The sequence below is a fragment of the Pteropus alecto genome, unplaced genomic scaffold, assembly GCF_000325575.1.
Source record: "Pteropus alecto unplaced genomic scaffold, ASM32557v1 scaffold224, whole genome shotgun sequence".
In the NCBI taxonomy this organism is placed as follows: Eukaryota; Metazoa; Chordata; class Mammalia; order Chiroptera; family Pteropodidae; genus Pteropus; species Pteropus alecto.
Genome location: NW_006436289.1, coordinates 229,111 through 292,299, shown reverse-complemented (window position 1 = coordinate 292,299; position 63,189 = coordinate 229,111). Strand labels below are relative to the sequence as shown.

Below are 63,189 nucleotides of genomic sequence, written 5' to 3'. Positions count from 1 at the left end.
GTAAGAAGACAGAGAGGCAGGAACTTGCCCATGCGCGTACTGTATTTATCCTCAGGCAAGCAAGAGTTAATCACACTTGTATCATTCGAATCCTAAAATGAGAGCTGCAGAGGGCCATTGTCAGTAAACTTAGAAGGCATCGAAAAGTATGCCCCGATATATGAATCTTCTTGACACCACCGATCTATGCTTGAATACCTTCCGGGATGGGGATCTCATTACCACAGAGAAACTCAACCCTCTGCACAGCTATGACTTACATTCAGTCAATATCTGTCTTTGCCTGCCAGCCCTAATGTTTTGCCATCAGGCAGAATGAGAACGTCTAATCTCTCTCCCCTGTGGCCACAGCCCCGGCCACTGTTTTGGCCAACAGCTGTGATGCACACTTTCCCTCCTGGCAGAACACACCCGCTTCTTCTGCCCATTTGCCCACAGGAGTGACTCTCAATGTTGAGGCAAACAGTTCTTACTCTGTATGCCACCTATTTACAGGGAATTTGTCCCAGTTGAGAAGCAGAGGCAGCTGTGGTGGGGATAAAGATGACTTTGCCATCGTTGTAAGGGAAAGCCCCTCCTATGGAATTCCAAGTAACCAAGCTGAGTGTCCAGCATCCACTAGCCCCCTTCCCTGTTCTGTCTTCTGGTCTCTCAAGGTCGTTCTTGCCAGAGAACAGGAAAAGCGGAAAAGCTGATTTTCCAAGCTACGCTCCACCAACATACCTACTCTCCCATGCCCACCCCATCTATTCCACCATCTTCATCTGTCTTTCTCCCTTTTCTAGCCAGAGCCCTACATAGCCTTTCAGGGGAGTGAGGTCCTAGGCTAGGCTAGGCTGGGCTAATCTATTTTAGGACCAATCTATGTGCTATGTCAAGATGCCAAGTTATAGTTCTCAGCTGGGCTTCTTTCCCCAAGGCCTTCTGGAGCTTTCATCCACTGGGTGGCCGAGCCTGTCCCAAAAGGTGGTTAACACCCTGACATCAGCATGGTAGCAGCAGCCAGAAATGACTGGAACCCACCGAGCTTCAGGGTGAGAGGACCATGGGGCAATGCCACAGGGCTATCTGAGAAGACTTCCTGTAGAGCTCTGCCAGTGTGGACTTTCTGAGTCCCCAAAGTGCCAGTGAAGGAAGGCAGGAGACCTAGTGGAGGCTCCTGCTTCTGTGCATCCAGCTACCTAGCCCGCATCCCACCAGGCACTACCCCAGCCTCCTCTCACCTGAACTTTTTTAGATATTACCTCTACTCCTGCTACATGGGAGGAAGACAAGTGGCCTAAGTGGGGCCTACATGCGAACCAATAGAAGGCCAGTCACACTATTGGGTGTATGAATGGGACTTGGAATTGGAGCTAACAGACATACATCTTCTTGCCTATGAACATTAGATTATCCTGGGGAAGGTCTTTACCTGGGGAGGAGACTCGGGTTCCATCCCAGGCTCTGTCATTAGCCAACTGTGTGACTTTGGGAGAGTCACTTTCCCTCTCTGAAATTCAGCTTTAAAAACTGAGCTCTTAGAGAAAGTGTGGGGGCCTCTTCTAGTTAAACTCAGGCCCAGCTGGGGAGGGGCAGACAGGAGCCCCTGATATGTGCTGAGCTGTGCTGAGGGCTAGGCCCAGACTGAATGTGAGCTGTGGGAAGAACAGCTGACCTGGAGCCATCGTGTGGCCTTAAGCAAGTCATTTTCTGTTCTAGTTCTCAGTTTCCCTTTCAGGAAAGTCAGGAGGTTTGGCCAGGTAGTCCCTGGGACCCCTCTTATCTCTGATGTTATAAAGAGCTACTCTCCTACCCTACTCTTTTAGGCTCTCAAGGCCTGTCCTAGGGACTCTGAAAAAGCCTAGGAGTACAGGCTCCTATCCCATGGCAGCAGGCAATGAGCAGGCCAATGGCTCTGCCTGAGCCCAGCAAAGGGCTATGGTGAGAAGGGAAGGAGCAGTGGGAATTGAGAGGTTCTCGTACAGGCACCTTCATCTCAGCTTGGGGACAGGAAGCCAGTGGCCAATGCTGAGCCTCAGGGTGGGAGCTAGCCCTTCCCCCACAAGGCAGCTCATTTTGCAATCAAAACTACCCCACCAGGCCCCAAGCAGGCTTGACCAAAGAAAATTAATTTAGGAGAGGTGCCTGAGCCAAATCCAACCCTCCCAGAAGCCAGGCCCAGCTCCAAAGTGTCCTCGCAAGTGTTCTAGCAGAAAAGCCCTAGAATGAGAAAGATGCTGTCACCGCCCCAGAAGGAACAAGAATCCCCAGTGCCTTCTGCTGCTCAGTCCATGTCCTCCACTTCAGTTTCCCTATCTATTAAGCAGAAAAGCACCCTCTCTGACATTCCATCCTTGGAAGGACACAGGGGCTCTGGAGAACAGACACCCTTTTAAACCAAGGTTCCTTGGGTCCGTTAAATCCCAGCCACCTCTGTTAATTGCTGCCATTTCCTCTCTGGCGTCTCTCTCAGGTAGCAACAGTAATCCTTGCAGGCATGTGGACTGTCAGTGTCAGAATCCTCCTGGAATATTCTAAAATGCATCTGGCCTATAATCACTGGCAAAGGTCTCTAGGTTATACCAGGGAGCAGACAGAAATAGCAAGAAACCAGGAGAAAAGTAGGAACCAACCACTTCAGTTGCCTTAGGGGTGTGTGTGTGTGTGTACGCTCCACCAACATACCTACTCTCCCATGCCCACCCCATCTATTCCACCATCTTCATCTGTCTTTCTCCCTTTTCTAGCCAGAGCCCTACATAGCCTTTCAGGGGAGTGAGGTCCTAGGCTAGGCTAGGCTGGGCTAATCTATTTTAGGACCAATCTATGTGCTATGTCAAGATGCCAAGTTATAGTTCTCAGCTGGGCTTCTTTCCCCAAGGCCTTCTGGAGCTTTCATCCACTGGGTGGCCGAGCCTGTCCCAAAAGGTGGTTAACACCCTGACATCAGCATGGTAGCAGCAGCCAGAAATGACTGGAACCCGCCGAGCTTCAGGGTGAGAGGACCATGGGGCAATGCCACAGGGCTATCTGAGAAGACTTCCTGTAGAGCTCTGCCAGTGTGGACTTTCTGAGTCCCCAAAGTGCCAGTGAAGGAAGGCAGGAGACCTAGCGGAGGCTCCTGCTTCTGTGCATCCAGCTACCTAGCCCGCATCCCACCAGGCACTACCCCAGCCTCCTCTCACCTGAACTTTTTTAGATATTACCTCTACTCCTGCTACATGGGAGGAAGACAAGTGGCCTAAGTGGGGCCTACATGCGAACCAATAGAAGGCCAGTCACACTATTGGGTGTATGAATGGGACTTGGAATTGGAGCTAACAGACATACATCTTCTTGCCTATGAACATTAGATTATCCTGGGGAAGGTCTTTACCTGGGGAGGAGACTCGGGTTCCATCCCAGGCTCTGTCATTAGCCAACTGTGTGACTTTGGGAGAGTCACTTTCCCTCTCTGAAATTCAGCTTTAAAAACTGAGCTCTTAGAGAAAGTGTGGGGGCCTCTTCTAGTTAAACTCAGGCCCAGCTGGGGAGGGGCAGACAGGAGCCCCTGATATGTGCTGAGCTGTGCTGAGGGCTAGGCCCAGACTGAATGTGAGCTGTGGGAAGAACAGCTGACCTGGAGCCATCGTGTGGCCTTAAGCAAGTCATTTTCTGTTCTAGTTCTCAGTTTCCCTTTCAGGAAAGTCAGGAGGTTTGGCCAGGTAGTCCCTGGGACCCCTCTTATCTCTGATGTTATAAAGAGCTACTCTCCTACCCTACTCTTTTAGGCTCTCAAGGCCTGTCCTAGGGACTCTGAAAAAGCCTAGGAGTACAGGCTCCTATCCCATGGCAGCAGGCAATGAGCAGGCCAATGGCTCTGCCTGAGCCCAGCAAAGGGCTATGGTGAGAAGGGAAGGAGCAGTGGGAATTGAGAGGTTCTCGTACAGGCACCTTCATCTCAGCTTGGGGACAGGAAGCCAGTGGCCAATGCTGAGCCTCAGGGTGGGAGCTAGCCCTTCCCCCACAAGGCAGCTCATTTTGCAATCAAAACTACCCCACCAGGCCCCAAGCAGGCTTGACCAAAGAAAATTAATTTAGGAGAGGTGCCTGAGCCAAATCCAACCCTCCCAGAAGCCAGGCCCAGCTCCAAAGTGTCCTCGCAAGTGTTCTAGCAGAAAAGCCCTAGAATGAGAAAGATGCTGTCACCGCCCCAGAAGGAACAAGAATCCCCAGTGCCTTCTGCTGCTCAGTCCATGTCCTCCACTTCAGTTTCCCTATCTATTAAGCAGAAAAGCACCCTCTCTGACATTCCATCCTTGGAAGGACACAGGGGCTCTGGAGAACAGACACCCTTTTAAACCAAGGTTCCTTGGGTCCGTTAAATCCCAGCCACCTCTGTTAATTGCTGCCATTTCCTCTCTGGCGTCTCTCTCAGGTAGCAACAGTAATCCTTGCAGGCATGTGGACTGTCAGTGTCAGAATCCTCCTGGAATATTCTAAAATGCATCTGGCCTATAATCACTGGCAAAGGTCTCTAGGTTATACCAGGGAGCAGACAGAAATAGCAAGAAACCAGGAGAAAAGTAGGAACCAACCACTTCAGTTGCCTTAGGGGGGTGTGTGTGTGTGTGTGTGTGTAAGAGAGAAAAATGCAAAGGGACATAAGAACAGGGACCAAGAGAGAAAAAGGCCAAGTGTTTCTGCAATAGTGGATCCCCTAGGCCAGGAGGTTGCCTTTGGTCCTGAACTTAGGGCTGATTCGGGGGTATGTAAATGAGATATACCAGTACACGGATGGGACATGAGCAACATGACTCTTCCCCCAACCACTCTCACCTGTGAAGTCGCATGAGGACAGACTCGAACCAGCTGTCATCTATTTTTCCCAAGTCCAAAGGAGGCAAAAGAGAGGTCTGCCTAGCCAGACGTGGCTTAGAAATAAAGGGTAGGAAGGATGGCCCACCTGTCCCTGGAAAGAATAGGCAACATCAACATAACAGTTGGAGGGGGCTTAGAAGATTGTCATCATCCCAGAAATGACCAAGAGGCCTCCGAGAAGTGTGTTTTCAGCCCCACTGTCCCTGTGGTGTTTCTGAGATGGATAGAGTCTCCCAGGATTCTGGGAAAGCGAAGGGGAAGAGAGATGAAACATTTGTCAATAGGAGTGGACTAGACCCTTATCCTCAGTGGGGATCTGACAATGTCAATGGTTTTACCAGGAAAGGAGTGTCAGCAGTCCCTGTCAGGGTCCTGGCAAAGCCTCAATTTACCCCACTCTGAACCCCTGAAAAAAGCCACATTCAAGGGATGTTTAGGGGAGACAATCTGTTTATTGTAGCAATAGATCCAAGCAAGAAGACAAACTGCAAAAGAAACAGTCTGCTCCAAAAGCAGACACATCACAGCAGTCAGGTCACAGAGGGTCATTTGAGTTTCTCTTCCCACCACCTCTTCCAACCACCATATAGCACAAAAATACCTTGAAAGTGCATAAGTAGTTGGTTTTTCCCCTCCAAGTGCACAAAGAGCAATAAGAACATTCCATAATCTCCCTTTGGTAAATCAACTCAAGACACTGAGAAATGATTGTTTCTCTCCCCAATGTAACTTTTAGGGTGGATGTAGTGAGATGTTTTATAGTTATGTATATCATACGTTTATACCTATACATAGACTAAGTACAAATGCATCAGCAAGCTTCAGTAAAGGAAGACATCGGCAAGAGGCACAGCAAGAGACACAGGCTGTCTATCCTTAAGACATAATAAGTAGGAAGGAAAATTCCTTGATTCATCACCTGTTCCAATTGCACCAAGCCATTTCTATGGCATGGAACTATCCTTTTGGCCCTGGCCAGTATTTTCAATTGTCCATCTGCTTAACCTGACTTTGTAAATATTCTCCAGCCCAACCTCCCAGGGAGTCTCACAGGGAGAAATATGGATACAATCAGCTTTTCCTTTTTATAAATTGGGAATAACTTGATTAGTCCATAGCCGAGGCAGGGAGGAGGGGGCGCAGAGCATATTTTCAAAGCCAGTTCCAAGGCACCTCAAGGCATTTCAGTCCTGAATAATTGTGCTTTGTTCTTATAAACTAAATCCCATGGGTTGGCCAGCCCATCTCTCTTTACAATGGCCCTTAATTAGAAGGAAGAGACAGATAAGGGGTTCCAAGAGAGTGGGAGAGGCAGGGAAAGTTGAGAAAACCAGCAGACTGCACCCAGCAGAGCGCAGTGATGGGCACATGCAGCCAGAGTGGGACTTGAACCCCACAGTGCAAGAAAAGGAACAGCTTGCTGGTATAAACTAGAAAGCAGGGTAGGGAAATGGCTGCTGTGGAAACATCTCACACCGTCCCACCTCTATTCACAGAAGCACTATTTTGTTCCCAACCTCATTGTTCTGGGAGAGGCAGCTCCATAAGACCTCTGAAGGAGATTCTAAGGAGCTTGAGAAGAAAAGAGCAATGAGGGTGAGCACCTGGGGCAAAGTGGTTCCTGGCCCACTTCCCTCTGCTCTGGCCCCTGAAGCCAGTGGAGAGGCCTTGCCCTCCCCAGGCCCCACTGGGTCAGAGCAGAGAAGGGAAGAAACTCAGAAGTCTTGGGCTTCTTTATGGAGAGTTAGGATTCCTTAAAATAAACCTAGGGTATCTTACAACTAAATCCCCTAAATATTATGAGTCCTGGAAAAAGAAAAGCTCCCAGCATCAGCACAGATCCTCACTCTTTCTGGGAGAGGAGAGCACTTGAGAGGTTGCCAAAAAGTGAAATCTGCAAACTGCAGAAGTGTATTACAACCACTCTTGGTTTCAGCTGGTATGAGGTAGGTGCCCACCACCCACCTTCCCCTCTCAGCTGGTTGGCTTGAAAGATGGGCAATGTCCACCTGCCCCAGGCATCCTGGTGGCTTAGCCTACCTTCATTGGCAGTGTGTTGATTGGCAGTTAGGTACTGAACCAAAGTGTTAGAATTTTCCTGTGGGCTGGACCCACCCCACACAGGCTCTGTCTAGGTGCCCATCTCCAACTTTGCCAGGCTTCTCACCCTCTTCCCAATGGTATCTTCCTTCTTTCCTTCCTTTCTTCCCTTCCCAGGGCTCAGATTCCGGAATCTCTTCCTTCTTCTCCAACTCCAGCCCTGGAAGCAGTGGCTGTACGAGTGGAACTAGATGCACCAAAAAACCTAATCTTGGTCCTCCCAGTGTTGACATAGCAGTTCCCAACTCTTATGGCTTTATGTGTGTCTGACACAGTGCCTGGCACACAGGAGATGCTTAATAAATGGACGCTAAAGTGAATTAAATTAAATCTCCCACAGGCTATTGTTCACTCCCCCAAATTGACCATCTAATGGGCAGAGGCAGAGAATAGTCCCTGAGACTGTCACAGTCCTGTCTCCAACCACTTTTCTCAGACTCGTTTCCTGCCCTGGGCTCCAACTCTCTGAGCCTGGGCAGGACCTGAGCTCCTGGAAAGGTTGAAAGGTATGAAAAGGCTCAGCCTGGGGCAGGGGATGGGGCATTGTCAGCAGCTCTGTCCTCATTCCCATCACTCGGCCCTGCCTCAGGCTCAGATTCCGGAATCTCTTCCTTCTTCTCCAACTCCAGCCCTGGAAGCAGTGGCTGTACGAGTGGAACTAGATGCACCAAAAAACTTAATCTTGGTCCTCCCAGTGTTGACATAGCAGTTCCCAACTCTTATGGCTTTATGTGTGTCTGACACAGTGCCTGGCACACAGGAGATGCTCAATAAATGGACGCTGAAGTGAATTAAATTAAATCTCCCACAGGCTATTGTTCACTCCCCCAAATTGACCATCTAATGGGCAGAGGCAGAGAATAGTCCCTGAGACTGTCACAGTCCTGTCTCCAACCACTTTTCTCAGACTCGTTCCTGCCCTGGGCTCCAACTCTCTGAGCCTGGGCAGGACCTGAGCTCCAGGAAAGGTTGAAAGGTATGAAAAGGCTCAGCCTGGGGCAGGGGATGGGGCATTGTCAGCAGCTCTGTCCTCATTCCCATCACTCGGTCCCTGCCTCAGTCGAAGCCTGGAGAGGCTGGGCTCCGGGGAGATGAGCAGGGCTGGATGCGTACACCTCCCTCACCTTATCTCCCTCATTTACCACAGAGGCCCCTCCCACCAGGACAACTATGGCTGTGATCATTCAAACTGCAGACTGAGGAGCCCAGAGGGGATGGCAGGACCCTCAGTTTGTCAGTTTGAACTTCAGTTTCCTCATCTGCAGTATAAGTGACGTGGCTGGTTGATTCTCTGAGGGTCCAAGGTAGTGTTCTCCACGCCAGCAGTTTCTCTCCCTGTCTCTCTCCCTCTCTTGAAATTCCCTTAATGTGAGTAAAATGGCAGTGAAAGTTGGCTCCCCACAAGTGCTACTTTCTTCCCCACAACAGAGTTGTTGGGGCAGGGGAAGGTGTAACATAGCTCTAGATGTGACATGGCCACAGGTTCTCTCCTCATGCTTCCCTTGGGGTATTCCCTTCTCTGGTCTCTAGCCAAAAGCCAGATGAAAACCCTGCTGAGGGTAACTGGGAAAGTCTGAACAGAGCTCTGAGTTTTGCCCCCCACTCTGCACATCCTCTTCTCTGCCCGTGGCTTACATCCCTCCTCATCTCTGCACCTTAGCCGCTCCTGGCCCAGGCCGATGGTGGTCATCCTGTTAGACAAAGCAGTCTGCAGTCAAGTCCATTTTACAATGGAGCCTACCCTGTCAGTCCTTCAGCTGATTAAAATCTGTCTCCTGTTCATAGGCAAGTATGATGGAAAATGACCACTACCTGGAACAACGCAATCCACCCACGGCCCAGCTCAGGGGTTCTTCAGATCCCAAGAGATTAGCACCCAGCGGAAAACCACGAGCCTTCTGTGGTAGCAGCCGTTAATGGAGAAGAGGGTGAAAGCAGAGCTCCCTGGGCCACGGCTTGTCTCCATTTGCTTCCAGTCTCAGCTTTTCTTCAATGCTCAGGAAACTCACGGTTGTCCCTTTAACATACCCCATCCCCAAGTTATAGGAACGTATATATTACCACCCTCAGCCCGACTGGGAGCAGCTCAGGGAGCAGAGCAATGTTCCAGTCCAGGCCTTCTTGAGGCAGCACAGGAAAGCCTCTCCCCCACCCACAGGTCCTCTCTGAAGCTGCCACCAGAGGAGTTCGTGCGCCGGGCAGGCTGGACAGCTGACCCCCTCCTCCACCGCTGCCCACCCTCCCCCTTCTCCTTGGGACCCTCACACATGCCTCCTGCCTCCTCTCAGGGACTGGCAGTTTTGAACTCACTTCCTCCCCCCAGGGCCCACACATCCCAGACATCATGGCAGTTTTCTCAAATGAAAGAGAGGTGGGTCACTCTTGGTGCAGGGAGGGGGACACAAAGTGAAAGGTTCAGGAGGCTCCAGGTCAGCCCTGGGGTCCTGGTTTAAGAGAAGCACACCAAGAGAGGGTAGGCAGGGGCACGCTGAGCGGAGCAGAGAGTGGGAAGGAGATAGGGCATGAGGGAGGGGCTGTGGGGCCGGCCGCCTGTTACTTGGTGCCATCATCTGCGTTGCCCTCTCCATCTGTTTTGCCCTCCTCCTCCGTCTTCAGGTCATCCGTGCTCAGTTTCTGCTCTTTTTTCCTCCTTACACACTTCACTACCATCAGCACTAAGATGACCACAGCCAGGAAACCTCCCACGGAGGCACCCACAATCACAGCCACCGTGGAATCCCGCTCAGGGGGCTCTGGAGAAGAAAAAGAAACAGACCCACTGAGCACTAGGGCTGGAAGAGTGAGCCTCGGCCACTGTCCCCTGCTCCCACAGTATGTGTGGAGCGGTCCTGATTTTATTCTTCTCCATGGAAAGAACTTTAGTCAAAACCAAAAATCAGCCCAGATCATTGACCTCTAACCCCCGACCCCAAAATCCCAGAGTGCCTAAAAGCCCCAGGAGAGGGCAGTATGATGCAGTATTTGACAGCATGGACTTTGAGATCAAAAAGACCCAAATTTGTGTCTTGATTATACTATTTATTTATTGTGTGACCTTAGACAACTTACTTATCCTCTCTAAACCTCAGTTTCTCATTTGTAAAATGGGGATAATTAATAGTACTTCCCTCACAGGGTTTTATGAGGATGAAATAAGGTAATGCATAGAGTTTAACTGAGACATAGTAAGTGCCCAATAAATGAAAGCTGCTATAATGATTCTTAAGATCATGATCATGATCAATAGCATTACAAGAACTCTCTGAGACATCTTCCCAAGTCCTCAAGGACTGGAGGGAAGAAAACAGATGCCTTGCAGCCAGCACAGGCTGTTGCTGTGATTAGTCCCCTCAGGAGGACACAGCCTCTCCAAAGGAGCCCTGAGCTAATGCTGCTAGAGAGTAGTTGTGGAGAGTAATTCAGTGGGAAAGGTCAGGTGCCCCCACAGCAGCCTTGCTCCCCATTCTGCCCACCTGCCTCTCACCTTCCATGAGAACCTGCAGGTAGATCTTGCCATGGCCACGGTGGCGGTCAGGTGGGTTCATGATGTAGCAGTTGTAGAGGCCCTCATCCTCGAGCTGCACGTTTTTCAGCGTCACTGACACATCATATTTGCTGGGGTTCCCCGAGAACTCCACGCGGTCTCGGAACCGCTCCAACTTCAGGTTAATGATCTTCATGCGGAATTGGAGGAACTGAGGTGGACAAGGGACGGGATGGGGGGGATGGATGAGCGAGGAGCTGCAAGGAGAGCAGGATGCTCCTTCTCCCATGCACCTTTACCTGGAAGAGAGGCAGTTACCTCCAGATCTCCGCCACCCTCCCCGGGGCATGACAATGCACCTTCCGACAAAGCCCTCTGGATCAGACAGCCCACCCAGATACTATGGGCACCTGGTCTAGTATGGGGCAGGGTGCGGGAAAGGTAGGCCTCCCACTGTGGGCCTTCCACTGGGCCGGACTCCTCTCCCAGCCCCATCTCTATCCCAGGACTCACCATCTCCTCAGAGCAGTTACTACACTCCTGGTAAGTCCAGTTCAGAGAGAACTGTTTGTGGTTCACTGTGTAGCAGGAATTGAATGTGCAGGCCAGGCGAGCATCAGAGCCATTGAGCACATTGAGGGTAGTAGGTACTGTGACTTCCATGCTCCGCCCTGGTGGCACTGTGGACAAAGCCAAAAGCTGGTGAGGATTCTGGCTGATAGTGCCATGGAGGCGGCAAGCCTGCTGTGCCTGGCGGGGAGTGGAGCAGAGCTAGGGCAATGGGCTGGGTCCCTAACAGCCGAAATTAATCATGTGGTGGGGTAGAGTGGGCAAAGTTCATAATGGGTAACTGATGTGGCCCTGGGGGTGAGGGCAGTGCAGAACAAGTCTGGGGTAGAGAGAGACCAAATCATCTGTCAAGCCAGGGACAAACAAATGGCCTCAGGCCTTTTCCAGGAACACCGTTGGGCAGCCCCTCCACTTGGCCATCCTGCTCCAGCCCTGCCTGTGCCACTTGCTAGCCAAAGACCTAGGACAAAGGACTTCACCGTGCTGGCCTCCTATCCCCCTTCTTCCTCACTACTTCCAACCATCTCTGCTAAGCCAACCCTTTCCAACTGACGCTACAATGTCTCCCATGGGGCAGGAAGGCTTGAAGACACATAAAGATTAAGAAGGCCTCATACTCTATATCCCAGGGCCAGAGCAAAGCATTGTGCTCAGCCAGTAGAGACACAATTCCGAGGAACCAGCTGATGGGTCTACAAGGACAAGAGTCCCTTTTGAAGATGTAAGGCCTGAAAACACCACAGCAAGGAGTTGATCCAGGCTGAAGGGGTGGCAGTGTGGGAACAATAGGTTTCTGTGGAATTCTACAAGGAAACCAGACTTGGTATAGCAGATAGGGGCTAGGGCTGAGAAAGGCCCATCACACTCTGACATTCTAAGCAAGGCAGAGTCTAGGGTGACGTGAGTGAACCAAAACCCTTCCAGTGCCCCTTATGGGACAGAAAGCCTGGGGCACGAGATTTAAGAAGGCACCCACCTTTAGGGTCATGAAAATATCTTTTTAAATTTTGCACCCCAGGTGCCTCACTTGCCTCACCTAGTTCTGGCCTTAGTACTAAGAGTCTCTGCCAATATTGTCAAAACCTCATCCCAAAAGATTAATTGATTTATCAAAGACAAACAGTAATGTTGAGCATCAATGATTTATTCACTCATATACCAAATATTGATAAATCACCTACTATGCTCTTAGTCTAGGCCCTGAGGAATACTGTCGTGCACAAGACGGGTAACATCACCAGAATATGGAACTCGTATTCTAGGGAGGGAACAGACAGTGACGAGGGAAAAAAATAATAATGTGACTTTAGGTGGTGATACATGGCAAGGATTGTAAGAAATAAGCAAGGAAAGGAGGTGTTGTTCTCTATCGGTGGTCAGGGAAGACTGCTCTGAGGGAGTGACATGTAGGAGGTCCCTGACTGAAGTGAGGGAGTTAGCCATCTGAAATTTGGAAGGAATCAAGTTCCAAGGCAGCAGAATATCAAGAGCAAAGTCCCAGTGGCTGGAATAATCTTCATTTATCTGAGGCCCAAGGAGCAGAGTGATCAAGGGGGCAAATGGTGAGACCTGAGGTCTCAGAGTCAAGCAGGGATCAGGTCACAGGATCTACGGGCCAGAACATGATGTTAGGATCTAATTCTTTGGAGTGAGATAGGAAGCCACTAGGGACTGGGGGCAGTTAGGAGGCTGTCCAAGCAAGAGCTGTGGGAATGGCATAGAGATGGGGAACTGATTAAATGTGGGTTCAGTCCCAGCTCTGCTTTCAATCAGCTAGCTGCAAGACTGTGAGCAAGCTCTTTTACCCTCCAAGCCTCAGCCCCCTCTCTACAGAATGCAGCTGATTACACCCACCTCCCAGAGTTGTTAAGATAATTAAATAAGATTAAATACATAAAGCACAGCATGCAATCTGCCTGAAAGTAATTGCTCAGCAAATGATAGCTCTGGTTATCCTAAATTTTCCTCAAGGCCTGCCCTCCACCTTCCCACCCCCATAGACAGGAAGGGCTTCTGGGGCAGCCTCCTAGCAAAGGGCACTTTGTGGGGCCTTGACCCCTGCAGGGCTTTTATTTTTCAAACTGTTTTATTGTGCAAAGCTGCTGGGCCCTACACCAGAAGCCACTGCACTACAGCCTGGAAGCAAATATACAGAGTCCTTCTGCTCAGCTCATATCTCTTAGGATGAGTGGGCAGGGCTAGTAGGAACGACTTATGAAGAAAAGATGCTCTGAACTGCTGCCCTAGAGGTCATAACTGAGTCCTAGATAGAGGGATAGGCACGCAGATCCACCTGCGAGGCCAAGGCTTCCAGGTGTGCACTGAAGTGCTCATTAGGGGAGTATGAACTGGGGAGGCTGAGTGGGCTCACCAAGAAAAACAGCCCAGTTCCCCTCTCCCCATTTCCATAGCCATTACGAAAGCACCTAGCACAGCTCCAGGCAAGGAGGAGGTGTGCAGAAAATACCGTCACCGTCACCGCCCCCACTCTGCAGAGGCAGAGAAATTTGTAGGGAAGGAGCCTGGCAGGGCCTTGACCTGAGCTTACCTCATCTTCCAGGAACTCTCTGCTTCTCTAACACCTTCCCTTGAAAGGATCTTCTACCTTTCCAGAGCTCTCGACCAAAAGGAGCCTCCAAGTGATACTAGGAAATAGGTGCTGTGAATCTGACCCACCCCTTGCCTCTGTCCTGACTCAGCCCACGACATCACTCCAATTAAAACTTGAACCCAGCCAGGCAGCACTCTCCAAACTTAAGAAGCCAGCACCCTGCTGTGTAGGAGGGCAGAGTCATGGGGAGCAAGGAGCCTTTTGTGGCTGGTGGGAGCAGGCAGACAGAGAGGTGCAATGCGGAGTCCCTCCCCCTCATCTTGACAGCTGGTTCCTGCAGGAAGCGCCAAATGGAACACGCGTGCCCTCTACTGGTCAGAGAGGTCAACCACCAAGTCCCAACTGCAGAATAAAGGAACAGGGAGTCAGTCACTCAATCAGAGTAAGCCAGAGTGGGGACCCTCAGGAATTATAGATCTAGCCCCATGGTCTTACCAAGGGGGAAAATGAGGCCCTGAGAGAGACACAGAGGATGGGGCAAGCTGGGACCAGAACCATGGTTCTTGACTCCTAGTCCAGGACGCCCACTTCAGCCTGAGTCCTCACCAAGATCCCAAGGCTCAAGACAAGGGCCTCAGGCCTTTCAACAGTCCAGGCTCTCATTACAGACAAGGAAACCATTGCAGAAAGGTCAGATCTGTGAGCAAAATCCTGGTCTCTTGATGAACTGTGCTGCTTCAAGAAAGTAGCCAAATCCACAGCTAGGGCCACCAAAAGACATCATAATTACAACAATGTGCTTACTGTGTGCTAGGCATCATTTAAGCACTCTATAGATATTAGCTCATTTAATACTTACAACAATACTATTACGCCTCCACTTAGCAGATGAGAAAACTGAACATAAAGCAATTAAATGAATAGCCCAAGTTCACAGCTAGTAAGTGACAAAGTTAGAATTGAACCCAGGCTACAGGGCTCCAGACAGAGGGTTGAGGGATTGAGGCTGGGTGGGGGTGTGATTGTTCTTCCAAGGCCTTCAACTGTCTACAAAGCAGGTCCAGCCCCTCCCTTCCCCTATCCCCACTCTAGGCAGGCTGGCCAGAGGGAAATCCTTCTATTTAAAGGAAACTCCATACAAGGGAGCCTACAGTCTTCCTGGTTTTCGGTTTAGGACCAGGTCTAGGGCCTGGGTCTCCTAACTTCCAACTAACAGAAAGGAAATGATGATCAACAGGGGTGCAGTAACGATGCAGCTTTTGATCTTAGTTCCAAAACATTACCACTGCTAGGCCTCCCCATTTTCTCCAAGGCACATCTGGCCCCTCAGACTCCACGGCATCCACTGTTCTAACTGGCCCATTTTACAGAGATCATAAAAATTTGTTCATCTCCTGCCAAACACTATCTCCTACAGAGAATGGAAGTTAATTCTCTTCACTCATTTTTACTTATGAGGTAGGTTTATTTTCTTCTTGGTGGAGAGAGACAGAGACAGAGACAAGGGGGTGGTTAGAGAAAGAGAGAGAGAGAGAGATTGAGAGAGAGAGAGAGAGTCTAAACAGAGAAATTATTTCCCTGACCTTCTGGATCATACTGTTCCCTGGGGCAGCCCTTGCCTCTCAGGCAAGTATGACACCTAGCCCCTATCTCCAACACTTCTTACCTGTCAGACCTACCCCCACGGGGTCCCCCCTCCCGGCCCAGTCCACCCCCATGCACCCTGCTGTCAGGATGAGTGGGAAGAGATCCCACAATGCACCTCTCTGCCCTGCTCCTGCCAGCCACAAAAGGCCCCTCACTCCCCATGGTTCTTCCTTCCTATACAGCAGGGGGAATAACTCACCCCCAAACCTCCACTGGCTCCCTGTTGCTTTCAGGATCAAGTCCGGGTTCCTGGGCACAGCTTCCTAGCCCTTCACCATCTGGGACAATCCGACCTGCTGGCTTCATGCACCACCAGCTCCCAACCCTCCACGCTTCCTCCACTCCAATGACCCCAGAGTTCTTACATTTCCTAAAAACGCCACCAGCTTTCACTCTTCCTTCTTTTACACCTTTGCACGTGTTTTTACTTCGGATAGGAAACTAGTTCACCCTCTGCCCCTGGGGCCCTTCCACTTATCCTGCAGATTCCAGCTCATAAGGCATTGCCTCAGTGGCAGCCTCCCCACCGCCTGTGCCCTCTCCCCAGCCCTATTCTATCACTTCCACTGACTTGAAGACAGAATGGCATAGCGGCCAAGTCCACAGCTCTAGTGCCTTGATCTGATCTTAGGCAAGATAGTTAACCTCCCAGCATCTCAGTTTCTTCATCTGTAGAATGAGGGATAATAATAGGACCTACCTCCTAGAACTGTTGTAAGGATTGAATAACTTAATATTGTATAAAGCTCACAGCAGTGTCTGGCACATAGCCCAAAACAAAGGTGAACTGCCATTATCATCATCAGCATCATCAGCATCATCATCATCATCATCACAGCACATACAAGACTGAGTTGTTATTTATTCATGTGCCTGTGTCCCTCCAGAGGCTCTGGGGAATTGATTCATATTTATCCTGGTATCCCTGGACCTATAACAGCTTGTGACACACAGTGGGCACTCAACAAAAGTTTGTAGAAGGAAGGGAAGGCATTGTCCCCTCTGTGTCTGTGTCCCTGCCCCCACCAACAGATATGTGCAGTGGGCTTGAGTGAGGACCAGATTCCACTTCTAGGCCTCCCGTACCACGACCCAAACTTTAGTAACCAGGCCAGTGACTGCAGAACCAATGACCTTGAGAAAAACTCTAGGAAAGCCCAGTCATTTGGATTGTTTCTAACAAAAAAAATAGTCTCACATGCTTCTGTCACAGTAGGTTGCCCAGCTTGTCATTCTCATAAACTCAGACCCGACATAGTCTCCTCCCTTGTCACTTGTAGTATCCCTCCACCCTGAGGACTGAAGCTACTACAACTCCCAAAGTCTCACCTCAGCCCTCAGCCTTGGAGTGCCAGGGCACGCCTCATCATAACACCAATTAAGTTCAAGTTCGACATCTCCCTTCCTTCATTCTCTTCTCTACCAGGTTTGCAGAGGCTTTAACTTCCTTCTATCACCACCTCACAGCCTCCACACCCTGACCTCTTCACCCCAAACTCCATCTTCCCCAAAGCCACACCTGGGTCTTGATCACCAAGCCCCCTTCCTTTCTTCACTTAGATAAGGTTCTCACAAAGCTGCCTCCCTCCCACAGGAAGCTCTTCCTAACTCCCAAAGGAGGTCACCTGTCCTTCATGCCTGGCTCCTTACACACAGGCCAATCACTCAACTTTTTGCCTGTACTTGAGAATCTTTGATCAATTAGTTTAATATAGCAGTAAGATTTCTTGAACATTGGGGGCAGTTGAATTCAATGCTTACGAACATGCAGAAGTCAAACAAACAGAGGTTCCAATCTCAGTTCACCTTAAACTTGACATGTGACCTTATTGGGCAAGTTACTTAAATTCTCTGTACCTGTTTCTTCATTTGTAAAATAAGGATAATAGCAGTACATACCTCATACGATTACCGTACCGACTTCTGTGAGGGACAAAACAAGATATGCAGTGCCTGGGCACATGAAATGCTTTTATAAAGTTTAGCTATCATTGAGCACTTGCTATGTGCCAGACTCACAAAAAAACCCAGTAGATATTCTCCAGTTTACCCATGAAAGAACTAAAGCTCAGAGGGGTCAAGTAACTTGACTATGGGTATGAAGTACATGACAAAGGTGGCTTTAAACCCAGATCAGATTCTAAAACCCATGTTCTTTGTATTGCCAAATATTCACCCTCTGTTGTTAATAAGCCCAAAAACTCAGCAAAGCTAATAAGATTTATCATGCAAGCTTCCAGGGGCTCTCCACTGCCTCCATTTAGCAATCCTGCCAAATAACACAGCGTAGCACACCAGAAAGACAGAAAGAGAGAGAGAGAGAGAGAGACTGTGATGGGGAATATTCCCACTGACAATAAGTTTAAGAGCAAGAATGAAACTACCTATAAAGCAATCTTGCAAATAACTCTCTAACCCACCTACCCACCAGAAAATCCATGAATGGTCAAATTTGAAATTAATATTTGGGTCACTTGACAGGGCAGCTACAAGGGCTGGGCTGGACAGTTCTGAGATATGGTCTTAAAGGGCCACAACTTCATTGGGCCCATGGGTTCCTTCTTCTTTCTTTATTATTTTTCTGATCCCTGCACTTGACCCCTCCTCCACTCCATCTGACCCAAGCCAAAAGTGCCTTCTCCATCAATACACACTGCAGCAGGTCTCACAATCCAGAGATCATTCCTCAAGCCTGCTTCCCATCCACTCTCCCACACATTTCAAAAAATCGATGGTACAGATTTCCAGGAAGCCAGACCCAAACTCAACTTTCTGCCTTCAACTGCCCCCCACACTCTCTCCTAACATTCTAAATCCACCAGATTCCAAAGATCAAGGTTCACAAAAGAAACCCCTTAAGAGAGCATTAAGTCTCAGGACTCCATATTTGCAGCAACTTTAAAAAAATCCGTGAAGAGACTGCAGATGGATCTAACCCCCACTCTCACCCTACCCCACACACACACAGGTCCACTTCAGGGAAACCTAAACAAAAATCACCACCCTTGTCATTCCCGAGCAACACTCAGCATTTCTGACCAGTGTTATGCAGTCCCCAGCAATGTCTCCCCCAGTTCCAGCACCTCCCTTCGCTAGGACACTGAAGAGAAGCTCCAACAACGTTTTTTTTCCTGCCCCCTGTCCCTATCCTCTTCCAGTTGTGGCTGCACTTCTGGACCCGCAGGAGCATGCAGATGTGCAGTCTAACTTACCCAAAGAGAAAAAGAGACTGAGCCCCGTGAGACTGAAGGCAGAGCGAGGTAGCCAGGCATCTTTGTGCATTTTCAGACACTGAGATGTTAGTCGGGATATGGGAGAGGGAAATTTGAGGGGCCAAGGGCTATAAGGGAAGAATAGTTAGATGCTAAAAAAAAAAAAAGAAAAATGCACGGATGTACTTCAAAGACACATACAACATTAAGGAAGCTTTATTTCCATCTCTCTAATATGGCCGGCCTGTGTGTTCTTGCTAAAAAGAGAGAGGGAGTGTGTAAGAGAGAGAGAGAGAGAAAAGGTGGGGGGGCGGCAGCTGGGATGGAGTAAATTTTGTGGTTGCTGGATTTTTAAAAGTAGGTGGGAGGGTATAAAAAAGTCTTTCTGAAAAGAACAGTTCCCCAGAAATTTTTACCCTCCAAAACAAGAACTAAAGCAAATCCTGCTTTTCTTCTTAACTTGGATAATTGTTGGGTTTTGAAAGCTGTTAGAGGAAGCTCTTTATTTCTAAGCTGCTGTAAGGGGGAGGTAGGGAACTCCTTTTGTCATTTAATAACACCCAAAAAAGGAGACACTTGTTTTTATGTTATTTGGAAAGAGTTCTGGGAAGTGAGTTGGGGAGACTTTCAGGAAGTAAGGACTTCCTCATTTTTCTAGCATTTCTGTTGAACACAGAACATGTTCAAGCAAACTGATATAAAAACACCTAAGAGACCTTACATTCAAATGTAACATGAATCAAATCAACAGTAGAAAGACATTTTCGAGACAATTGGGAAAAAGTAAATATGGACTATTAGACTATATTAATGAAAATTTCTTAATTTTATTGGGTGATAATATTGTGGCTATATTCTTTAACATCTTTATCTGTTATACACAATGGAGCATTTATAGGTGAAATAATATGATGACTGAAATTTACTCTAATATAGTCCAGAAAAAAAAGAGGTGGAGGAGGTAGGTGACACTAGACTGAACATTGTTATTGATTGTTGAAACTGGTGACTAGTGCAAAGGGTTCATTACACAGTTCTCTCTTCTGTTATGTATGTTTGAATTTTTTTTCCTTTTGAAAAAGGAAGAGAAAATAGGCTAAAACTACATGTAGGAGAACGTGAGGTGGAGTACCAAGGAGGCCCTAAGCAGAGAAAGTCACCCGACTCTTCCAGGGAGATATTTAAGTAGAACACAGGTTCTCATGCAGCAATCACATGCACTTGTGATGCAGCAAAGAGGGAGCATATAATATTTTTGAGCATTAACTCTGCACCAAACACTTTATATATGATACCTCAACTTAAATGTAACGCTGGGATAGGTGATTCCTTCTTTAAAAAAAAAAGAAAAAAAAATTGCAAATGAGGAAACAAGTCGACAGAACTTAACACAACCAACTTACCTACAGTAGTAGTAGGTCAGAGCCACGATTCAAACTGAGGTTTGTGTGAAACACTGGGTATTTCCAGTATTCCACACTGCCTGTCACAAAGGGGAGAACACATGAGACCATCCCTCAGGTTGTTTAGAGACACAGAAGAGAAGACTGGAATAGATAAGCAAGTGACCTCTGTAGTGTGGTCCCCAGACCAGCATCACTGTAAAAGAAGATGCTAAAGGGCAAGGCATGGAGAAACAAAATGAGAGACCAGCACAGTGCTTGGCTCGGAGCAGACACTCAATAAACAGGTGACGCTAGCTGCAAAGGGGCACCCCTAAATGAATTAATAAAGTTGGAGAGGGAATGGGGGAAAGAAGACATTATGACGAGGGCAGCGAAATCTAGCATAGGCCGCTGAAGCTGTTCTAGACTGGGGAGGAGCGAAGTGGGCCGGATATTGGTGGCAGTTGCTGATGGCAGAGGGGTGGTGAGGAGACCTCTGTGGTTCTCCACCACACCAGAGGTGGCTGTCCCTGCCTGATCTTGCACAGACTCTGTCCCCAAAGTGCCTCTGTCACTTTGCTAGAGACTGGTGGCTGCTGGCTCATCCACAGGGTGCAGGCCACGGGAATGAAAACCAGGGAAGGAGAAGAGTGGAAGCCTGGGGGAAGTGTCCTCCAGTGGCCAGGTTTAGTCTCCTCAGGCCCCAGGTCTCCTCTGCTATCATCAGTGGCCAGGCTTGCAAATGTGTCTGGAGGGTGGACTGGCACAAGCAGGGGCCTCAGCTCCCACTATAGCCCTTCGGTCAGGTCCCAGGCTGCAGCATAGCTACCCATGCTGCCGCAGACACATGTCAGATACAGAGTTTTGGTTTGACGTAGCCGGCCTCCTCTTTATTTTTTAATACAGCTGAAGGTGGCTGTGAGGCCCAGAGAAGTTGCTTCTCCAGCTCGCTTGGTCTCATACTGGGTCCAGAAGCTTCTATTTGGGTGATATCTGAGATAAGAAATGGATACAGAAGTTCCTCTGCTTCTAGCCAGTATTCGACTATGAGAAACTAAGTACAGGACTTATAACAGAATAGCCTTTGTCCAACTGAGCCTTCCAGAACCGAGGGTAAGAGGTGCCAGATCAGGGGTGAGGTACCCTCTCAACGTGAGGCAGGAGAGCTACCCCAGGACCTCCCCACAGCTTACTTGGGCCTCCAGATGCCCATTTGCTCCCAAAGAGTAAGTCTTCCCTAGGAACTAATAAAAACCGTGGAAGCAGAAACTCAAAGAAGTATTTTGCAGAATGAAGACACCAGTATCAAAGACAGGCTATTTGGGGAGTAAAGCCTTATTTTTGGCATTTCTACCCAGTGCCTACATTTTATTAGATAACACTCAGTTACCTGCCTTGCTAAGAGAAGCAGAATTACAAATAATCCAAAGGAAGTTAGTTTCTTGGCCTTTAGAATGCCTAGCTGAGGCCACAGAGAGCCTCCCTAGTTACATTTACCTTAAAGCCTCATTTCTCAAAGTGTAGTCCCCAGACAAGTATCATCAGCATCACCTGGGAGCTCCTTAGAAATGCAGAGTCACAGATCCCACCTCCGAAGAAATCAGAATCTGCATTTTTAACAAGATCTCAGGTGCTTCTGAGCACATTAAAGTTCGATAAGTATTGCCTTCAACTAAGATTAAAAGGTTTGCACCCCAGGAGCAAGGAGCAATGTGAAGCCAGGTTTGGGGGGTTGGAGAGAAGGAATTGGTAAGCAGGAGCAAGTTTAGGATTAAATGCTGGCCTTAGTAGGTCTGCTTGGGAATAACAAGGTAGGGATCCATTCCATTCGCCTCTCTTCTCTGCCCCATTCCCTTCTCAAACCATTCCATACCTGGTGAGGTTTCTCTTACCCCACATAGGGCTTCACGTCTTGATGTCTTTGCCTTTGCAGTTCCCTCTTCTAGAAATGCCTCTCTCCTCTTGCCTGCTCAGCAAGCTCCTAGTCTTTCTTCCAAAATCTGCTACAATATCACCAACTTCTTATCTTCTACATACTCCTTCTCTCTGTGCTCCTGTGACACTGGGTACATTCACTCATTTGTTTACCAATTCCTTCATTCAACAAGCTCAAACATCAACTTAATGCCCCATATGTGCCAGACACTAGGCTAGAAACTAGAGACCCAGAAACAAATGAGACACAGTTTACCCTTTGACGGCTCACATTCCAGGCAGGGAGAGAAATGTATAAACTCCCAATACAGCATAATGAGAACAATCCCATTTACTGAGGGATGGGATGAGAATAAAGGTACACCTGGTATTTCTTGGGTCTCCATGTTAACAGGAGTCGGAGGGTGTTATTATTTTTGTTCACACTTCCTACCTCCCTGACTACAGCTCTATAAAAATAGAGATTGTGCTTATTCTTCTGAGTCTGTGCTGGGCCTCTACTGGTCCGTGAGCAGATGCAATGAGTGGATGTCTTTTATATCCAGGAAAAGGGCAGGACCTCCAACAGCCTGACTTTGCACAGCTTTACACAGTGGTCGGACTAGGGCTGGGCAATAGGTCCAGCAGCATCCTGCACACACCGTTCTCCATTCCCTGGGGTCTACATTCAATGAGGGTTTGTCCTGCATGGGATCAGATGCTTCAAAGCTCACAGAAAAGACCTAAAGCAGGATCTCTAAGAGCCTAGGAGCTCTAGGAGAAATTAAAGCCTCATACCTATAAAATAACTAGAGAACATCAGAAAATAAAATCTGGTAAGTGTAGAGACATCTCGGAAGATGTGAGAAATAGGAGATCACGGTCAGACTAAGCAGGACCTTGAAGGAGTATTGATTTGAGCAGACAAGAAGAGAAAGGGAATTCCAGGCAAGGGAACACCAAGAGCAAAGGCTTAGAAGCAGGAAAGACAGGAGTATATGGAGCAGAGAGTTCCTGTCATGAAAAAAAAAAAAATGGGATGTGTGGATGGGTAGCCAAGATGTCACCTGAACTCAGGAGTCCATGAACATACGATGTAGAGTTCAAACAGGTGCTCCGAAAGTTCTGGGACACATAAATCTCTATTGCTCTCAGCATCTCAGCTTTCTGAGAAAACTCTGAGTTTCTTTATTTTCTTTATTTTTCAAAACATAAAGATGTTTTGAGAGTTAGATTTTACAGAAGTGGTAGTGAATTGCCTGATTTCCCTTGAGGAAGACATGACCACATTTGCAAAACAACTGTCCAGGACAAAAGGTCAGTAGTCCTGAGAAACTTTGTTTATGCTTAGTAAGAAAATAACTGGTCTGTGTTGGGATAAAACTTACAATCTAAGGTTGTTTGGCTCTCAGTAACAGAGCTAATTCAGTGGCAGCATGACCCCTGCCAACCACAACACACACACACACACACACGCACGCACACACACACACACACACACACACACACACACGGATTTTTATAAAAGAAAATTGCCAATGTAGACATGTAAGCATACTGATCAGCCAAGAGGAGAAAAAGAGTGGGATGGCGATGAAGAACAAAAGACTGAAGGGCTGGCCAAAGGCTGCAGCCTTTTTAAGAAGGTACATTGTCTACAGGTCCCCAGTGGACAGATTGAACTGTTTTCAATTTCAATAGTCCACTCTGATGCTACTAGATTCTCCATAATTCATGAGTGGCCCCACCCCCTCCACCCTTAGGCTGCTTTCTGTTGGCAAAAGCCTGTGTGTCTCTGCAAGTCTTTGAATATGGGAGCATCTGGTGTTCTAGGGACTTAAAATACCACAAATTCAAGTAACAAAAGTGCTTGCGAAAGGATCTACTACAAAGAGATCCAGCTTGCTCCATCTCCAGCAGTTTTCCTGCCCGTCAGAATATCATCCCTCAGAGTTATGTAAAGCCCTTCCCTAAACTCAGCTTTCTAACTCTCTTTTTGGATTAGAAGAATATTGAGTATTTGGGGTTTAAGGGCATCCTGCACATAGAAATAAAAAATTAACAAGAAATGGGGACTGAATCACCAGAAGACAAATCAAACTGGGGAAAACACATTAGAATGGAATGAAGGGCTCAGACCAGGCACTAGTCCCTAAACAACCTTATTTAGTCCTCATAAAAAATCCTATGAGTCTCTATTTCATATATAGGGAAAATAGCTTCAAAGAACTGAAGTAAATCCTGAAGTAAATTGCAATGCTGAAAAGGGAGTAAGAGGCAGAGCCTGGATTTGAACCAGGCCTATTTGGCCTTGCAGCCCATTCGCTGTGCCATATGCCCCTATGTTCCTGGATGTAACAGACAACCATCCCTAAGAGAAGGGCATGTGAGAACAGGCAGGTCTCTTTCACGGTCCCCTGCAGAGCTGTTTTGGTTTTAGGCAAAATCAGTATTTGATAGCTGTGGACTTCCACTCTCAACTTTGACTCTATCCTATGTACAAGAGGAAGGCTTGCAGGGAGGTAGAACTGGAAAAGAGAGGTGGGCTTCCTTTTCTTCCTCCTCAGTTACAACTGCTGAATCCAGAATAGAAGCCAAACTTTGAACCAAATTCAAATTTGGGCAAGTCAAACTTGGGAGGGGTGTGCCCACACTTCCACAATCAAAACACCCTCTGCTCAGTCCACTCTCCAGCTCTTATCCCAATTATCCTCTTTGACCTAGAACGACAAGTGTGAAACCACCATCCACCCACCTGGCTCTGTATCCTGAAGGTCCTCATTCTATGCTCACAATATTTGAGGAAGTAGAAAAGGGGCACTTAGCCCAGAACAGCACGTTACTTAATAGCTCAAAAATGAAACCAATTCCTCTCCACGAACTATTAGGATATAAAACAGTCCTCCTCCCACTTCTACTTATCATGTCATTACATGTCCCCTCTCTGATACTTCTTGGACAGGATATCACCTTAAATACACATATTGTAAATCATTGACATATTCCTTATTTAGAGCTAATAGGTAAGAGGAAACATTTAATGACTCTTAGCTGTGATTGAACAAGAACAAAAAAAGGCTATAGGCTTCCAAGTGGAGACCCAAAAACAACTGCTAAAAGAGAAAGAGTTAATAACAGGTATGTTATGAGAGGGTCCATTTGGAGAGTAAAAGGAATCTTTAAATATATAGCTCCACTTATAATTGTATCAAAAATTAGAGACCCATAAAGGATCTCTTTATCATAGCCTGAATAGCTAAGTGGGAAAGGTGGGATGCAGAGAATGCGGAAGGGCCTGCAACCATCAAGGAGAGGAGACCTGAGCTGAGCCCAGGCTAGAAATAGGAGCTCAGTACCAAAGGATTTTAAAAACTAACCTTATTAAGTCTTACAACAGTAATCAAAAAGTAGAAAAACCATTTCAAACCAAGAGTTAAATCAATGGCTGTCCACTTTGGCAATCCATGAGTGTCACTTTTGAAAAAGACAAATGCCCAAGCTCCACCTAGGAATTCCAGGACACCTTTGGTAAGGCCCGGCAAAGAGCCACCAGCCATCTGATACCCAGCCAGAATTAAGAAGCCCTGGGTTAAACCCTAGAGCTGTATTCGTACCCTACTTCCACACCCCCACCACAAATTTTCCCAAGACCAAAACCAGTTCCTAGCATGTTAAGTCACAGTATGTATGTCTTTCCTCCTGTCACTTCAGTTGTTTCAGGAATTTCTGACTATAAGTTCCTCACCAACATTCCACAGGCCCCTCAGCCAGGGTATAAAAACCAGGCTGATTTCCACAAACCACATTTATTTAGGGATAATTTGCCAAAGGAATCATTTGAGTTGGTTTTTATTTCTGCATTCTTCCCAGTACTCAGCTATAAAGAATGCCATCCAAGCAGAGGGTCCGATCCGATGGAGTGCTCGAGGCCGCTGCAGCAGCTCAGCCAGGCTCCCCAGGGCCAGTGTCCCACTTCAGAGGGACCAAGTCCAAGCTCTTCCTTATCAGGGCCTGTTCCTCCAGAGCTGCCCCATCATTCTGCCAGCCTCTGAACTCTCTCTTCAGCCCTTTGGCCAACCAGTGAAGCAGGAGGACAACTGGGGAGGAGGGGGCTATAATAACTGGTACGGAGACTCAGAACATACAGAGGAGAGTCTCTGCCACTGCTAAGAATGAAGGGAACTCGCTTTTCTTCTCAAAAGGCTTGCTCTGTTTTTCACATTCCCCCAGTTGACTTTTTTTCAAGTTGGTTATTTGGTGTTGACCTCAGAGATGGCCAAACTGGGTGCTGCAGGGGAAGGAAAAAAGCAAACAAAGCATATTTGTAAAAAGTATTTCAATCATAAAAGTTACCACTTATTGAGCTCTTTCCATCTATCTGGCCCAATTCTGAATTTCACATGTACTGTCTCTTTTGATCCTCACCACCTAGGAAGTAGGTATTATTATTCCCATTTTAAGGATAAGGAAACTGAGGCTCAGAGAGGCTAAGTTACTGTACTGCCCAAAATCATCTGAGTCAGGATTTAGACGCAGGTGTGTCCAACTCCAAAGCTTATGATCTTAACCACTGTGCTGTACAGCCTCAGAAAGAGGACACAGTGTGGTGCCCCCCTCATTCAAGTAAATTTAATCAATTCAACAACAACAACAACAACAAAAATCAAAGGTTCTATATTATCCCTGCTCCCTATCAGATAACACCTCTATTCCTGTGGTCTCAAACAAGTGGCCTGCAGGCCAGAATTTACCCACAGGCTTATTTAATTTGGGACATAGTGTTTCAAAATAATTTAAGCAGCCTCTAAAGGCCTTTGAGTTTGTAGCCCTGACCTCTCATCACACTCGCTTTATTGAATCCGTTTCAAGAGGACTGAGGTGCTATTTTCTGCAGAGTTTAAATCACAAGCACCTAGCACTTGGGGAAGGTAGCTTTGAAGACGATTCACTCCTACATCATCTCTATCTCACAGACTTTCTGCAAATAGCATCATCCTGGTGGGTGACACACTCAGCAGTAGCCACAATACAGCTGTATCAGCAGGTCTCTAAAAGGCAGGATGAGGCCTGGCAGTTACTATAGCATCACATGTCAATAATGGAAGAAGGATGTGTGTGTAGAGTGGGGATGACTATATTCAACTACAACTTCAGAGCAGAGCTACTGTTTCACTTGGTGGAAGCAGGCCAGGTCTCTGATCTCACACTTCCCTGGCAGAACCCTTCTCTACTGCAATCATCAGGGAGTCATGTGTCCTCAGTGCTGGTGCAACCGGAACAAACAGAAGCCATCACCCACCCCCACAGAGGAGGCCAGCTTTCCTGAACCCAGCAGAACATTGCACCCTTCATGGCCCAGTGCCTATAATTAGTCTACAAAGGGCATCGTGTCCCTTGCCAGCTCACTCCTTTTGTCCTTACACTACTCACTATACTCCAGGTGCCTTTTCTAGGTGCTGTACTTCCCTGGGGATGGAGCAAAGAGGAAGGAGCAATCTTATTATTATAAGGAATTCAGCATGCAGCCTTCTTGGCAATTAGATTATGCCAAGGCATAAGTCACAGAACAACAACAAAATAAAATCTAAGAGAGTTGGAAGGGCCCTTTTAAGAAAAAGGAAAATAACCCGTGTGACACAAGGCTTGTCATGGGTCTATGGCGCCCTCTTTATTAGGTCATATTTAACCAGGGTTGTACTGATGAGGCAGAGACACCTTGCCCTACCCCCAGTGAAGGTACCTCTTTTCACCACTAAAATCAATCACCCCTAGCCTTAACACCCTTAATACTTGAGACTGGGTGTGAAGGCAAGTTTGATATTACTCTTCTATCCAGCAGAGCTTCAGGTTCTGACTTTCCTACTACTGAGAAAAGTCTCTGCCCTTTGCAGGGTGACTTAGCCACACTTCCCACCACACCCACCACCCCACCAGTTTGTCAACCCCCCAGCCCCTCCCACCTCCAGACACCTGGCTCGGCTGCACCCAGAGCCATCCTCACCATGGTCATGTAGGTGGCCTCTGACTTTTCACTTGATTCTTCTTCCTCAATCACCTCCCGTGTAGTTATTGAGGAGTAAACATGTTTCTGGGGGGCAGGGGGGAGATGGTATAAAAATCAGCAGATCTTAGAAGCCAGAGAAAAGGCCAGCTACTACTATTCACAGGACATCAACCACCAAAATCTCCAGGTTCAGAGAGCTAGAGAATGATCATCAATAATGATAACTCAGTTCTCAGTCATCCCAAAATTAAGAAAATTAACTTGTCAGCAAAGAGCACTAATCTTAAGAACCAAATTCTTTGCTTCAAAAGCCAAACAGTCTTTGTTTGATGGGTGTTTAGCTAGCGGCAGGAATCCTCATCTTGCCAAATCATATCTACTCTGTGGTTATTTCCTTCTAATTAGAGTCTTGGCAAGATGGCTGGTGTTTGTCAGCAGCTAACTGTCGTCGTTTCAAAGGGTTTATATGGCAGGGACAGCCCTCTCTGAACCTCACATCTGTGAGGTTGGTGGTACTTTCTGATTCCCATTCCTGTCACTATTTGGGGAAGCAATGTCATTCAGTGAAAAATTCTTGGACTTCTGGGGGTCCCTGTACTATGTTTGGGTCTCAAACAATCCAAAAGATAGAAAGGTAAATATTCCAAAAGGGGTTTTTTAAAGCTAAAGAAAAAAAAAAGAAAAGGAGTTCAAGGAAATTAATCCATTTCTCAGTCCTTAATAGCAATCATTTATAGCTCTATTACAAACTAGCATGAAAGAAAAAGTGCTTCATGAGCCTCTCTTTCTAAAAGTCCCTGAATATTTCATCTTAACCATCAGCTCTTTCACTTAACTCCCAAATGTATCATAATTCACCCTTATATTTACACAGCGCCTTGTAGATTACGAAGCACTTGTATATCACCACATTATTTAAACCATACGAAAGAGCAAATATGCTTGTCCTTATCTTGGTTTTACTGTTAAGAAAACTGAGGCTTGGGGAGGTGACAGAGCTGGACTTGAACTGGGGCTTTCTGACTCCAAGTCCAGTGCCCTTTCCTCAGATACAACCAGGATGTGCTGCCCAGGTTGGGCTGGCCTCACTCCCTGGGGATTTTTCCCCCAGTGTTGAAGATTTCCTGAGCCCCTGCTCTGCTCCATTCACTAGTATGCATGCAGAGACATCGTGATGAGTTAAGACCCAGGCCACAGAGGAATGATAACAAACCGCCTGATACTAGATGATATCCACCTCACCCTCACTGGGCACAACAGCAAAATGGCAGTGTTTTTCTCTTACCTCTGGGTGAGCTTTCTTTGTGTCCTCCAGGCTTTTTACCAGGGCTGTGGAAGTTACTGAACTGCAAGGCATAAAAAGCATGTGGCATTAACTGGCCAGCACTGTATATTCAAGAGGTGCCTACATGAGACCCCTCAGAGCTTTGTGAAGAGACAGACCCCAGAACAGGAGCTAGTCTCTCTAGACTCCTACCCAGCTCGCCTTGAAATCTGAGAAGTGTTACCGCTTTTGCGGAGAGCAGGAAGGCATTCTGAAGATAGTTTGGGCTGAGCAACAGCTTTCACTTTTCTATTATCACTCTAACAACTTTCTGTCTATAATAATGCTAGGTGAATGAACAGAGGAACCATGGGAAGGTGTAGCTCTACCAGCAGAGGGCAGCAGAAGCTCAGTGAGATGTCAGTTCAAAGGGCCCCTGGCCTTTCTGAAGCAGGAGGCCAAGTGGAATAAATCCCCACAAACATCCCTAACTGTGAGCTCTGGCCCTTTCTGGCTTTTGGCCTTTGATATCTTGACCATTTGCCTTCTGCATCTGTCACTACTTTCTTTTTTTTCTATTTTGGCCTAGAGCTTTAGAAAAGAAAATCAGAGTTAAAGCTAGAAAACATATTTTTTTGTCTCAAAGTAGAAATATTTTTATTGTATTTTCTGATTATGAAGTTGTATATTCTCATTGTAAAATAATTCAAATAATACATAAATGTAGACAGTTGGAGGCTGAAGTTCCAGTAAACCACCTATACTCACAGGACCCACCTTCTCATTTATCCCAAATACCACTGATATTATTTTAAAATTATCCTTCCAAACCTCTCTCAATGCAAGCATACTCTCACAAAATATAGTATATATGCTGCTGAATGAGCATTATATAATTTTCTTTTTTATAAATATACTATATATTCCGTAATATAGAATTGAACATCTTTCCGTGTCATTACATTGAGGGTTGTGCAGTATCTCATTGAATGGAATACTGATTCTTTGAATCATCACCTTTCTGACAGACACAGGATGATTTCAATTTTTAATTATAATAAATGCTACAGTGACCATATTTATACACATATCTCAGCATATAACTCTGACTATTTCTTCAGAATATACTAGTAGTCATGGAAGTGCTGCTCTTCATTTTGAGAAAAACTGAGACCCAGAGAGGGGAAGTGAGCTGATATGAAACCCAGATTGTCTAACTCTCAGTTCAGTGCTATCAGCATGCCCAGAGCAAAGACTCTCAGAGAAACCAATCAATTTTAAAACAAGATCAGAGAGCCCCGGGGTGTGGAAGTGTAAACGTAGCTGGCATAAGCAACTTTCTGTAGAATCTATGTTCCATGGGGAAAAGAAATTCAAAAATCAGCATTACCTAGTCTTAATGGGGGCCCTTTTCCAATGACACTATCTCAACAAGCATCAATTTGCCCTAGCAATATATTTCATCAACAGTTGGGTAAACTGAGGGATGTACCTGCCAACAGCTAGTAAAACACAAGTGCCCGTGTCAGGGCATCTGGGCATTTTTGAGATACTGGCAGAACTACTTATTAAATTCAAGCCTTTAAAAATACATTTCAACAACAAATAACTTAGGACTTGAGAGCACCCATTCAAAAATAATTAGAATCTGGTCCTTTAAATAAAGTCACTGATAACCCTCAAGATCTAAGCTTCTAGATGAAGCATATATAGTGGATAATTTAAAAATCATTTTTTTTCAGGTATTGAATGGCACCATTATAGTTCTTACTTAAGATTTATACCCTTAATTATGCTCTACTTAGACCACCCTTTTTAAAAGAGCTGGTAATCTTTGTATAATACCAAAGTGAATGACGATGATGTGAAGATGTACAAGGCCTTTCACAAGCAAAGGGGCAGGGGTCACTATACAGATGATGTCTAATATGACACTATCTAAGGATGATTCTATTTTGAAATTCCCCTTTCTGTGAAAATGGCACAGTTAAGGCCCTATCACCCTCTTTCACTTCAGATTAGAGGCAGTCCCGCACCTCCAGCCTCTCAACCTAAGAGGTGAGAGCAGCCCTGTACCTCTTATTCCTGTTGGTCCTCTTCACAATCAATATCAGAACAGGAAGCAGCAAGATAGTGGCACAAACAATCCCCACAATGATCACCAGATGATTACCGCCCAGGATCTCAGGTCTGTGAGCTGCTGGAGTCACCAGTGCTTGGGAAAAGAGAAAAGCAATGAGGGCCTCAATATTCCAGAAAAGAGCTGAGAGCCCCACTGATTCTATGTCAAGTAGCAATAGATAGGTCAGGAAGTAGGGGCAGAAGTCCAGACTCCACTCAGTGTTAAAACACTAGGACTATACTGGTCCCTATTAAATTGAGAACTGAAGTCTGACACCCCTGCTTACCCCTAAAATATAGGTTAAGTTGGATGGGAGAAGAGGATAGTGCCTTACCTATATAGTTTCCTTTTGCATTAACAATTCTACCTTAAAAAGTGGTTTACCAAATGATGTAAACCACTAGATAACAGATATCTAAGATAACAGATATCTTAGAGGCTACTGCTCTTTCTAGGGGAAAGTGATTGTTTTCAAAAGGACCTATGCCACAACACTTAGCCCCATGGTCATGATACCAAGTAAGGCCCTTAGAGGCACTTCTACCCATATGGTACCCTTTATTCATTTCCTCAATTCACTCTAAATACATACATCAAAGATCTCCTGGGCATCAGATATCAGTAGACATGGAAGATACAAACATGAATAATTCATGGTCCCTGCCTCCAAGGAGAGGGACAAACATGTAAACAGAAAAATCACAGACTGCTATGGGTGCTATGATAGAAATCCACATGGAGTGCAGAGGGGCACAGAGAAAAACGAGTATCCAATTCTATGGGGAGCCAAAGATGAGAATTTGTCAGCAAAAGTTCTAAAGTTTTGGAGTCTTAGAGGAAATATCAAGTTTTGGGGAAAGACAACATGGGGAAGGACAAAGGGGACATTATGCACAAGGTCTGGAAGTCTGACAGAATAGTGCTTTTAGAAACTAAAAATAGTTCCACAGATCTGGCTCAAAGGCTGCATTGGTGGGTATGGTGGGGAATAAGGCTGGATAGGAAATAAGGGTCTAAGTCATGAAGGACCTTGATTAGCTCGATCAAGAGTCTTTCTTTTTTTTTCCTGCCGGCAATGGAGAAACCACTGAAAGATTACAAGCAGTAGAATAAATGTTCAGATGTGTAATTTAGAAAGGTGGCACTGATAGCTGCATGAAGAATGAGCAGTGGCTGAGAATGAAAGCAGAGATTAATTAGAGGCCTAGAGTCTAAGACAGAGATGAAGACGACCAGAACTAAAGTAGTGGTGATGCACTGTAAAAAAGGCAGATTCAAAGTCAATAGTAAAAATGATAGGGCTTGTTGACCTGTTAGACTGGGGGTCATGGGAAAAGGAAGAATCAAGTACAATTTCCAGGCACCTAGTTAGGTAACTGTGTAGATGGTGGTGGCAATTACTGAGGTTGAGGTGATGGGCTGGGAAGAGGTATGCGGGAAGAGGTTTGGATATGTTGTATTTGTAGTATTTGGGTGGAGTTCATATAGATATATAAAGATAGATAATGTCCAACACAGAACATATTGAATATATATAGAATGTAGTGTCCGATGTTACTGAGGTAAAGAAGGCTGACGTGCAATTAGAGTACCACTGGTGATCTAAGCTAGAGACCAAAGCAGGAAACAGAATGTGGTGCACCTGGGAGTTAATGGGAGAGGAGACAAGAGACATTACATAAAGCCCTTTAGTAAGCTATTAGGCTGCACCAAGAAATAAATATGTAACTGATTGTGATGAAGGTTGTGCAAGTCAATATACTAAAATCTATTGGGTTGTACACTTTAAATGGGTAAATTGTATGGTATGTGAGTTGTAGCTCAATAAAGCTGTTTTAAGAAAAAGAAGGATATAGGATAAGAGCTAAAGTAGACAAAATACAGATAAGAGGAAGAGTTGAGCATATTTACATGCTGAATGGTAGGGGCCAATGGAAAGTCAGAGCTTACAGAGCCACGTTGTGAGGTTTCTGAGAAGGGGGAGAGAATGCACCTGAGCACAAGGGTTCGGATAAGCCCAGGCAGAAGGGAGCTCAAGACTGCAAGGCAGAGATAAGGATGGGGGCAAGTACAGACATGTTTGTGGGTGGGGAGGCCTTGGAAGTTGAATGAGCTTGCACTAATGGCTTGCATTTTGTCTGTGAAGTGGAAATAAGATTTCTGAGAGTGAAGAAATCCATCTGTCCTGCTTCCCTCTCCAGCTGGAACCCTTTGCTATTAACAAGGAGGTGCCTCCAGAGACTTCAGTCTCTGCCAGAGGCACTGAGGTGTGTTCCATCCTCACCTCCTTCCCTACCCCCAACCAACCACAGCCAACTTTTGAAAGCCTTAGTGAAAGACAAAGTCCACAGGCCACATCCTGATTGCTAACTGGGTTATACTTTTAACTTTAACCCCTCACTTATCAACCTCTCTCAGTCAACACAATTGAGTCTTTATTCTAAACTCTGGCCTCAAAGCACAGTGTTTCCCAGAATACAGAACCTTTGACCTGAAAAACCCTCTATTTTTGGTTCTGGTCCCTTCCCGTTGTCTCTGTTTTTTGCTATCTCTCACCAGCTCAGAATCCCTTCCCCACAGATCATACAGCCTCTCCTTTGAAGCTAGGTAAAAATGACTTTGAACATAACTCCAATTCATCTCTGAGCTCCTGTATCTTTAAATTGGTAGATTGTACTAGCAATGGGTGAGGTCTGGCAGAGGGCTGGTGGTCACTAAATACTACCTCCTTTTTCTTTGACTTAACAGCAGAGCCAGAACTAGGGTGAGGCAACCAAGGTGCCCAAGGCACCAAATTTAAGGAGGCATCACTCTCAGGGTCGTGCATCACCTAAATGATGCCTCTTTCACTTTTGCACCCTAAAAGCCTCTCAGGCTTCACACTAGCCCTGGCTATGCCTACCAGCTATGAGGTCCCTCATCCCTTCCCAACCAAATGTTAGATACTTTGGGGCTGTTTCTGAATCACATGCAACACAATAGTTTTCTTGAATGTCAGGTTCCCAAGGTGGATACTGCAGGTATAACTTCCTTCATCAGACTCCTTCACTCCATTGAGCATGATGGAGCCATCATTGCGGGCGGTGTCCCCAACAAGGGTTACACGATTCTGGAAACGGCCCCGATTCTGGAGGTACCCCACAGGTACACTGAGTTTGGGGTAATGGCGCAACACAGTCTCCTCCTAGAAGGAAAAGGCAAAATGTATGACATTGCAAGGACTGGGAGTATGGGGAATCGGGGAGGGAGGTTGAGAGGCCTTGAATGTGTAGGCAGTACTGGTATTATCAGAAAGTATTAGATAACACAAAGGTATCAACACACTCATGTGTGTGGGCACGTGTAGTTGTTCCATCTGAAGAGAGGGATGAGGAAAGTAGGAATGAGGGACTTCCACTTTTTACACTTCTCCAGTAAAACGAAGTAAAAGTACACCTTTACTTTTTATGACATTTCCAGTTGGATTTCCAGTTCAGAATTCAAAAGGAAATCTAAACCATGACTAAAACTGAACTTCGAGTTTTCCCCCAAACCAGTTCTTTCTAGTCCATCCCCTTTTGGTAAATGGCAACACCTTCTTCCAGATGCTCAGGCTAAAAATTTTGGAGTCATCCTTAACTCCTCTCTTTCTTGAACAACTCACATCTAAAATCCCTCAGCAAATCCTATCATCTCTATCTTTAAAATATGTCCCAAATCCAGCTACTTCTCATGTCCTTCACAGTTGCCACCTGGTGCAAGCCACTATTTCTCACCTGGATTCCTGCAAGAAGCCTCCTTACTTGTCTCCCTACTTACTCCTAATACAGCATATTCTCAGCAGATGAATCATTAGAGATATAAGTTAAATCATATTACTCCTCTGCTCAAAACCTCCTTCCATTTTACTAAAAGTACAAGGCCCTTCGTAATCTGCCCTACCCCCTTTTCCTGTCTGATTTCATTTTCTACTTGTTCTTCCCTCACCTACTTGAGTCACTTCATTCCAGTCACAGTGACTTTCTTGCTGCTCCTTGAGTACTGGCCTCAAAGGCTTTGGGCTTGCTGCTTCCTGTCCCTGGAACACTGTTCTCCCCAGACATACACGTGGTTCATTCCTTCACTTCCTTCAGACCTCTGTTCAAATGTCACATTCTCAGTGAAGCCTCCCCGACCACCTATTTAAAATAGCCTCGAGACTGCTTTCTTGTTCTCCGTAGCACTTATTATGACATATTCAGTATTTATTTCTTCATTATTTTACTACGCATCTCCCTCCATCTTGATTATAAGTCCCCCATCAGGCCAGGGGCTTACATTGCATAGCAGATGTTTAAAAAAAATACTTCTTAAATTGTTTGAATTTTTTATTAAGGTGTGTTAACATTATTTTTTAAAAGCTTTTAAGAAAAGGAAATGGGAATGTGTATACAGACTTGGTCCATAACCTCTTGTCTATTGTGACTCAAATTCACAATTCAAAACGTCTATTCTCATCTTATCTTTTGTTGTGACTCACTTGACGGATGACATTTAAAAACATGAGGTGAACCTAGGTCTACATATAATTCCTCATAATATGCTGTGGTGCCACCCTTCCTGACCCACTCAGACAGCATATAGGAATTAAGTGAGTTTAAATGACTTTTTTATAGGAATGATCTGGCATATGTGTTAATTTAGAAAAGCTAAAACGTTTACAAACTTTCCACCTTAACTTTTATTAACAATAAGTTACTTGGGATGTCCCTCATAACACAGCTTAACTCATAAGTATATCACCATGCCACAGTTGTTATTTACAGGTCTAGTGGTCTTGCTATTTACTGATTCAGAGTTCCCATGAAATACTCCTCACCCTGGCCCCCAGGATCTACTAGTACTAACATTCAAAGTATCCATGAAGACAGCAGAAATTTCCTCTATCCTATAAATAGGGCAATGGAGCACAGAAGAAAACTCACAAAAATAACCCAAATAAGAATAAGAATATAATCATTCTTGTATCTATCCCATAGCTTTCCTGGATAGGTCACAAACATCATCCCTTTCATTCTCCCATCAACTCTACAAAGAGAAGAGAGAGGAGGAAGGAAACTAAAATGCAGTGGCCAATTCATGTACAAATGCTTTACATGGACTATCTTATACATGTATCTTCACTATCCTAAAAGTTAAATATTTTCTCCTCCTCCTCCTCCTTCTCCTTCTTCATTATCTTTTTTATCTTTAGTTAGAGTCATTTTTCCTACCAGGAAGTTAACATTGCCCAGCCAAGTGGCCAAGCTAAGAGAAGGCCCAGTTCTGACAAGATCTAAAGCCCAAGCCCTTGCAATACCACCGCATGGCATCTCGTGCCTGGATTCTCCCTCTCCCCCACTGTCCTGACACCAGTGGCCAGGGGTTTCAATCACACAATAATGGTTCCTCCTCATTACCTTGGTGTGCTCTCCTGATGAGAACATCCAGTCTACCTTGGTCATGTGTTTCTCTTCTGTGCTCTGGAAAACACATCTCATATAAGTAGAATCACCCACACAGACCGTGAGCTCTGGGGATAAAATGATAAATCAAGTCAAACCTAAGGTATAATCTATAGAAGTCGAAGAACTTCTAAAAGAGATAACGTTTAGTCAAAGATCCTCAACAGTAAAATCAATGCTACCACCACATACTACACACATTCTTTCCACGGATAATCCAGATGATCAGGCACCGACAAGGTACACAGAGGCCTCTCACTCAAACCAATATGACACTCCGTGGGTAACACAATACCCTCTAGCTACCCACATACATCAAGTCTAAGGGGTCCTATAGTTTTCATTCTACAATAAGTATTCCTTGGTCCTCTTTAATTCCCTTGTCCCTCCCCTTTACCAGAACTTTTCCCATGACCCCAACTCCAATTCAAGTTTATCCTAAAGAAAGTACGGAAAATCTTGAAGCCCACCACTTTCTGTTCACCTACTTAGACACCCACATCTGCTTAACATAAACAGGAAGTGGAAAGTTACATACCTCTCATTCTTGTATATAACCCACTGGCTCTCCTAGCTGAAAAACTGAATCATGGGTGACTTTCCTCAATTTCCTTTTACAAGCTGTCTTAGGACTTGCTTAGGACAGTTCTGGCTACAAAACAGGTCACACGACTCCTTGCTAATTAGGCCACAACAATAGACAGCTTTCCCCTGACTTTTCTTTTTCAATCCCTGCCCCGACTCCCTGACCCAATCAATACCCCTTTCCCTTCTGGCTTTCCAAGTCCTAGGCTCTTCCTTCCACTTATTTGTATAAGCAGCTGACCCCATCATATGTTTACTGCATAAGTCATTTCAAGAGGTCCTTGAAAAAAAACAATCAGATATTTCAGATTTTTTTCATTAATGCTCTATACAAAACAGCCACGAAGTCAATTAAGAAATGAAAGGCAGGATGGTATTTAGAGAGACACAAGCCTAGGTCTTAAATGGAGAAAGTTCCTTTAAAAGTACATTAAACAAGCTCATGAAGAAACAAACACAGTGCATAAGCAGACTTTTTCATTCAAATTGTTTCCCTAAGAGAACATTAACTTCCTGCCCAGAGGAAAAATGCATTATGGCAGGAAAGCAAAAGAAAATATTATGAACTTGAAACTCTATAGAGAGAATTATTTTGAAAGTAATAAAAATTCACTGCAAAGAATACCAGTAAAGAAGGAAACACCCTCTAATTCTATCAACACATTAAAAACTGAACTCTATTTTTAAATGTATAATAATGACTAAACCTTCTGAATCCTTTCAATGCACCAGGCATGTGCTACACACCATGTACATAGTCTATCAACTAGTCATTACAGTATTTTGAGATATACACCATTACCCTCTCATTTTACAGAGGAGGAAAGTAAAAGAGACAAAAGCCACATGGCCAGTAAAACATAGAGCCAGAACTCAAACCCAGGCCTGAGTGAAAACAAAGTCCAAGTTTTCTCACTCACTATACCATACCACCTCACATAAGTGGAAGGATGGCTCATTCCAGAGCAAAAGTACAGGAAATTAGTATTATTTTTATTTGTAAGGAGATTGCCTACAGTATTTAAATAAGAAATATGAAAAAAGGAATTAAAGTAGTAGAATCAAAAAAATTATAAACTGAAGGGTAGACTTTGTAGAGAAAATTATAGATGACTGCGCAAATGTAGTTTTCACATGGGAGGAGACAATTTCTAACAAGCAAGTTGGACAACTTTGCACTGGCCACTAGGCAAACTGTTAAGAGTTGGACCTATTCCCACTTCGGCTAGAGGGAAAAATAAATACAAGTTGCTCCACTGGCTAATGGGGACATATATAGTCACCCCTAAAATTGTTCTAGCCTGTTACCATGGACTCAACTCTTGAAATCAGCTCCTTTGGCTCATTCCCTCTGTGTCTCTTCTAAGCAGGAAAAAGCACCCATTTTGCAGGTCATGCTTGCATGGACAAGTGTTTAGGCATGGCATCAAAGGACAAGGCAGAAAGCCATAGCCCAAAGATAATCCTTAGGCACAAAGGCAGCTGATTCACTTCCTCTTCCTAGATAACCATAGCTTTAGAATCAGAAAAATGCCAACTGAAAAAAAGCAGAAAAAATTAGGAAGCCAGAGGCTACCTTCTATCATTTCTCCTACAATTCTGTTTTCCAGAAATCAAATTCAAGTGAGAGACACTAATTCATTCATTCAACAAATGTTTATTGATTGCTTACTCTGTGCCAAGCACTATACCCAACGCTGGTCAGAGGACAAAGAACACAAACTCAGGTGAACAGGAAGATACAACTGAACAGGGGTGATTAGTATCACCAAAAAGGAACTCATTATAAGAATGGACCTTAACTAGCTGGTGAGGAGGAATGGGTTCAGATTCTGGTTCCCTAACTAGACTGCAAGCTTTCCCAAGGTCATAGACTGTTCCTTCCATATCACACTTTTAAAGAATATATTGAATTCTGTGATTTTCAAACTTTTTAAAGCAGAATTCTTCCTTTAAAATAAAATCTTACCTGGGAAGCCCAATGAATAAAACAGGAAAAGATAAAAGACTTTGGTTGCAGTGGAGGTGGAAGCATGAGGTCCTACTGGACAAGGTCCTCTATCAACCCTCTCCCTGTTCTTGCCCTGTGTGCCCTACCAGGTTCCTTGGACTGTGAGGGTTCCAGAGCGGTTTTTAAACCACCAACATACCAAAGCCAGTCCCTCCATTTACAAATGGGAAAATGAGAACCAAAGAAGTTAGAGAAGTCTTCTCATTTCTTTTTTATCCCTCAGAACACTTAGTATAGGTCCTATAAAATACAGACATGTCATCAATGTGGATAACTTGATGGGAAGTATTGGGGTATAGTAAAAAGAACATGGACTTTGTTGTCAGAGGTGACAAGGTTCAAGTACTGAATATGACATTTAATAAATATGTGTCCTTAGGCATAGTCGCTTAACCTCTCTAAGCCTCAGTTATTTCATCTGTAAAATGAAAACAACAGTATTTCCTTCACGACATTTTCAAGGGATAAAATATGTTTAAAGTAATAATGAAATAATAATCATCATTATTTTTACTTAAAGAACACTATTAATTGAGGACTCACTCTGTAGTAAGTACCTAGCCCAATGGCTGGCATTTAGTCACAAAATCAGTTCCCTTCCCCTTTTGCACATCAAACCGCTTGCTCCTTCCTCCTCCTCTAAGTAAGCATTCATGTACCTTTGGGCTCCTCTGGCAGTACATGCAGCACCACTGCTTTTTTGAACACCACGCTCTCCATTTCAAGGCGAATTTCACAGGTATAGCTTCCCTGGTCAGTCTCTTCCACATTTCGAAGCAAGAGAGAACCATCATTGCGTAAGATGTCCCCTACCAAGTATGCGCGATTCTGGAAGCGCCCCACGGGCACACTGAGGTTGGCATAATAATATAGTACATAATCATCCTGGAGGGTAATACAACATTGGAGAATATCTAGTCAGTGGTACCAGACCTAGGAGTCTAGATTCCAAATACCCTGTTCTGTGGAGGCAGCACAGTCATCATTATCATTGTGGCCAAAAAGTACTTGTTACCCAGTTAATAATAATATGTGCCAGGCAATATTCTAACTTGCACAAGGCTCTGTGGCTCATTTATACAAAGACAAATGGAGAAATATGGTCCACACATTTTCATTTCTAACAGTTTAAGGTAAAATGTTACATCCACTTTGAAGATTACTATGGGGATTCAAACTCAACTTTTGAAAACCACCTCCCATCCTCAGCCCATCTTCTGGCATGGCTCCCAGACTAGATGGCATTCAAAAGCATAATGCAATCCTACAGGCTGGCTGTTGTGAGAATTCCTGGCATTTTGGTTGTCACTCCTTTCCAGTCTGTCTTATTCTAAGAAAGCATAACATAAGGTTTGAGAGTCATCAAGAGGAAATGGTTTACAGGCTGGGAGGGGGACCCCAAGGAATTCTTATTTCTACTTACACTATGAGAATATCCCTCATATAATAATAAATAGTAATAAAAATTTGAGTGAGAGTAGCATTATAGGGATAACATGTTCTGAGCACAGAAAACAATATTTCATTTGCAAATATTAGGACTTTATTATTAACACATTACTTAGGACATGTTTCACAAATGATCCAGACATATAAGTATCTTTAAATCTCTGATGGGCTTAATACACTGTTTCCTACTCCAAAGAGCTTCCATGAAATCCTCACTCAGCCATGCTGCATCTGCTAACCCCAACCCACGAGCAGCTGTGAAGGAGAAAAAGAAGATTCCCAGCACATACATGGGGCAGTGGAATGCTGAAAGAATCTGTTTCCCCCCAGCTCCCCATCCCCTTAAAAAACTATTACTGTGACATCATTCTTATGCTTAGGCCATAACCCTTCTGTCTAGACCAATGCTCTCCTACCATCTCACCCCTCCCATGCACTGACACTACTCTCCAAAGGGCAGAAATTAAGAAAAGAAACTGAAAGAACTTTATGCATATGTCTCCCACTAGCTTCTAAGTGACCTGAAATTTAAGTGTTACCATTTATAATTATCTTCACCTTCACCTCTGCAGAAGGAGATCATCGAGATTAAATAACTTGTCTAGCTGATTACACAGCCAAGAGTCCAGGCTGAGAAGAGACCCAGTTCTGACAAGCTCCAGAGCCCAAGCTCTTGCAATACCACCCCATGGCACCTGAAGACCTGATTCTCTCTCTCCCCACACTGTCCTGACATCACTGGCCAAGGGCTTGTACTACACAGTAACGTTTCCTCCTTTTTACCTTGGCGTGCTCTCCTGATGAGAACATCCAGTCTACTTTGGTCACACGCTTCACTTCCGTGCTCTGGAAAACACATCCCATTAGGGCTGAATCACCCACGTGGACTGTTAGCTCAAGGGAGGAAACAATCAAGTCATTCAGGCCCAAGGAATAATCTACAGAAGTCAAAGGCAAGAGGAGACATCATTTAGACAAATATCCTCAACAACAAAAATCAGTATTAATCACCAAGTACTGTACACCTTCCCTCCCCAGAAGACCCAACATGGCCCAGAGGCCCTTCACCAAACTAGCATGGCATTCCCAAGGGTAAGAAAAATACCCTCTAGTTAACTACATGGCTCAAATCAGGAGTTTCTGCAATCTTCACACTACGTAAATGCTAACTGGTTCCACTCTCCTAGCTAGCGCCTTTCTTTTTTCCAGAATTCTCCCTCCAATCTCATTTCTAAAGAAAGAAGAGAAACTCCGAAGTCCCTCCTTTCATGTCATGTATTTTGACACCCATAAAGAGGAACTGGGATGTCTCTTGTTCTTTGTTTCCCACCAGTTCCCTATCTGAAAAGCCAATTCACAGGTATTTTTGCTTCCTTCCTCTTTTCTCTTTGTTTAGTGCCTTTGCAAAAATCTTCTCTGAATGTGCTGGCTGATTCTGGCTGTAGTACAGGGCCTTGTAATTAGGCCAATACAGAGCACCACTCTTCCCTTGAATTTCCTTTGTATTTGCCTTCTCCCCACTTCTCTTCCAGCTTTGCCAACAGCCCTGGCTTGTCAGCCTCTAGGTGTTTGCTCACACAGTACCACTCTACTATCTGTACATTGCTCAAGGAACTTCTCTTTTCACTAAAAGAGAAAACCATTATACAAACGTTTCTTTTTTTTTTCTTTTTTTATTTTTTACATGAACATTTCTGTTTTCATAAGATATGCTCTATGCAAAGAGACAATGACATAAAGCAAGATACGTTTAGATGCTGGCCAGTCTGTATCAAAGAAGAGCCAAGTGAACGCATATGGGAAAAACAAAAATTGTGCCAGTCTTTTCATCCAAGCTGTTGCCCTGAGAGGAATCAACTTCCTGCCCCACAGCAGGAACACACCGTAGGGAAGATGTAAGAGAAAACATGAACTCCACACTCTTTAGAGGGAATTATTTTGAAAGAAATCAAAATTAGCTCCAAAAATGATCTGGAGTTTTTCTGTCAGGAAGAACTGAGCCACTTTATGTGCAGTTAAAGGTATAAGAAGCAAATTTAATTTAACATTAAGCATGTTATATGTAGAATTAAAAGAAGGTTTGAGAGAAAGCAAGAGCAACGACCAAAGTGAAGAGAAGCTTATACATGACAAGTAGCCTTTGCAGACAAATAGGTGAAGAAAATGAGACTTTCTAAAGGAGGGAAACCTCTGCACAAAGTACAAAATCTCTGAGGCCACCAAGCCACTACATACAGGGTTGGATTGTTAACTCTCTGGAGAGAAGAGCAAAACCCTGCAGGCTGCTTCATAGACCTCTGGGAGAAAATGTCTAAATAGCCTCTGAAATCATGAAAAAATTCATGAAAAATATTCTCTAATGCATATTATTTCTGTGTGTGCATGTGTGCATGTTTACACACTCTCTATGTTGCCTGAAACTAGAGCGAAGGCACTTTTTTAGTGTACTTTGCTGAGTCAATGTTTAAATCACCATCCAGTTTTAAAAAATAAATAAAAAGAGAAAAAAAAAGTATGAAAGCAAAGTACCTAATTAATTTGTCTTCCTACAGAGATATACCCATGGGATAAAGAGAAAGACAAGGGGGAAAATGGATGAAAAAGTTAGAAAAAGTGAAGATAAGAAATGGGCAGCAAGATGCATTCCTGACCAATTGGGTTACATGAACAGGAGCCTCCAGTCTGGTCTGAGGATGCAGCCAGAGAAGGCTTGTTAGAAAGAAGTGGAGCTTAAAGGGAAACCTGAAGGATAAGGAAGCCTTAGTCAGGCTCGCAAGGGTTAGGTGGGGAGAGAATGTTCCAGACAAAAGAAACTATCCCAAATTGGGAAAGGGCTCTCAGTGCTTTGGAGGAACTGCAAGAAGGCTGGTATGGCTAAAGCATGAAAACAATTACAGGGATTCTGGGACTTTCTTTGGTATTTTCATTTCCTGATCTGAGACTAGCTATGATTTTAAAGATGACAATTTAAAGTGCAGGCATGCCAGAGGGAGGTTTTCTTTATATCACATAGGAGGGTTCCAGAATACCCAGTAAGAACCCAAAGGCATTCTGTTTCTATTAGAAATAGAAGAAGATTCAGCTTTCCAAGAAAGAGTCTGCTACATGGCTTCTAAAACAGATGTTTTAGTGAAACTATAAAGTTCCGGGTTAGGGTTTCTGTTTTCAACAAACCAAGGGGAAATGAAAATATACAAATTGGCTTTTGAAATGCATGAGACTTATGATAAATCAAATACTCCTCCCCATGGTCCCTTGGCTTCTACTTACCCAGTAACAGTGGCATCAGGATGAGTTTCAGTGGGTAAAACATGCTGCTCTCTATTTTGCAATCTTAAGATAAAAGAAAAAAAATCAGAAAATAGTTTCAAGAGAAGGTCATTAATTTAACGACCTTCAACAGTGAGTTCCTTCATAGGCCAGTTCTGTCTGAGGCTCTGGGATGCAGCATTGAACAAGAAAGGCAAGGTACAGTTTGTGGGGGGTGGGGAAAGAGAGAGAAAAAAAAGAAGCAAATGAATGAAAAATAAAACAGCAGATGCTGGTAACTGCTATGATAAAACAAAACAGTGGTGCTGGGAGAGTAACTTGGGAGCTGCTTTAGATTGGCATTTCAAGAGAAAAAAAAAGCAAATAATTTCAGCATACCCTTGAAATGACAACCCTAGACATTCTACAACCCGAGAGTTTTACATAAACAAAAGATTACAGGATACTCAGCCTGAAATTTTTACCTATGTCTCCAACTAAATTAAAATTACTACTTTTAAACATTTAAAGAATATTCAGGACATGTGGGAAAGGAGATAACAAATAAGGGGAAAATTTTAAACTCAGTTAAGGCATTTGCCAAGCCCTGTGACACAAAGAAGCCACACGAAAGGTTCATGGTAAGCTTTCTTCTCCCCGCTCCCCCCGCCCTTTTAAAACTTTTTTAGGTAGGGCAGCATGAGTAGAATGAGAACTGGGCTGTCAAGGGGCAAAAGTACTTTTTAAATATCCACATTATCTCTGCGGTATTAATTTCACTGCATCCACCAGCTCCTGGGAAAGGAATCACCGTTCCACACAGTGCCTCGCAATTTTCTTAATAAAACAGAAGAATCTTAACTCCATGGAGTTACAATTCAAACAGCCTTGCATTCCTACCTACTGTGGCTGGTCTCAGCCATGATTCCTACACCCCTAACATCCTGGCACTGGAAGAATTCCACCTCAGAACCTGCTAGGTTCTTTTTTGTGTATTAACATCACAGTACCCTATCCAGCTCTGGTGGGAAGCCCAGCACTTACGGTGGCCATTTTAATTTATAAAAAATGATTTCCTAAAAGATTCCTTACCTGTATTCTAATCAATAAAATCCTCCATCCGGAAAATCAGGATCAAACTGTTCAAGAAGGACCTACCCTAGGTTCCACTTATGCAGAGAAGTCAGTTGACCTTGTTGAACCTCAGTTTCCTCACCTATAACATGGGGATAATAATGCAAAGAGCAAATATGATAATGTAGATAACAGTGCTTTGAAAAATAGAAAGTATTACCACATAAGACCCTACTTTTTACAACCTAAAAGTCAGATGGGAAATAGAGTTTACTGTAGCTTTCAGGGGAGATATTGGGTTCTGAGCATCTACCTTTATAAGAATGGCAAATGACTCATCAGAATGAACTGGAAACTTTTAAGTTTCGATTTTTGAATCCCATCACAACAATGTAGATAATAACTACACTGACTATATACCAAAAGTCACATTAAGTTTCCCCAAACATAAATATATCTAATGAAAACACAGATCTCTCTCATGATAGCCAAGGCCCTATTCCTGCTCCATGATACCCACCTTGCCCCACACATATACGGGTGAGCATGATAAAGGGCTCCCTTTATAGCATGTCACAACTTTATGATGTTTTAGGACATTATATCTGGTACCTTTGAGATTCCTGTCACGTTCTGGATGAATTCTTCTCCAGGGAGTTGGTTTTGCTCCCTCCTCAACCCAGCAAACAGCTCTCATACATTCCTCAAAGCAGTGAGCCATTTGCAAGAAGTAATAATTGATTTAGATAACTAATACCAAACCCCATTAAGTCCACATTCTCAAGAGCAGGACCATATGTGTCATATATTTATGAGTGTCCCATTCCTGTGCTACAGTACCAGTAAAGTACCTGGCATACACTGAATAAGTGCTGATAGCTGCCAATATGACCATCAAATTAAAATCAACTTATTCTGCAACTGCACCACTCTATGCCAAGAGGAAATCAGCGACCCCAAAAAGACTCTGAATCCAGCCACCAAATTCAAGTCACTCAGAGCCACACCCAAACCATGTTCAAACAAGTTCTAAGAAATGTGCCAACAATGTGATGAATAAAAGATACCCATGTTCAGTTCTAAGTATGCAAATGCACCTTTAGAACTGTGTGAATGAATAGAGAAGCAATGATTTAGCAGAAAAAAAAGCATCGAATTGAATTTTTAAAAAATTATCTTCCTGGGTCAGGCTTTCCATCAACAAATTCTTTGATCTTTGGGAAATCACTCAATCTACCTGGGCCTCGTCCTCAACATTGAAAGATCGGACTTTTTTATCCCCCTAGTTAATATAGCATCACATTAGAAATCAGTAGTTGATATGCAATAAACCAGAGAAGGTTATATGCCATGTACTGCCTGAGAGTTTTATACATTAACTCTTTCAATCCTCATTACAACCCTATGCGGTTTTACAGATGAGAAAACTAAGGTACATATTGGTGAAGTGACTTGCCTAATAACACATAACAAGTGGCAGAGCCAGGATTCAAACCCAGGCATGTTTGATCACAGCCTGACTTCTTACTACACTGTACTCTCCTCCATGTTTGTGAATGTAATCAGTGTTTTAGGACAAAGCTTCTCTGAACTTCATTTGTCAAAACACAATTAATCTGTACCCAATGCCTAAATGCTTTTCTCAACCCCTTTACCTAGTTAACTCCTGTTCATCTTTCAGATCTCAAGTTAAATGTCATTTGCTCAGAGAAACCTCTCCTAAACCATCCTTCCTAACTCAGATACCTAGGCACAGGTGTTAATAGTACCATTTATCTTTCCTTTAAGGCATTTGTCACAATTTCTAATTATCTATTTATTTGTGTGCTTATTTGATTAAAGTCTCTTTCTCTCCACCCTCATCTCTCCAAGACTATAAGCCTCATAAGGCCAAGAACTGTGCCTACATGCCACAGATTCTCCACTGCCAGCATGGAGTAAGGTCCAGGGTGAGAGCCCAGTAACTACCTGTCAAATAAGTTAATAACACCTAACAAGGCCAAAAACACTCTAGTCACATTTCAATTTCCTAAGTAGTTGGCAAATATTAAGAAATTCCTATCATATATATATATAGTCACCAAATTATGTACAGTCATGTACACATATATATAACAGAAATTTTGAATAAACATATTTTTTTAAATTATATATCTGAATAATAACATTATGAATTTTATATATAATAGTTGACTCTTAACACAGGGGTTAGGGGTGTTTCTGTGTCATCAAAAATCCAAGTATAACTTTTGACTCCCCAAAACTTAACTATTAATAGCTTACAGTTGACTAAAAGTTTTACTGATGACATAATCGATTAACACATATTTTGTGTTATATCTGTTATATACAGTATTCTTATAATAAAGTAAGCTAGAGAAAAGAAAATGCTATTAAGAAAATTATAAAGAGAAAATACATTTACAGTACTGTACATATTTACTGAAAAAAATTCTGTATATAAGTGGACCTTATACACGTTTAAGTGCAGTTCAAACCCATGTTGTTCAAGAGTCAACTGTATTTATATACAGCAGGTCCTCAAATAACCTCATTTGATTCAACATCATTTCATTATAATGTTGATGGGAAAAAAATGTGAATCCCAGCTGGGGTCACTGTCCATGTGCAGTTTGCATGTTCTCCCCCATGTCTGCATGGGTTTTCTCTGGGGAGTACTACCACATCCCAAAGACCTGCATGTTAAGTTAACTGGTGTGTCTCAACTGTCCCACTCTGAGTGAGTGTGGGTGTGAGTGGCCCTGAAATGGAAGGAAGGGTGTCCTTTCCAGGGTGGGTTCCTGTCTTATACCTTAAGCTGCAGGTATAGGCTCCGGCCACCCATGACCCTCAGTTGGAATAAGCAAATTGGAAAATAATTATCTTACCAGTTTTTATTAAATGTATACATAGCTTGCTTTTATTTCAATGTTTAACATTAGAAGTGTTTAAGGTCTTTAGAAGTTTGGTGATGTTGTTGTGCTAGAAATATTCTGTAAGAACTTAACCCTTATTTATATCAATTAGTCTATGGTAAAATTGGTTTCAATATACATCGTTTCCTTTAAAGTCACAGTTTCCAAGAACTTATCAATGACACTAAGTTAAGGCTTACTGTATATAAAATGAATTTCAGTCTTTAAAAATCCAACCAAAGCATTCAGATGCACCTTAAGTACCTTGAAAATAAGAGACTCTGAATTCTCAACTTCTTCTACCCTGCTTCTTTCTCCAGATACTGATTTATCTCCTCAGCTGATGTTCTTGAGATAATTCTACATAGTAAGTTATCTCATATGCTGGCCAAACATTTTTACCTGAGCTTATGGCTCTCTCACAATATAATTCCTGGCAAGGACCTTCTATCACTCCTGGGGAGTTGTAACTATCAGGATCCACTTTCCTATTATTAATCATGTAGAGGAATTGTTATCCTTGGCACAATTATGACAGAAAAAAATCTTCAGAAAAGAGACTTATGACAATGAGAATACCACACAGGATGTGAAAATGACCCCCATATATTACAATATTACAAGACAAATTAAGGGAGAGGTGCTGTCTGTCAAGGTGTTTGCCTCTAGTCAGGATACCAACCACTGAGCAAACACAACTACATAGACTTCCCTTACACAGCCCACTCCACCTGCAATGCTATGTTCCCTCAATTTATCCATGCCTGTGTACCTCCTGGGGTCTCAGAGGATTTGGGGCATATGAGTTCACATAACCATTCTGAGGCATGAACCTCTTAAAATATACCCTTGTTTTTCCTTCTAAGGCCATTTAATACAGACTGGTAAGTTACATGGCTTCTTGTAACACAGTCTAGGTTATATTAGTCAACCCTCTACTTGAAAAGGACCTTGGAAATAATTACTCCTGCTCACTCCTTCTGACCAGGTTATACCTAAACCATCTACGTCAGTCTTTCTCGAGATCAGGGATATGCAGACGGTGTGACAAGTATAGACAATAGCCTAGCTCTCTTGGGAGGTTTAAGTTTCTGACTTCTTAAAGTTAAATATTAGCCTGTCTGAGACTGGAAGAAAAGAAACAGTGAAGAGTGTTGCCATGAGTTCAAGGACAGCTAGTCAGTCACAGCTCTACCTAAAGCCACAGGCAAGTTAAAAGCTAACACCATATCATCATCATCATCATCTACTCTTTTATTAAGAGCAAACATTACATACCTCTTTTCTCTGAGGATCTTAACATAAGTTACTTTACACTACAGAAAGAAAAACTGCACCCACTAGACTACCTTATCATAGTCCTCCTACAGAGATTGAGAGTTCTGTGACTATGGCATCGCAATGCAAAAGGATTGCCATTAAATTAAAACCTTCAGAAGCAGGCTTCTGGGAGAGAAAAGTTCAAATCACTGCTTAAGAAATACAAAGCAATTGCTTACCCAAGATGAGGAGCGCCAAGGAGAAGCAATGCACTGAACTCTCCCACTACTGCAGTTCTCAAGTCCAACTGAGGAGACTTCTGCTAGCACAGAAGGTCAGGCTCAGAGCAAACCAAATGCGTGTGTTCTGAAGTGGCGGCGGAGGCACAAACAGGAACCTCCAAATTAAGGTTCTTGTTTTAGTCATCTGGTCCATTACCCAATCTTTATTAACACTTTTATTGTAAAAAGAGATAATAAATCCAACTTACTGAAGAACCTCATATTCCAGACCTCTGCAGGTGCCACTTCTTCTGCTAGATTACAAGCTCTCTCAGAGTGGGATCTTCAATGGCATGAGGCAAACATTTGCTGAGAAAAAAATCAGCTTCATGCTAACAAAATACAATAAATTTAAGATTAACACAAAACATTTTGCTCTTTGTTTAAAATATAGCAACCTCTCTTATTTTCTCTCTCAACACAGAGGTAGAGCCAGTCAGTTCCCTAACCCCTGCTTCCAAAAATATGCCTGCCCAGTCCTCCAACTCACCACCTGAACATGTTGATTTCCTCTGACAGTGTGATATCAGTATTTCCAGAATGCAGGTAGCATTTTATTCCCCCAGAGAATCTCTTGGGTGACTTGGACATCCTAGATAAGGACTGAAGGCTTTTTCACTTCAAGGTATCTTTTGATTTTAAGTCACCCCTTCAAAATAAGTGTTCTCAATGTACACATCTTCAACTTTGACTGGATTGCTTTGACCTCCACATGGACACATACTTGTTTCTTATAACTTGTCCTGTATCATTTGAAAAACTGTTGAATGCCTGCTCTTCTCAAGGACTATGCTCCATGGTTCTTAAGAAGTGGTGTGCTGGTAAGCCAGCAATTCATTTAAATATACCCACCATGGCCTATTTCAAGCTACCAACAGTTTAAGAATCAGGAATTGCAAAATTCCTAAATATTTAACAATCAGCTCTTGCTGTGTGAGCTGGTTCCAGCACAACACTGAATTTACGCAGGTTCTTGCTGAGGTATAGCTCAGAGATAAATGGTCGTTTGAAGCTGAAAACCACAAACCTACTTCTCTTTCATATGACCGTTCTCATTTCATATACACCAAGTAGTAGCCATAAAATGCAAAGAAGTTTATTAACTATGATGCAGTAAAGACATCAAGAGTTACAATGTCTGTGCACATACCCCAACAGTGCATATCCTCCTACAAAAAACAAAAACCAAAAAAATCAGTAAAATGCAGCAATTAACAATTCAATAGTACAACACTGGAGTCAAAGAAATGGAGCTGCCTCTTTTGACAGCAAGTTTTGAGTTATGCAATTAAACGATAGTCTCATAGATCTTTTTAGAGCTCCCTTTGGAACCATAACTGAGTGACACAATAAGACATTCAGATTCAGGATTTGGCTTCCAGAATTTTTTTAAAGCAGGGACATGCAACATTCCTTCTTGAAGCACCAGTGCCCCATTTGGGAGCTACAGAGAACTAAACAATTCCCCAAGAAGCCTGAGATAACAGGCCCTGTGGGAAACACAAAGCATTTTGTAAGTTCATATTTGGTAACAGAATTAAGAACTCAATGCAAAAAACTCATGAAGTAATGTAACCACAAGTAAAGAGTTCAGCAGTCAAAGAAAAATTCTAAAAGGCTTTTAACCCCTTCTGAAGCCTTCAGAACTAAATTCCCTTTCTAGACAAGGCTTGTCTCCATATGGTATAATAAGAACTTATGGAGCAGCCAAAAGAAAAAAAGATAGAAAATAGCACCTTAGAAGATATTAAAACTTTGAGTTAAAAAAAAAACTTTATCTTCCTTCTATCCTTAAAGAAAGCAGGTGTCCAAACACTGCTTCTCGCTCCCTTGAAGAAAAGCTGTAACCCAGACATCAATATAAGGGATGAAGAAGGAAACTGATAACAGCCTTATGACTGTAATATGAACACAAACCAATAAATTATCAACTTACTCTCTTCCCATGGAGGACTCTATTATTCAGTCATTTGAAAAGGACTTTGAATCATGATCAAGGCTGCAAAATAACATGACTAAGAATTCACACAGCACCATTTGTCTAAAGTGAAAAACATAACACACAGGATTAATCCTCAAAACATGCTACAAAGGAAATTACAAGCAAACCTAGCTAAAACTGGTTCCTCATTTAATGGGATGTGGCTTTAACTGGGTTCCCATAATATCATCCATTTCTCAGAGAAATGGGGACCCACAAAAAGTCTGCCTCACAATTAGATCTCTATCTTTAAATCTCCTAGCACCCAAATTATTTATTCTCATTGCTCAAACCATTTTCCTCTCTGTGTTGAGGTGCCAGATTGGTCCACTAGATCAGCACTAGACAACCGCATACTTAACGAGTAGCCCAAGACTGTGAGGTTTAACCACTGGAAATGTAAACTGTTAATTCTGTCTTGTCTCTTCTACTTCCTTATGTGATCAGAGGTAAATCATGTTTATTAATTAACCAGACTCTCTAATCTATGGACTATGTTAACAAAAGAGGCCAGGCCAAATCTATGGGACAGAGCTAAAAACCCAAATTTTTAAAAATAGATCTTAACAAAAACTGTAAAAGTGATTTTTTAATAACACATACAGTGTATAATGCTATAATACAGATACCCGCTAAGCTACCTAGTGAAGAACCATGGAAAGGGACCATCCTGTTGAAAAAACAAAGATAGATGGAGGGGATAATTTTTGTTTCTCACAACTAAGAAGTGAACTCTATCACTCTGCTACAGAGGACTGCACTGTCAATCTTTCCTGACATGTCATACATATTTCTGAATGGCTAACAGAAATTCTCACATAAATTAAAATTTGAAATAGGTTGCTACAGGAAAATGGAGGAAGCCGATACAAGGTACTGAATGACCAGAAGGGAGAAGTATAGGTTATGTACAACATCACTTCCTTATCTTAAGTATTATACAAAAACAGTTTGCAATTACCTCAGTTCATTCATATTTGGTGCATTTTAGAAATAAAAAACAGTTTTGAAGAATAATACAGGTTAAAAGAGCATTTCATTGCAAATAACTGGTTAAATATTCTATACATCCCCACAAAACCTTTTGAAGAGTTTTTCTTGCCTCTGATCTGAAAAGTCAAGAAGGAAACCACAAATCAGTCAGCTGAAAGAAAGTAAAGTAACAAATTGCACCTGACAAAAGAAAGGACTCCCCTACCTCACCATTCCTTTCCTTAATTGTAAATTGATGACACTTTAATATTTTTAAAACCCAATCCAAGTAGAATCCTGATCCTACCAACTCGAAGGAAATTAGTGTTCTATACTCCAAATCACCCAACGTAATTGACAATGAGATAATTAAACCAATGAGTATATACTGTGTGTTAACTCACAGCTAAAAATGTTCATGGAGCAAAAAACAATACTTATCCCAAACAAACATTTTGTCTGGTAGCACATCAGGAAAGCTACAAGCTCCACTTCATTTAAAATATATATATGTATACTTATATGTATATATACGCATCAGCAGTGTGGCCAACATTTAGGATTCTCCATCATACAATTGGAATATAACATGTATTACATTCAAGAGCAAAGATGAAATAAAAAGTATCTTTCTTCATTCAACTAACAGTATAAGTTATTAAAAAGGGTGGTTATGAGTCTCTTCTAAAAGTTTTTGAACAGCTTATAAATACAAAAAGAACATTTCTTCAATAAATAAATGGGTCCTAAAGTCTTTACTGATGACTTCCGGAAACCTCCATCATTACTCTTCAGGCCAGCTCTACTTCTCCGAGAGGCTTTAGCTGCCAGTGGAATGGGATATTTTCTGTTATTAGGTCATTCTTCTTATATCATGCAGACTTTCATCAATATGTCTCTTCATAGTCTGAATCCTGGAGAGGAAAAAACAGTACTTGTGGTATGTATATGAAGTATAATGCCATAGTCAGAATTTAACCAAAGGCAACCCATTAGGATCCCCATAATGGAACCCAGCTTGGGACAACATTGATAGTGGGACAGCACTCACTCAATACACCTAAGTTCCCATGAAGCATCACAGGACCTCAATATAATTGGTGACTATTAGGTTTAGCTACCACTACCATTATGCTTATTTTTTTAATTCAAACGTGTACTCATTGCTTTGAATCTCAAATAGGCCATTAGTACTAACTGGCCAACTGCATTTTTCTAGTCCATTCATTCTCCTAGACTATTTCATACCTTTCCCTCTTTGCTCAGACTTCCAAAATCTCCTCCTCACTACTTCATTCTCAGGTGATGATCTTTCTTTCTCCCATCATGGGACTAGAGGAGCAGTCAGTAGGGAACTTCCACAAGCTCTCATCTTCATATTTACCCACTCACCTGCATCTGGGCCCATCTACTTGGCCTTCCTTACTCTTCTTACAGATATACTCTTCCTGCCTTTATCAAAGGCCAACATCTTTACTTGTGCACTAGATTCTGGAGTCACTCCAGTGGTCTTTACCTCTCTCTCTTGCAGTATCTACTTTTCTTTCTCTGCTGGCTCATTTACCATCCCATAAAAATGTGCTACAATTTCTCCCATCTTAGAAAGAAAAGCAACTCAACACACACCTACCTCCACTTATTGCCCTATTTCTATGCATCCCTCCACAGAAAAATTCCTTGAAAGAGTTGTTTACACCCACTGTCACCAATAAATCTCTTAATATCCTTTCTTGGCCTTACTCCAGTCTGGCTTTCATTCCCTAGTCCATGGAAGCTGCTTTTGCCAAGGTCACCAATGACCTCCACATTATAGATCATACAATAATCAATGTTCATTTCTTATTTTACTCAACCTGACTCAGCAGCAATTGGTACAATCATTCTCTTTTCCCAAAAATACTTTCTTCATTTTGCCTCCAGGATATCAAACTCTCCTAGTTTTCCTCTTACCTCACTGGACATTCCTTCTTAGCCTCCTTTGCTAATTTCTCCTCATCTCCCCAATCTACCAACTTTGGAGAGTTCAAGGGCTCAGTCTTTTGACTTCCTCTCTATGTACACTCATTACCCTGGTGGAAATAGCTCTACCAGTCTTTATCTGCTAATGACTCCTAATGTATATTGCCAGTCCAGACCTTTCTTCTGAACCTCACACCCACATAACCAATTGCCTACTCCACATCTCCACTTAGATGTTTAATAAGTATTTCAAACTTAATATATCCAAACTCAGCTCCTGATCTTCTTCCTAAAACCTGTTCCACTCAGAGAATTGCACATATAAGAAAATGGCAACTCATTCTTCTAGTTGCTCAAGTCAAGAACCTTGACTCTTCTCCTTCTTTCACATACATGTGCAACCCATCAGTAAATTCTTCTGAGATCAAAATGCTTTGGAAGAAGACCTCGGTTGACACCATGCTTTGGACCTACTGGCATACCCTCTGCTGCCTCTAAGGGCAAAGGATCTCAATAAGTAAGCAAAAAGTGAAACATGAGCAGAAAGCAGAAGAAATGGCATCGGCTTACCAAGCACTCCGCACAACGGACACAAAGTCTCGCCATGCAATTATCCTCCTCCTCTTGGTCAGTGCTATAGAAACAAGACAAACCAAATCAGAACAATCACTGTCTCAGTAGAGAGCGGTTAAGAGCACAGGCATTGAAGTCAGACAGGCCTGGTTTTAAATTCCAGTTCTGCCACTTACTAGCAGGATGACTGGGCAAATCGCTTAAGCTCTAGGAGCCTGTTTCCTCACCTATAAAATGCAGACATTACTAGCTACACTTAAAGATAGTGGTTAGGAGTAAATAAAAAAATAAATTCATGTAAAACACATACCATAGTGCCTGGCACATAGTAAATGCTCAATAGAAGCTAGTAACAATCATTCATTTAGAAACGTACTAAGCATCAACCATGTCGGAGGCATTGTGCTGGGCTAGGGATAAGGACATAAATAAAGCATAGTCCCTTGAAGAGTTTACAATCTCATGGGGATGACAGACCTGTTGAAACTTAACAAGTACAATATAATACAATGTGATAACATTTTAAGGGAGTTAAGGTCAAACTGCTGTGGCAGCAAAGAGGGGGTGATTAGTTCTCCCTGTATGACTCAGGGAAACTCAAAAGAAGGGAACATTTCAATTGGGTCTTAGAGGATAAGGAAGAGTATTACAGGCAACAAAGGGAGAGAGGAAGAGGATTTCATGTGAGAAAAAAGCATGCAGGGGTAGGGGTGAGGGGCATAGTGGAGGGGGGTGGGGATAGTAAGCCCTGAATAAGTATGGTACGTTTAGAGAAGAAAATAAGCTCATTGTAGCTGGAATGTGGAACGAATGAGAAGAAATGATAAGAAACAATGTGGTTTCTTGGAATTTCTTGTTAATTTTGAAGAAATGAGATTTCCACTTCAGAATTTATTCAGAACCATAGCATCAATCTGATTTCCAAAGCAGGAAACTAGGACCATACTATTAACCTCTCCATCTCTCTCCAAATTAATATCCACAGGTTTCACTCTCAACCTTCCTTCTAGTCTGCTCAGCAGAACTATTCTCTTCTAAAAGAAATTTCACCAGAAGAACTAAACTAGACCTTGAAGAAGGGAAGGCATGAATGCAGGGGCCTGGGCACTACTCACAAAGCAGGAATCTGAAGAGAAAATGGGTTTACTGCTCAGGGCTCCAGCTGGACTTACTCATCTGAAACCTCAATAGACGACTTCTTATAGCCGGACTTGCTCCTCTTCTTCAGCCCCACAGACTTCCTCACCATTCTCACCAGCAATAAAACCACCACCACAGTTGAGGGAATAAAGACAAGAATGGAAAGAAGGGCCACAGATGAGAGCATGGTGCCAAAACCTAGAGGAGGAAAAAGAGAAGATAAAAAGAGAGGGACATGCAAAAATGTTTTCTTTGACATGAGGTAAGTTTTACTTTTGCTCTTGTATTTCTTCTCATTATAAAAGGAATAAATTCAGTGTAGAAAGTATACACATAAAAAAAAAGGAATAAAAATTTACCCATAATCCTACTATTTAGGATTAACACCTTAGTATCTACCCATTCCATCTTCTTTCTAAACATATGTGAATATGGGTCTGCATATAGGGATGAGAGTGTAAATATCTTTTATAGTTTTATTTATTTTTAAAGAGGTAATAATACATTTACATAATACAAGAAACACAAGTATGTTAACCATACAATTTACTCTTTTAAGAGCAGAAAAGGGCTCTCTATATAACATTGGGTCATAAACCAGGCTTGTCTTTGTCATCCTGAGTCTGCAATGTTAATCTTCTTCCCTTTGTCCCCACCCCACCTGCTTCTCTTCAGAGACAATCAATGCAATCAATTTTCTTTTGCAACCTTTCAGAGATATTTTATTTAAAAACAAACAATATAGTCTTCTCTCACCTTTTTTTTAAAAGATTTTTATTAACATATAGCTAACATTTAATACTGTATTAATTTCAAGTGTATACCACATTCAACATTTATATGCCTAAAGGGACCACTATGATAAGTTAAAAAGAGAGTGTATATTTTTTAAAGTATGAATCATATTTTACGTATTATTTCTAACCTCCTTTTTTACTTAATAAATGGTAAGTACTCTCGAGTTATTACAAGTTCCTTCCAGATATGACTTTTTAAATGGCTGCATAGTAATCTGCCATACTGCATAGTTTATTGAATCAGTCCTCTAATGCAGGACATTCAACTTACTTCCAATTCTTTGAATTTATTAGTTATATTATGATAATATCCTTGTACATAAATCTTCATGTTTAGCTCTATTTCTTTAAGATAAATTTTTTAAGTGGTATTACCAGATCAAAGGGTATATACTTTTAAGGCATCTGATATATTCTACTACTGTCTTCCAGAAAACTATATTAGTTTCTACTCTCACCATCAGTATGAATGTGCCCATGTCTCTGAAATTTGAGTTATTGTCTTAAATAAACTACAATGCAGTCTTATATCTCTAAGTCTTTGGTTCAAATCCAACTAAGGACTAGAATGAGCACTCAATAATCAACAGAGAATAACACAGAAAAAAAAAAAGAGAGTCAGTCCTTAACCTACCCTTCCTTCTGTTTCACACTAAAAGGAAACTGCTGCTCTTTGCAACATAAGGAAATGTGCTGCCTCCACCATTAAAGGGCGTCCCCTTTTAAGACACAGGCAAAAATACTGTCTCATGACTGAAGGCATGAACAAACTAGGGAAACCAGAATGACTTCTATATCATACAGATAACAACCCTCTATTTATTCAGGGATTCATCATACATTCCACAAGACCTGTGGTCATTATGACAACATTTGAGGAATAACTTGTTTGCAAAATAAAGATGAAAAAATTCGTCCTAATAGACAATTCAGGATAGCAGAATGCTCCAATGACCAACTGGCTTACAAAGATAGGTAGCTTTGCTTATCATTGATCTCTCCAGAAAGCACCATAGTAGTCACCAGGCACTGCAGAAGAAGGTTGGTGGCAGGTAGCTTACCCCTTTCTGTGACTATTAGCTCTGTCATGGGAATATTATGGTGCACATCTGGGGGATTCTTCACAGCACAGCTGAATGTCCCATTGTCCTTTATGGTAGGGTTGCTTATGCTTATGGATGCATCCCCTTTGTATACATCTCCAACCCAGGAAATTCGATCTCGAAATGTGCCTGCTGTGGTTGGATACTGGAAGGACTGATAATGAAAAATCTAAGAAAGCAACACCATGAGAAAAAAAAATTATCTTGGGAAATGCAATGAAAATGTAAAGCTAAGTAGGTCTAAAATAAAATACAAATGTATAATGGGTTTTCTCTGTTGGGCATTTTTTAAATAATTTGTTTACCTCCATTCTATACATTAAAAGATAGGTTAATGAAGCATCAGTAAAAGGCCTGATAAAAGAATCCTGGTATCCTAACTCTCAAACCCCTTCTAAATTCTCCTTGAAAGTCCCAGAACAGTAGTTCTTGACCTGGGGGACAATTTTACCTTCCAAAAGACATTTGGCAATATCTAGAGACATTTTGGGTTGTCACAACTGAGAAAGAATTGCTAATGGCATCTAGTGGGTAAAAGCCAGAAATATCGCAAATTCTACATTGCATAGGACAGCCTCCAAAACCAAGAATTATCCACCTCAAAATGTCAACAATGCCAAAGTTGAGAAATGCCATTCTAAAGTAGCATGTAATATTCATATAGTACTGTTTGGTTTGCAAATGATTTCCACACATTTACTCGTTTGAGCCTCATAATAACACTGAACTATACATGGGGCAAGTATAATTGTTCCAAATTCATAGAAAGGGAAACAAGACCAAAAACAAAAAAACTAAGTGAGTTACACAAAGGCACATAGCTGGTAAGTGGAAAGGGGGAGATTTTTGTTTATCCTCAAAATCAGCAGGAGGGTATAATATAATCAAAACTTTCTCAAGTTATCTATCTTGGCAATTAATAAAAACCCCAAGTCAAATGCATAATCAGTACTCAGTGAATGTATGCTGAAACAAAACGATGCTGCTTTAGATTGAGACCAGCACTTCAACACCAAAAACACCTAATTATATCTGGTGGCCAAACAAGTAGTATAATACAATAGGATCTCTCTTATGCAAGAGTCAAGGCTTACCTCTTTCTTTGTTTACTTGGTACCACCCTACTTAGGAATGATTGCTAAATTTTGAAGAGCAACTTGCCCAAAAAGATGATGAATTACTTACTGGTTCATTTGTTCATGTAGTCATTCAATAAATATTTACTGCACACCTACTATGTGCTAGGTACTGTGTTAAGCAAAAGGATATAGTGGGAGCCAAACAAGCACAGTCCCTGTTCCCATGGAATTTAGTCTGGTGGGAAATACACATGTTAAGAATAATATGTGTAATGTGTGTTCCAAAAGAAGTAAAGACTGTCTACCACTAATTATCAGCATCAACATAAAAGGGTTTGAAATCCCTTATTGACAAAACAAGGCCTACTGTGTGTCTTCAAGATTAATCCAACCTCTAATTCCAAGTTAAATTAGTGATAGTAAAATCTTTGCTAACTGATTAATCTGACAGAACCTGACCTACCACATAACTGCTGCATCAGGTTGTGACTTTAAAGGTCCACTAATTCCAACCTGGGTAAGCTGACTTTCTGACAAGCCTCACAGAGAACAGCACCATACAATAACTGCTTGTTATCTGCATTTAAGGTTTCTGACCCAAGAAAATCCCCACTGCTTGTCCTGTCCTACTTTTGGCCAAGGAGGCAGAGCCAAATAAGGTCAACCGTAGTTTCCAACCACTCAAAATAAAATGAACTATTTTAAGTCTAAAGAAAAAAGGACCACAAATATAGCCTAGCTGCCTTCTCAAGCCACCTACTAGTTCCAAGCTACATGATGTTCAATAGCTCCTAAAACAAAATTCAAAGCTATACATTAAAATCAGAGAAAGTATTTCCAATCAAAGAAACAGGAAAAACAAATTAAGGATATTTTAAAAAATACAATCTTACATACAACTATGATATTCACATTGTTGATAGCATCTATCCTGAGCGATGGTACGGATACTGTTGGAAGCATAAAAAGAAAGGTTTTTTTTTACAGCACTACAATCTCCAATTAGACATCTGCAATGGAATTTGAACTACAGATGTGTTTTATATGTGTAACTAAAGTATTTTGCTTCTAATATTGTAAGACCATCTATTACCAACAACATCTGTCATCAACATAAGGTGATAAACAATGCAGATGTTTACGTGCTGGGAGAATATGCCAAGATAAATCTAAAGAGAACATATATACAGGCAGATACACCCAATGAGACAACTCATATGACAGGAAACAAGCAGCTTTAAGAGAAAGGATGTCTATGACCTATAAAATTTTTCTATTCATCATTCCTGGAGGTACCATTCTCCAGTACATGGAATCTGAAAATGAAGCTGTGAAGCCACACAAAAAGAAATAAAAAGGGGAAACAAAATTAAACCACATATCCTCTGATTTTCTGACAATTTTTTCCTATAGCTTATTTGCAAAATTCTTCAATAGAAGAATGAAAAGCCCTACATTACCAAATAAATGCCATGGAGGGTAGCAAGTCATCTCCTATTGAAATAGAAGTTCATCTTCTAAGATGAGAAGGAGTGCCGGGGACTTGGAATAAAAGGATTCCAGAGCTGTTGACCACAGAAGACCCAAAGAAATTTTTTTAAAGGTATACACTTACTGATTCTGTGCGACTGCTGCTGGGAGGTCGGTATGTCCAGTCTATGGTGAGTTTGTCTGTGACAGATGAAGTCGACTTGAAAATGCATTTCAACTTGACCTGTTCTCCAACATAACCCCGAACATGGGCATCTACTTTAATCTCCAAAGAAAGGACAATGTGGACACCTAAACAAAGCAAGCCCAAACACTTAAAATGTTTTCATTTGGGAAGAATAAACGCTGTTTATTATTTTTAGGGCTCTCATCAAAAAACCATAGCAATAAATATATTCTCATACAAGCCCAAAAGGACAAGGAGTAGATATCTGTATTAATCAAAGGTAGTATTTTTGTCATTTTACAATAGTAAATCATAGAAGGAATGCTTGGGTAAAAAATTTAAATCTGGTCACACCAGCATTTTTCCAAATACAGACTATGGTTAAGTACAAATAAGTGAGTCAGCCCATAGCAGGCTTAAAGACAATACCACCCAGTCCCCTGACACCCACACACTCTAGGAATATGTCAGCTATTGTGGTCTAAAGAACATACCCCAAGTGCAGCATGGTTGTAATCTGAAGCTACCACTGCCTCAACCACCAGCAAAATGAGAATAAGAAATAAGCAAAGGATATTTTTTTTCAAAGAATTTTATGAAACTGTCCCAAGGTTCTACCTAGTTTGGTTTTTTTTCTCCCTTTCTTAAAGCTGGTTAATGAATCGCACATCCATTAAAGGTAAATCAGGAGGAAGAAAACAGAACAACTTAAAGTATTCTAAAGTGTAAAAATAAGGTATCACTTTTAAATTCTCTAGAGACTTACTCTTTTGAAAACCACCGCATATAGCCAACATTGACACTCCATCTACCCCAAAAGAGTTGATACTTTCTTCTGACCAATCCTCTGTTTTCAGAGAACAGTGAGTAGAAATTTATCTTCTACTAGGGAGCCATTTTTATGAAAGTAAGCCACCAGGACTTTGCTTTTCCTGCTTCCTTCTCTACCACAATAAGCCATGATTCTTCTGGCAGGCCAAAGGCAAAGAGAAGCAAGGTTTCAGAAGACAGCAAACCTACACACCATTCTGAAAAACAGCAGTTCCTTTGGTAGAGGCAGGATGCATATCCCAGCCCTATCACTTGTTGGCTTTGTGGTCTTAGCAAGTTACTTTACTTCTTCAGTTTTTCACCCTAGTGGGAATGATAATAATAGTGCTTACTTATCTTAGAAGCTCACTGTGAGGAATAAATAAGTTAAAACATGTACAGAGTAAGTGCTTAATGCATATTGGATAGCTTCATCATCATTATTGCCACCTCTTTAGTTCTGCCTATAGTCTCTCAACCTTTCCTACCACAGACAGTTATGTGTCATCCATTCCACTACTTTTACCTCGGCTGCTTTGAATCATTTTTCTCGCTCCTCTCTAGACAATCTAGTCTGCTCACATTCCTCTTAAAGGAGGAGACCAAGAACTGAGCTCACAACTCTAATAAGAATCTGACCCTCCTAAAGATGAGAATTACTTCTGGGTCATCCACAGTATCCTTTCTCACTCTGCCAGGCTAAACTTGTCATTTCTTCTATGCCTTTACAAATGCTATTCTTCTTCATGGAAATTCCTCAACCCCTACTCTCTTTTGAACCCTCACTCCTGACCCACCCTACTCATCATCCAAGATCCATTTCTAAAAACTGGAAGGTGGAAATGAATGAATAAACTACACTCTCCCCATACCCGACTCCTTTATCCTAAAACATAAGTATAGTCAAAAGATTTTAAAGTATGGGTTTAGAATTAAACAGATCTGGACTTGATTTCTAGCACAGCTGCTTTCTAGCTGAGATTTTGATCACAGTCATCTAACCTGTTCTTTCAATTTCCTCAGTTGGTAAATGAGAATAAAAACAAGACCTACTTCCTTGGATCACTGTGAGGATCTAATAAGATTAGATAAGATAACCACAAAATGCTTAGCATAGTACCTGAAATTGCAACTTTCAATAAATGTTAGCCATGATCATTAAAATAAACACCACAAACATTTAAAAACCTTCAGTAATTCTCTATTGGGCTATAGAATAAAATCCAAATAGTGACAATCTGGCCCCAAACTTCTGCTACTCCACCCACCATCCCATTCCATTCCCTTCACAATGCCCAGAATGTCCTGCCATTTCCCAAATGTACTATGTCCTTTCACACCACTGTGCCTTTCTTTGAATATGTCTTTGTCTGAAAGACCTCTCCAACCCTACCAATGCCTGGGTTGTTTTCCGCACACTACATCCTTCAATGTTCACACACTTTCAAAACCCAGCTCAAATATCAGCACCCTTGTGATGCCTTCTCAAATTCCTTGATGCAGTTCGATGCTCTTTTTTCAATGTTCTCATTACATTTAGTACATTAAATGTACTATTTCCTTCATTAAATGCAAATACCTTGAGAACAAAATTCAAAGGGAGGGGAACAAGCAGAGAGAGACTGAGAGAAAGAAATGGACAAGTCACTAAAGATTCTAGTATAGGAACAATATGTGCTCATTAGTTACCCACTCTCTTCCTAGCCCACTTTTTACAGTATTTTCAATTCTTAAGTT

At 42.9% G+C, this 63,189-nt stretch overlaps 3 protein-coding genes across 8 annotated transcripts in view; all 3 read right to left on the bottom strand.

Moving 5' to 3' along the window:
• Nucleotides 1-9,196: 9,196 nt before the first annotated feature.
• Nucleotides 9,197-18,659, bottom strand: SCN2B (sodium voltage-gated channel beta subunit 2). The gene is made up of 4 exons (XM_006912766.1): nucleotides 18,407-18,659; nucleotides 10,940-11,106; nucleotides 10,427-10,637; nucleotides 9,197-9,695 (listed from the first exon to the last, which is right to left on the bottom strand). The coding sequence occupies exons 1-4, from the start codon at nucleotides 18,474-18,476 to the stop codon at nucleotides 9,496-9,498; spliced, it is 648 nt and encodes a 215-aa protein (XP_006912828.1). The 5' UTR covers nucleotides 18,477-18,659; the 3' UTR covers nucleotides 9,197-9,495.
• A 6,845-nt stretch (nucleotides 18,660-25,504) lies between these two features.
• JAML (junction adhesion molecule like) lies at nucleotides 25,505-50,357 on the bottom strand. Of its 4 annotated transcripts, XM_015590088.2 has the most exons (13): nucleotides 49,872-50,357; nucleotides 49,591-49,713; nucleotides 49,340-49,497; nucleotides 44,944-45,067; nucleotides 43,873-43,935; nucleotides 41,386-41,540; nucleotides 39,813-40,038; nucleotides 36,513-36,625; nucleotides 34,042-34,279; nucleotides 31,050-31,188; nucleotides 28,995-29,055; nucleotides 27,707-27,793; nucleotides 25,505-25,993 (listed from the first exon to the last, which is right to left on the bottom strand). In XM_015590088.2, exons 5-13 carry the CDS (start codon nucleotides 43,913-43,915, stop codon nucleotides 25,922-25,924), a joined length of 1,134 nt encoding a protein of 377 aa, XP_015445574.1. In that variant the 5' UTR covers nucleotides 43,916-43,935; nucleotides 44,944-45,067; nucleotides 49,340-49,497; nucleotides 49,591-49,713; nucleotides 49,872-50,357; the 3' UTR covers nucleotides 25,505-25,921. The 4 variants fall into 4 exon arrangements, with proteins under 4 accessions (XP_015445574.1, XP_006912827.2, XP_024903228.1 ...); XM_006912765.3 differs by having other exon boundaries at nucleotides 49,591-50,357; XM_025047460.1 differs by lacking the exon at nucleotides 49,340-49,497 and having other exon boundaries at nucleotides 49,591-50,357.
• A 1,579-nt stretch (nucleotides 50,358-51,936) lies between these two features.
• Nucleotides 51,937-63,189, bottom strand: part of MPZL3 (myelin protein zero like 3) — a 20,601-nt gene continuing 9,348 nt past the window's right edge. Inside the window, exons 2-7 of one of the 3 annotated variants that reach the window (XM_006912764.3) lie at nucleotides 61,667-61,776; nucleotides 60,601-60,767; nucleotides 57,865-58,075; nucleotides 56,039-56,204; nucleotides 54,864-54,927; nucleotides 51,937-53,248 (exon numbers count right to left, since the gene is read on the bottom strand). In XM_006912764.3, the coding sequence (XP_006912826.1) occupies nucleotides 53,222-53,248; nucleotides 54,864-54,927; nucleotides 56,039-56,204; nucleotides 57,865-58,075; nucleotides 60,601-60,767; nucleotides 61,667-61,709 (678 nt within the window). In that variant the 5' untranslated portion in view covers nucleotides 61,710-61,776 and the 3' untranslated portion in view covers nucleotides 51,937-53,221. Of the gene's footprint in view, nucleotides 53,249-54,863; nucleotides 54,928-56,038; nucleotides 56,205-57,864; nucleotides 58,076-60,600; nucleotides 60,768-61,408; nucleotides 61,630-61,666; nucleotides 61,777-63,189 lie in introns of those variants that run through there. The other 2 variants (XM_025047462.1, XM_006912763.3) reach the window with 2 other exon arrangements.

What these genes read in the sequence shown, in the direction of transcription:
- SCN2B (XM_006912766.1), bottom strand. Translation starts at nt 18,476, where the DNA reads ATGCACAAAGATGCCTGGCTACCTCGCTCTGCCTTCAGTCTCACGGGG. An exon ending in CAGTCTCTTTTTCTCTTTGG is followed by an intron (nt 11,107 to 18,406) that starts GTAAGTTAGACT and finishes CTTTGTCCACAG; the next exon opens with TGCCACCAGGGCGGAGCATG. An exon ending in GTAACTGCTCTGAGGAGATG is followed by an intron (nt 10,638 to 10,939) that starts GTGAGTCCTGGG and finishes TGTCCACCTCAG; the next exon opens with TTCCTCCAATTCCGCATGAA.
- JAML (XM_006912765.3), bottom strand. Translation starts at nt 43,915, where the DNA reads ATGTTTTACCCACTGAAACTCATCCTGATGCCACTGTTACTGG. An exon ending in CATCAGGAGAGCACGCCAAG is followed by an intron (nt 40,039 to 41,385) that starts GTAAAAAGGAGG and finishes ATTACCCTCCAG; the next exon opens with GATGATTATGTACTATATTA. An exon ending in AGGCCACCTACATGACCATG is followed by an intron (nt 25,994 to 27,706) that starts GTGAGGATGGCT and finishes CTTCCCCTGCAG; the next exon opens with CACCCAGTTTGGCCATCTCT.